At 52.3% G+C, this 70,276-nt stretch overlaps 3 protein-coding genes across 6 annotated transcripts in view; all 3 read right to left on the reverse strand.

Annotated features, from left to right (window-relative positions):
• The window catches only part of LOC142492564 (zinc finger protein 8-like), a 47,535-nt gene extending 35,004 nt beyond the window's left edge, over positions 1-12,531 (reverse strand). The window contains exons 1-3 of one of the 3 annotated variants that reach the window (XM_075595295.1): positions 12,337-12,526; positions 7,017-7,132; positions 2,584-2,710 (exon numbers count right to left, since the gene is read on the reverse strand). Coding sequence is in view for 1 of the 3 variants with exons in the window: in XM_075595294.1 (XP_075451409.1) it covers positions 2,584-2,710; positions 12,337-12,363 (154 nt within the window). In the remaining 2 variants the exon portion in view is untranslated. Of the gene's footprint in view, positions 1-2,583; positions 2,711-7,016; positions 7,133-12,336 lie in introns of all 3 variants that reach the window. The other 2 variants (XR_012800848.1, XM_075595294.1) reach the window with 2 other exon arrangements.
• Positions 12,532-29,456: 16,925 nt separating this feature from the next.
• LOC142492555 (uncharacterized) lies at positions 29,457-55,065 on the reverse strand. 2 transcript variants are annotated; one of them, XM_075595257.1, is made up of 7 exons: positions 53,414-55,065; positions 46,209-46,486; positions 43,808-43,934; positions 43,458-43,550; positions 36,020-36,130; positions 35,545-35,649; positions 29,457-34,853 (listed from the first exon to the last, which is right to left on the reverse strand). In XM_075595257.1, exons 1-7 carry the CDS (start codon positions 54,456-54,458, stop codon positions 34,366-34,368), a joined length of 2,247 nt encoding a protein of 748 aa, XP_075451372.1. In that variant the 5' UTR covers positions 54,459-55,065; the 3' UTR covers positions 29,457-34,365. The 2 variants fall into 2 exon arrangements, with proteins under 2 accessions (XP_075451372.1, XP_075451371.1); XM_075595256.1 differs by having other exon boundaries at positions 29,457-34,856; positions 53,414-55,062.
• A 10,804-nt stretch (positions 55,066-65,869) lies between these two features.
• Positions 65,870-68,951, reverse strand: LOC142492565 (uncharacterized). The gene is made up of 3 exons (XM_075595297.1): positions 68,636-68,951; positions 67,632-68,075; positions 65,870-66,190 (listed from the first exon to the last, which is right to left on the reverse strand). The coding sequence occupies exons 1-3, from the start codon at positions 68,876-68,878 to the stop codon at positions 65,876-65,878; spliced, it is 1,002 nt and encodes a 333-aa protein (XP_075451412.1). The 5' UTR covers positions 68,879-68,951; the 3' UTR covers positions 65,870-65,875.
• Positions 68,952-70,276: the final 1,325 nt, after the last annotated feature.

Genomic DNA, 70,276 nt, shown 5'->3' on the forward strand with positions numbered 1-70,276 from the left:
CCCAGAATATCTTGTTATCGTCTGTTGAAAAATTTGACACGAGCAATGGACAGTGTTTTGTAAATGCTTTACATGGAAATGTACGCAATGTCTGTAGAACATGTGAACTATTAATAAAATACAAGTTCAGAAAAAAAAAAAAAAAGTATGTGTGTGTTTCTCCCTTGCCGGACATACCAGCGAGCAGGGATTGCTAGGGGATGAGTTTCAAGGGGGTTTTATCGGAGGATCCGTTGACAGAATGTGCCTAGGAGGTTGGGGTCCGGAGAGGTCGGTTCCCCTATAAATGTACCCGGGAATCATGAAAGTGCATGGGAGAACAGACCCCCAGCGATGCTAACCAGATTGATGACCATGCATATATATGCAATACAAAGCACATAACGTCTCTTTGTCCTTGCTGGTAGACAGCTTAATAAACCCGTTGCAACAGATTCCCACGTAGCCAATGAAGTATATGGGACTGTAAAATCCAACCCATAGAAGGACACCGCTTGATGCGCTTGTTCAATAGCCTTAAAACACAGGTATATCTTACATGAACATGACGTGATGAACTTAATCCTTGATAGCCAATAATGCCACAGGCCAAGCAAATGAATGAATGGATTACTCACTCAGAACGCGTGGGATCCCGGGTGCTGTCAGCGTGCTCCTACCAGATAAGATCAACGCAGAATTGGAGTGTGGAAGGCGGTGCAGCTGCCTCGTAAGGATAAATGAAGACTGGACCGGATCATGCCTGATTCTCGGATACATGTAGGCACATTGTCCCAGCAATGCCTCCCCTTGAAAACGCAAGCGCGACTCGCCACTAGTTTACCCTGCTTCAGCACAGTCCAGAAAGGAGAATGGGGTACAGGGATAAAACATTTACTCCTGTAGCTGAGGGAATCCCTAAGTTAAGGGGAGTACCCCAGCTAGTACCGAGGTGACCCACAACCAGTATAGGGTATGTGGGTGCCCCAACCGTATATAAGGTTGAGGGGGGACTCAGAGAGTCCAGACTGAATCCAAGGGAAAGTGTGGGGGGAATAAGGCAGATAGAAATAAAACTACAACATTTTTCCTTTTCTGTCCCCCAAGACTCAGGAGTATAGCTGGACATCGGCGTTCAAAGCAGCCAGAGGATGCCCAGAGGTGTGAGTAGCATTTGGTCAGCAGGGAAAGGCCGAGTACCAGGTCCAGAGATCAATGGCAGTACTCCGGGATGCCACATGTTCTATAAGACTTGGTGGAGCCTGCCCAGCCGTGGCATTGAGATAGCCAGGGAGAGAGGTGGCAGGCTTGCGCATGTCTCTTGGCTATTTCGGATTTCCCGCAACCCGGCTTGGCTCTGATTGGTTGCTGTGGAGTTTTCCCATGCCTTGATTGGCTGCAGAGTTTTGTGAATGAAACTGAAAATACTATAAGAACCTGTGAGCCAATCAGATTTGTAGTTTCCAGTAGTAAGAGCGCGGGCGGGCTTTTCAAAGTTGCTTCTGTGCGAATAGCAGAACAACCGGCTTCAATTTCAAGCCAGAAAAGCCTGCCCGCCAGAGTCTAAGTCCCGACTTTTTTGGCCAAGTTCTCAGAAAAGATCGTAGCGGACACGGCTGGGATTTTCTGCCGATTTGAGTTTCAGGAGATTTGGAGAAACTCGCGGTCAGGAGGGACCTAGTTCTCAGAAGGGAACGTAGCGGTGGCGTGTGGAACTTTATGCCGATTTGGGTTCCAGGATATCCCGGTCTAAGTCCCGGCCCGGGTAAAACTCTCCCATAGAGTTCCCTGCACCTAGGAGTCTAGTTTTCGACCCCAGACCCCCAGTAAGTGTGTCTTTGTGTCTGTATTTTGTGTATCATTGTGTGGAAACAAATTTATGCGAATAAACTACAATTTATTTAATTACCTTGTTTGCTCAATGTATGATCCTGGTAAAAAGGTGTAAATAACCTGGTCTCCCGTGACACTCACACACAAACCGTGCCCTGACGTGGCGGTGCCAGGGCAGCATCCAGGGCGCGCACACACAAAACCCGTGCCCTGACGTGGCGGTGGCAGGGCAGCATCCAGGGCGCACAAAGAACCTGTGTCCTGACGTGGCAGTGCCAGGGCAGCTTCCAGTGCACATGCACACAACCCATGTCCTGGCGTGGCGGTGCCAGGGCAGCATCCAGTGCGCACACACACAAAACCCGTGCCCTGACGTGGCGGTGGCAGGGCAGCATCCAGGGCGCACAAAGAACCTGTGTCCTGACGTGGCAGTGCCAGGGCAGCTTCCAGTGCACATGCACACAACCCATGTCCTGGCGTGGCGGTGCCAGAGCAGCATACAGTGCACACACACAATCCGTGCCCTGGCAGCATCCAGTGCGCACACACACAAAACCCGTGTCCTGGCGTGGCGGTGCCAGAGCAGCATACAGTGCACACACACAATCCGTGCCCTGGCAGCTTTCAATGCGCACACACACAACCCGTGTCCTGGCGTGGCGGTGCCAGAGCAGCATACAGTGCACACACACAATCCGTGCCCTGGCAGCTTTCAATGCGCACACACACAACCCATGTCCTGGTGCAGAGGTGAAGCGGAATATAACGCACCTAGCGCGGTGAGTGCCCCATGGATCTCCTTCATGACGTTCTGATACAGCTTCCTCTGCCAGTCTGCCAGCAGGTCCCACTCCCGCGCAGAGAAGTAAACAGCCACATTGTTAAATGTCACGGTGCCCTGCAACAGGAAACAGGGGGTCAGCTCAATGCAGAAATATCACCCTAAACCGGCACACCAATCGCCATCCTCACCCCCACTCCTCCCAGACCTCGCCACCCTCCCAACAGGCACACCAATCCCCATCCTTACCCCCCCCCCCCCACCCTCAAATATCACCACCATCCCAACAGAAACACCAATCCCCATCCTTACCCCCCCCCCCCCCACCCTCAAATATCACCATCATCCCAACAGGAACACCAATCCACATGCTCACCCCGCCCTCAAATCTCACCACCATCACAACAGGCACACCAACCCCCATCCTCACCCCACCCTCAAACCTCACCACCCTCACAACAGGCACACCAACCCCACCCGCCCCCCCCCCCCAGAGGGACATCTATCCTCTCCCAAGCTCCCCAAAACTGAGGAAGTCCCCGTTAACAGCACAATGTAACACCGATAACTCCTAGACAAGAAAACCTGCCGGGAGAAAAATATGGCCACCAGTGCAGCGTCTGGGGAGGACATTGCAGCTCTCTGCACGGACATGTAGTTTTGGGGGGTTAAGAAGATTGTTATCAATTTAAATACTGAGGAAACCGAGGGGTTCCCCGGAGCTTCCTGCAACTAAATGGGGCCACTTCAACCCCCCGATGTGAACGTGGCTATCCAACAGGGGTTTTCTTTCCACGTGTTCCTAAGGCTGCAGTCCCAGTGCGTCCCACAGCGCACGCCGAGCATACAAGCACCGCCCCCCCATCAGACCGGCCCAGTACCTGCCTCGGCGCGCATTTTGCAGCCGCGCTGTACGACGAGTTTCCTCAAAATACAAAAAAAATTGTAGTTGGAACTTGCGACGGAGGTATGGCCATGCAACCGCCAGCGGTTCAGCCAATGAGGATGAACCAACCGCGTGAGATCATGACCACGCCCCTATAAAAACCCTGCCACGCTGTGGTGGTGAAAGGGTTAACCAGGCCAATAATAAAGGTATTATGCCCGGCTGGTTAACGCTAGACCTTGTTGGGACTGAAGGGGTTGATGATGTGGTATGCTTCGGATCATGAACCGTTCCAAGCCTTCTCCATACTTTTTTCTTCCCATCATTCTGGTACAGGTTGATCTTAGTTACATCTGTCCAAAGAATGCTGTTCCAGAACTGGGCTGGCTTTTTTATATATTGTTTGGCAAAGTTTAATCTGGCCTTTCTATTCTTGAGGCTTATGAACGGTTTGCACCTTGTGGTGAACCCTCTGTATTTGCTCTCGTGAAGTCTTCTCTTTATGGTAGACTTGGATAATGATATGCCTACCTCCTGGAGAGTGTTCTTCACTTGGCTGGATGTTGTGAAGGGGTTTTCTTTACCACAGAAAGGATCCTACGATCATCCACCACTGTTGCCTTCCGTGGACGTCCAGGTCTTTTTGTGTTGCAGAGCTCACCAGTGCATTATTTTTTTCTCAGAATGTACCAAACTGTTGATTTGGCCACTCCTAATGTTCCTTCTATCTCTCTGATGGGTTTTTTTTTTGTTTTGTTTTTTTTTGCAGCATAAGGATGCCCTGCTCCTTTGACCGCATGTTGTGTGTTCACAGCAACAGCTTCCAAATGTGAATGCCACACCTGGAATCAACTCCAGACATTTTACCTGCTTAATTGATGATGAAATAACGAAGGAATAGCTCACACCTGTCCATGAAACAGCCTTTGAGTCAATTGTCCAATTACTTTTGGTCCCTTGAAAGAGAGGGGGCTACATATTAAAGAGATGTAATTCCTAAACCCTTCCTCCAATTTGGATGTGAATACCCTCAAATTAAAGCTGAAAGACTGCACTTTAAGACCATATTCATTATTTAACCATAATTTGAATTTATTTTGGTACACAGCCAAAATAACAAAACTTGTATCAGTGTCCAATTATTTCCGGACCTAACTGTACCTTCTGTATGTGTTGCCATAAAAAGGAAAAACCGGCGCCTTACAAGTCCAATAGAGTGATTATGGAATTCCAATTGATGAAAGATAATGTCCCAATGCTGGACCTTACAGATCATGAAATATCAGGTGGTCTGATATGGCTCCCGCCGTGCGTTAGTGTGATATGTGGAAAAAACACACAAAAAGAATTATAGTGCAGTATGCCAATGACAAACAGAACATACAGGACAAAACACTAAGGACAAACAAGACTAACAAAATAAACACTAGCAAGGCTAATATGAGTAAAAGCTAATTTAATACATTAAAACAACATGAATGAAGATTATCGGATGACTGAGAGATCGCCCGGTCCGGATGTGGTAAAATCAGGACCCTACTCACAAGATTTCAAATGCAAGAAGGCAATAGAAGTCGGTACTGGAATGGAACAGTTTCTCTTGCTGGTCTTGCTACGGAGCGTTGCTTGTAAACCCTCCTGTAGTTCCCCGCGTGTCTTGGGCGGATGCTCCGTCACTGGGGGGCGGACCTAATGGAAGAGCGCTCCTTCCGTCTCAGACCTGTATCAGCCGCGTCACTCACGTCTCTCCTTCACAAAAAAGCTCTAAAAAACTTCCCTACACGTTTCCTACGGAGCCTGAGGAAGCCCAAAAAGGGGCGAAACGCGTTGCTCTCACCACTAAGCAATTTTGGACTAACACAGCCACCGTCAAGGAGTGGATCAGAGGGGAAGCAGCACTATACCCGGACGCGGAGCCAGTTAGCTGCGCACCACGAGACCCACGAACATCCTACAGACGGGCTGTACTTTTTTCTGTATTTTTCATTGTATATGTATTTTTATGTAGTGCATTTTTTAGTGTTTTAATGGTTCAATAAAATTACTTGTAGTCTATTTAGACCAAGACATTGCTCTGCTTTGCACCGACATCAAGGAGAGGCTACTTGCTACTCTTCCTACTTTTGGAAGTTAGCACCACTATCTCAAAAAGAACTCAAAGATACTTTTATCTGTATTTGCTCACACGAGGCCGTGTGAGTATTATTTTATATATATATTTTCATTTCTTTTATACCAGACCCCTATCATCCCTGTAGGTTACAAAATATGGAGATCCTATAAGAAAGAAAATACACTTTTCCCTAGGATTGCACTCACACTTGCCCGTGTGAGTGTTTGCAGTCTTTGCTGCTTTTTTAGTTACAATAGTCTGAGATTTAACAATATTATTTGCATTTTCCCTTAAACATTTGTTTTTACATCTGTTCACTCTGAGGGGGACATCCTAACTGAAAACTGCCGGTGAAAACCAGGAAAAGATCCGGACCGGAAAAGGAGGAAAAAAAACCACTCCATGGCATACAAAGAAAAGAAAACCGCAAAGAAACCTTGCTGTGATAGCATTTACACAAGGCTGTGTAAGTGTTTTCTTTATATATTTTGATTACACCCACCTTTATCTATTAGATACCATACACACCCCAAATTCCTCAATATGTGCTCCCCCTTTTTTTCTGTATCCCTTTACCACATCCGGACCGGGCGATCTCTCAGTCATCCGATAATCTTCATTCATGTTGATTTAATGTATTAAATTAGCTTTTAGTCATATTAGCCTTGCTAGTGTTTGTTTTGTTAGTCTTGTTTGTCCTTAGTGTTTTGTCCTCTATGTTCTGATTGTCATTGGCATACTGCACTATAATTCTTTTGTGTGTTTTTTCCACATATTACACTAACGCACGGCGGGAGCCATATCAGACCACCTGATATTTCATGATCTGTAAGGTCCAGCATTGGGACATTATCTTTCATCAATTGGACTTCCATAATCACTCTATTGGACTTGTAAACATAAAAAGGAAAAACCGGTGCCTTACATCTGTCATCTGATTTGTACAAATCAGTATCTCACCAGGCAGCCTAGCCCACTAATTAAGGGGTATTCCTAATGAGGTTCACTATTTGCATTTTTTAGCACTGATTTTACACCGTCTTTTTTCTTCTGTATGTGTGGGTGACACAAAAACAATATGTATGTGAATGGTACATTTGCAACTAACTGTATTTCAAAAATTAGAGTGCTAGCTCCTTCCTAGCGCAAGTGAGCCACTTAATTGAATGGGCTCTGTGACGTGGGTTGCGGTTTGACCTATAATCGTTCTGGGTTACAAGCCGGCATACAATGTATCCGTGCTGACTTTGATCGGTAACCGCAGACGTGCGCCACCAATTCACATTAAGTGGATAACAAGACGGCTGGATACATTGTTGCGCTCAGGTACTTCAGCTAGACCGCATACCACTTATCCAATTGACTTTGCGGCTTAGACGTCTGCGGCTTAGAAAGTGATACCCATCTTCAAGGGAGCCACTTACTCGCAGGCACACTTATTCAAATCAAGGCTGGGCACAGCGCTAGAAGCTCCCTCTTGTATCGCGAATACAATTTGCACAGTGTACATACACTCAGATAACTGCAGCTAACTTCTGAGCTGCAAAACAGGGACACAACAGATAGTGTACGGGAAAACATAGTATTATGGTGACCATACAATTTAACCCCTTCAGTCCCAACAAGGTTTAGGGTTAACCAGCTGGGCATAATACCTTTATTATTGGCCTGGTTAACCCTTTCACTGCCACAATGAGGCATTTTGTATTGAAGCTGCAAGTCTTTCATGCCACGTTATGAATTTGCTACACACTATAAATCCACGTTTCCAGCTCCATCTTTCGCCATTGAATCGCTTCATCAGTATTTGCCGTTAATGTGATATTTGCGCATGCATGTACTGTATGCACCTTCACATTAAATGCATCCCACCTGCGGGACCCCATCAGTGCCTTGTACTGAAGAAGGGACTCATACAGTCACTGGCAGCTGTACCCCGCGCTTCCTGCGCACACAGGGGGGGGGGGGGGCAGTGTGAGGCTTATTTAGCCCATGCCCCCCGAGCTCAGGACACTATAGTGCCGGGGATCTCTCATAAGCGATAGTCTGACACAAGGAGGCCGGGAGCCGCAGAGCCGGGAGCCGCAGAGCCGGGGATCTCTCATAAGCGATAGTCTGACACAAGGAGGCCGGGAGCCGCAGAGCCGGGAGACGCGGAGCAGGAGGGACCGGGGATCTCTCATAAGCGATAGTCTGACACAAGGAGGCCGGGAGCCGCAGAGCCGGGAGACACAGAGCCGGGAGACACAGAGCCGGGAGACACAGAGCCGGGAGACACAGAGCCGGGAGACACAGAGCAGGAGGGACCGAGCAGGGGGACCGGACACAGCCGGGAGACGCAGAGCAGGAGGGACCGGACACCGCCGGGAGAGGCAGAGCAGGGGGACCGGACACAGCCGGGAGACGCAGAGAAGGAGGGACCGGACACCGCCGGGAGAGGCAGAGCAGGGGGACCGGACACCGCCTGGATAAGCAGAGCAGGGGGGACCGGACACCGGCGGGAGAAGCAGAGCAGGGGGGACCGAACACCGCCGGGAAACGCGGAGCAGGGGGGACCAGACACCGCCGGGAGACGCGGAGCAGGGGGGACCAGACACCGCCGGGAGAAGCGGAGCAGGGGGGACCGAACACCGCCGGGAGACGCGGAGCAGGGGGGACCGGACACCGCCGGGAGAAGCAGAGCAGGGGGGACCGGACACCGCCGGGAGAAGCAGAGCAGGGGGGACCGGACACCGCCGGGAGAAGCAGAGCAGGGGGGACCAGACACCGGCGGGAGAAACGGAGCAGGGGGGACCGAACACCACCGGGAGACGCGGAGCAGGGGGGACCAGACACTGCTGGGAGAAGCGGAGCAGGGGGGACCGAACACCGCCGGGAGACGCGGAGCAGGGGGGACCGGACACCGCCAGGAGAAGCAGAGCAGGGGGGACCGGACACCGCCGGGAGAAGCAGAGCAGGGGGGGACCGGACACCGCCGGGAGACGCGGAGCAGGGGGGACCGGACACCACCGGGAGACGCAGAGCAGGGGGACCGGACACCGCCGGGAGATGCGGAGCAGGGGGGACCGGACACCGCCGGGAGAAGCAGAGCAGGGGGGACCGGACACCGCCGGGAGACACGGAGCAGGGGGGCCGGACACGGCCGGGAGACACGGAGCAGGGGGGCCGGACACCGCCGGGAGAAGCGGAGCAGGGGGGGACCGGACACCGCCGGGAGACACGGAGCAGGGGGGCCGGACACCGCCGGGAGACACGGAGCAGGGGGGACCAGACACCGCCGGGAGAAGCGGAGCAGGGGGGACCGGACACCGCCGGGAGACACGGCTAATGAAGAGAAGAGCAGAGAAGAGCAGGCTCCCGGCATTAATATGCGCAGCGCCTATATCGATATAACCGCGGCTCTCCCAGACACCATGCCCACGCCCTGGGATGGAGGAATGGAGGCCTCTCCTCGCGCGCAGGAGCTGACGCTCTAGTCCCAGCACCCTTATCCTGTGCAGAATGGGGGCTCTCCTCACGCGCTGGAGTTGACGCTCTAATCCCAGCACCCTTATCCTGTGCAGAATGGGGGGGGGGGGCTCTCCTCACGCACAGGATCTGACGCTCTAATCCCAGCACCCTTATCCTGTGCAGAATGGGGGGTCTCCTCACGCTCAGGAGCTGACGCTCTAATCCCAGCACCCTTATCCTGTGCACAATGGGGGGTCTCCTCGCGCTCAGGAGCTGACGCTCTAATCCCAGCACCCTTATCCTGTGCAGAATGGGGAGGGGGGCTCTCCTCACGTTCAGGAGCTGACGCTCTAATCCCAGCACCCTTATCCTGTGCAGAATGGGGGGGGGGGAGGGCTCTCCTCGCGCTCAGGAGCCGACACTCTAATCCCAGCACCCTTATCCTGTGCAGAATGGGGGCTCTCCTAGCGATCAGGAGCTGACACTCTAATCCCAGCACCCTTATCCTGTGCAGAATGGGGGGGGGGGCTCTCCTCGCGCTCAGGAGCTGACGCTCTAATCCCAGCACCCTTATCCTGTGCAGAATGGGGGGGGGGCTCTCCTCGCGCTCAGGAGCTGACGCTCTAATCCCAGCACCCTTATCCTGTGCAGAATGGGGGGATGTCGTCTCCTCACGCACAGGATCTGACGCTCTAATCCCAGCACCCTTATCCTGTGCAGAATGGGGGGAGGTCTCCTCACGCACAGGATCTGACGCTCTAATCCCAGCACCCATATCCTGTGCAGAATGGGGGGAGGTCGTCTCCTCACGCACAGGATCTGACGCTCTAATCCCAGCACCCTTATTCTGTGCAGAATGGGGGGGTCTCTCCTCACGCTCAGGAGCTGACGCTCTAATCCCAGCACCCTTATCCTGTGCAGAATGGGGGGGGGCTCTCCTCACGCTCAGGAGCTGACGCTCTAATCCCAGCACCCTTATCCTGTGCAGAATGGGGGGGGGCTCTCCTCACGCTCAGGATCTGACGCTCTAATCCCAGCACCCTTATCCTGTGCAGAATGGGGGGGTCTCTCCTCACGCTCAGGAGCTGACGCTCTAATCCCAGCACCCTTATCCTGTGCAGAATGGGGGCTCTCCTCGCGATCAGGAGCTGACGCTCTAATCCCAGCACCCTTATTCTGTGCAGAATGGGGGGGGCTCTCCTCACGCTCAGGAGCTGACGCTCTAATCCCAGCACCCTTATTCTGTGCAGAATGGGGGGGGGGGGCTCTCATCACGCTCAGGAGCTGACGCTCTTATCCCAGCACCCTTATTCTGTCCAGAATGGCGGGGGGGCTATCCTCACGCTCAGGAGCTGACGCTCTAATCCCAGCACCCTTATCCTGTGCAGAATGGGGGGAGGTTTCCTCACGCACAGGATCTGACGCTCTAATCCCTGCACCCTTATTCTGTGCAGAATGGGGGGAGGTCTCCTCACGCACAGGATCTGACGCTCTAATCCCAGCACCCCTATTCTGTGCAGAATGGGGGGGGCTCTCACACTCAGGAGCTGACGCTCTAATCCCAGCACCCTTATCCTGTGCAGAATGGGGGGAGGTCTCCTCACGCACAGGAGCTGACACTCTAATCCCAGCACCTTTATCCTGTGCAGAATGGGGGGAGGTCTCCTCACGCTCAGGAGCTGACGCTCTAATCCCAGCACCCTTATCCTGTGCAGAATGGGGGGAGGTCTCCTCACGCACAGGAGTGACGCTCTAATCCCAGCACCCTTATCCTGTGCAGAATGGGGGGGGGCTCTCATCACGCTCAGGAGCTGACGCTCTAATCCCAGCACCCTTATCCTGTGCAGAATGGGGGGAGGTCTCCTCGCGCTCAGGAGCTGACACTCTAATACCAGCACCTTTATCCTGTGCAGAATGGGGGGAGGTCTCCTCACGCTCAGGAGCTGACGCTCTAATCCCAGCACCCTTATCCTGTGCAGAATGGGGGGGGGTGGGCTCTCCTCACGCTCAGGAGCTGACGCTCTAATCCCAGCACCCTTATCCTGTGCAGAATGGGGTGGGGGGCTCTCCTCACGCTCAGGAGCTGACGCTCTAATCCCAGCACCCTTATCCTGTGCAGAATGGGGGGAGGTCTCCTCACGCTCAGGAGCTGACGCTCTAATCCCAGCACCCTTATCCTGTGCAGAATGGGGGGGGCTCTCCTCACGCTCAGGAGCTGACGCTCTAATCCCAGCACCCTTATCCTGTGCAGAATGGGGGGGAGGGCTCTCCTCGCGCGCAGGAGCTGACGCTCTAATCCCAGCACCCTTATCCTGTGCAGAATGGGGGGAGGTCTCCTCACGCACAGGAGTGACGCTCTAATCCCAGCACCCTTATCCTGTGAAGAATGGGGGGGGGGGGCTCTCCTCACGCTCAGGAGCTGACGCTCTAATCCCAGCACCCTTATCCTGTGCAGAATGGGGGGAGGTCTCCTCACGCACAGGAGTGACGCTCTAATCCCAGCACCCTTATCCTGTGCAGAATGGGGGGGGGTGGGGGGCTCTCCTCACGCTCAGGATCTGACGCTCTAATCCCAGCACCTTTATCCTGTGCAGAATGGGGGGAGGTCTCCTCGCGCTCAGGAGCTGACACTCTAATCCCAGCACCTTTATCCTGTGCAGAATGGGGGGAGGTCTCCTCACGCTCAGGAGCTGACGCTCTAATCCCAGCACCTTTATCCTGTGCAGAATGGGGGGGGTGGGCTCTCCTCACGCTCAGGAGCTGACGCTCTAATCCCAGCACCCTTATCCTATGCAGAATGGGGGGGGGGGCTCTCCTCACGCTCAGGAGCTGACGCTCTAATCCCAGAACCCTTATCCTGTGCAAAATGGGGGGAGGTCTCCTCACGCTCAGGAGCTGACGCTCTAATCCCAGCACCCTTATCCTGTGCAGAATGGGGGGGGGGCTCTCCTCACGCTCAGGAGCTGACGCTCTAATCCCAGCACCCTTATCCTGTGCAGAATGGGGGTGTCTCTCCTCACGCGCAGGAGCTGACGCTCTAATCCCAGGATTACCGCGCACCCCGCCGTGCCAGTCCCGGCCCGCTGGCAGTGAAGGGGTTAAGTGATGTACACTGTGCTCATGACGTCATTCTCAGACCTAGCAGCGTGACGTCAGCTGTTTCCATCAATTGCTACCGAGTTCCCCGGAGCCCCCTCACCCCATCCTCATCCCTCTGTGACGTCATACACCCTCACCGTGACGTAATAACCCCCTCCCAGCCCAGCAGTTACGTCAACCCCCGCCCGCCATTACCGGGTCTCTGATGGTTTCTTCCGCCATATCGCTGCTCCGGGCGGACTTTCCCTGCTCCCCACTCCCCGCCTCCTCCTCCGGTGATTTTTCTTGTGGCTCCCGGTGGGTTTCCGGTTTACATTGAAGCCGCTTCCGGTACGGTACGCCGAGGATAGCGAAGTGCGCAGGCGCAGGAATCCAGGGGCTTGCAGGCACGCAGTGCGCATGCGCGAATATCAGACGCCGCGCATCACTCTGCCCACGCGCAGGAATTCCAGGGGGGAAGCTCACAGTGCGCATGCGCAGGAATCCAGGGCAGCTCACAGTACGCATGCGCAGCAATTCAGGGCGGCTCAGAGTGCGCATGCGCAGCAATCCAGGGGCAGCTCATAGTGCGCACGCCTTGGAATCCAGAGGCTGTAAAACGCGCACATGCGCAGTGCGGCTTTGGACTTTATTAAACGCAGCTCCATAGGGGGCTCCCGCGGTCTCGCGCGTGAGGAAATCAATGAGGTGTTAGTGCGCTGCAGGACACTGCCTGAGCAGCCCAAGGCATGGGTGCTGTAAGTGTGCTGGGTGCTGTAAGTGTGCTGGGTGCTGTAAGTGTTCTGGGTGCTGTAAGTGTGTTGGGCTTTATAAGTGTGCTGGGTGCTATAAGTGTGCTGGGTGCTGTAAGTGTGCTGGGTGCTGTAAGTGTGCTGGGTGCTGTAAGTGTGTTGGGCTTTATAAGTGTGCTGGGTGCTATTAGTGTGCTGGGTGCTATTAGTGTTCTGGGTGTGTTGCAGGGTACATGCAACCACAGACGACAGAGAAGCCCAATGCTACATCCAACATGACAGAAATACACAGTAAAATACTTATATATTCACTTGAAATGGTGTCATTTTGTTTAACCCTTTGGCCAAAGTGTTGTAAGCTTGCGAGCCACGTCAAGGCAGACACCTGTTCGCAAGTCCTAACACTACCAGATAAAATACTAATATACCTCTATTAGGATTAAAATTCTCATTTACCTCTTATTAGGAGGGAGAAAGACCACAGTGGGTCTATATCCAACAGAATGAGGAACTTGCAAACTAGGGAAGTGGGGAGGGGCGGGCTTAAAACCTGGGAAGGAGGAGCCACTAACCTCCACCAGCTGGAACAGCTGAGAATGGGTTAACAAAACACAGAACCCCAGCAAAGAGAGGTAAATGAGAATTTTAATCCTAATAGAGGTATATTAGTATTTTATCTGGTAGTGTTAGTACTTGCGAACAGGTGTCTGCCTTGACGTGGCTCGCAAGCTTACAACGCTTTGGCCAAAGGGTTAAACTAAATGACCCTATTTCAAGAGAATATATAAGTATTTTACTGTGTATTTCTGTCATGTTGGATGTAGCATTGGGCTTCTCTGTCGTCTGTTCTATACATATGCCACGCTCAATAGCACTCCATTTTGACACATATACATATATATATTTTGTGGGGGCTCAGGGGTTTCCAAAAAGAGCTTGCTGGGGTTCTGTGTTTTGTTAATACATGCAACCACACGCTGGGTTTCTGGATAAGGCTTATTTATTGAGCCTTAAAAGTACAGCATACAAAAACAAAACAGCTTCTTTTCAGCATACAAAAACAAAACAGCTTCTTTTCAGCATAGAAAAACAAAACAGCTTCTTTTCAGCATAGAAAAACAAAACAGCTTCTTTTCAGCATACAAAAACAAGACAGCTTCTTTTCAGTATACAAAAACAAAACAGCTTCTTTTCAGCATTGTGACGATCGTGAGGGTTTGGCCCGGGATTAATGGGGTTACCCCCCCAATTGGCCCCCTCTAACCTCGCCAGGGAGACAAGGGGTTAACTGGGCCGAGGTCCAGAAAGGTGATTTAACCCTTGTTATAACATGAAAATGCTTATTCTCCTGTGTAAATGTATTGTTGCTGGATCAGTATCTGCATAACCCACCCACTGGGACTTAAGGGGTTAATCTTATATGCAGTGCTGAATAAACAGTTACCTGAAAACTGGTAATTTGGGAACGGAGGGCGCCAGCACCCTGATTTTTGGGGTGCCGCCTCAGCGTAAAACCCCAAGGACACCCCTATTAAAAATATAACGTTGTTATAAGAGGAACATATATTTTTGATATTTGTGCCTGTCTGGTGCAGTTTTGAAATGCATACCAGAACCAAATGTTGCCTCTGCCTGCCCTTTGTAATGCATACCATAACCAAATGCTGTGCATATGAGCGGGGGTCACTTGCCTATGCAAGCTTCCTCTCTGGAGGTGCATATCAAAAGGGACCCCGAGGATTCAGGTCTGGGCTTAGGTGTGACACATAGCACCAGTGAGCAAAAGGTAATTACCTAATTGTTTATGCGGGAGGCAGGCACCAGGAATAGTTAAGTGTAACACTTCACACTTACAATGGAAGCCAAAAGCCTGCTTCAAAAGGTTTTATTGATGGGGCCAGGGTGGGGCTTCCCCAAGCAGGATATCTGAATGGGTGTCCTTATTAAATATAAGAATATTATGAGATGTTCTTGGCTGAAAATGATAAGAATTACATATTTGTATTCGTGGGATTTAGTCCATATTTTGAGTCTAAACACTGTGTATTTCACCGCTAAGAAATGCCAGATATTAATATCTCTATTAATTTTCAAATTACACTGTAATGTTTGGTCTCTCTGCGAGCGTCAGGTGTGACGGAATGTATTAATATATTTCACCTGCCTGTATGTATTACTGAACTCAAGTTAGGGAGTGATTTGCAGTAAATATGAAATTTTGGTTGAGTTCTGAAAGACTGCAACCCCCCCCTCCCCCCACTGTTATGATAATGAGCAGGGACGAGGATGTTTTTGTAAACGTGGTAACTCACACTTACACACCAAGGTTTCCTGCAGGAGTGAACATGACAAATGTCCTCCCTGCTTCAAAGGGTTTATTGATGGGGGGGCTACCCCAAGCAGGAAGGCAAAGGAACTAACCAGTTTAAGTGTGACATTTCACACTGTACTCTTGAAGTCCAAAAAAATCAGCTTCAAAAGCTTCAAAGGGACTTTTGCTAGCCGTCGCGGCACCTAGGGTTAAAGAGATGAGTTTGACATAGTATATAAGTCAAAGCCACCCTTTACCCATTGTTCTTCATGCAAACGTTCTTCATGCAAATGTCTTCATGCATGTGTCCTGCATGTATTGCTGTGATGTCAACTGAAATGTGGGAGAAGTGGCCCAGTCTGTATCCTGATGGCCTTCTGTCCTAATCTTTAAGTAAGTCTCTACATTTTGCTGTTATTTGTACATTTTTTGTGTGTTCACCTATCCTAAGGAATAAATACAATTTGTTATATCTAAGTCTCGTCCCAGTTCAAACCCAAGTATATATATATTTATATATAGTTTTGGTGTAAATTACAGCCTGTCACAAGCTACCGTGACAAGCATACAAAAAAAAAACAGCTTCTTTTCAGCATACAAAAACAAAACAGCTTCTTTTCAGCATACAAAACAAAACAGCTTGAAATGAAATAAAATAAAATAGTGGCACTTTAGGTTTGTCATTATATAGATAGTTAAATTCTTTTTCATTAAGGATATCCAATGATAAGGAGACTTTTTAATTCCTTCAGAAATATGTTTGTGGGATTTTTATCTAATAATTCATGTGTTGGCATCATTTAGTATTCTATATGCCTCTTCCATATAGTAGCTATTATCTAGAATGACAACTCCCCCCCCCCGCCCCCTTGTCTGCCTGTTGGATGACTATAAAGTCATTGCATATGAGGCTTTCTAAGGCTTCCCTCTCCTTTTTAGCTAAATTGTTTTTAAATGTAGAATGTGTACTTTCTTTCGTCAATTTATCGAAATCTTCTAATATCATCTGATGGAAAACTTCAAGATGATGTCCTTTGTGGTGACTAGGGTAAAATGTGGATTTGGGTTTATGTTGAGTGTGCACTATATCTCTCCTATTCAGAGGTAACAAATCATTAGAATTCTGTATATTTCTATTGTCAATCTCCATATTGATTCCCGGGTACATTTATTGGGGAACCGGTAACTCTGGACCCCAAACTCCTACGCACCTTCGGACAACGGATCCTCCGCAAAACCCCCTTGAAACTCATACCCCAGCAACCCCTGCTCGCTGGCACGCCCGGAAAGGGGAAAACACAACAAATGGTTTTATTACAGACAGTATAATGCTGTAATACAATGTTACTGGGCCCAAGAGCTAACTCTCTTAGACCCTTATACACAGAGCAGGGGTAACCAAACGGGCTTGGCCTTTATTATATAGCCTGGTTACCCCCTCCCGTCACAGTTGTGTTCAGTGGGACTCCTCCTTTGGCCTGCAGTGCTCTGTGGTGTAAATGCAGCTCTCTCAGGTCCTTGTGATGGTCTCTCAGGTCCCAGCAGCTGCACGCGGCCGGCACAAGCGACACCTCCAGCGATATCTCCTCTCAGCCCCCTTGTTCCCAGGCCGCGCGCTGCCCGCACTCTTCCCGCTGCTGCCTGGTTACGTGTATGTAGCCAGGTCCCCCTTTGCAGAGTTGAACCCCCTCCGTCCTCAGCGCACAGCCGCCGCGCGCGAGGGAATGAGGGGGTAGGTGCGCGAGAAGCGCGTTACCTTAGAGTTGCGGCCGGGGACGCGAGCAGGCCGTTGCTAAGGCCGCGGTCACGTCGCGAAGGTCCCGGCAGCTCGGGAAGCAGGGCGCCGCCATTGTTAATGCCGTTGCGCCGGAGCCAGCTAGCGCGGGAGGCCCCCAAACAGCTCGCGTATGCGCAGTGCAGGACTGTCAGCCCCCAGGGTGCATAGGGGCAGAGCCACATGACCCCAGGGAGCCAATAGCGCTGGAGGATGACTTGGCAGAAGCAAGGAGATACATTTCACGCGCTGAGCCCACGCTAGTCAGTCAGACCCAGGAGCAGCCAAGGGAAGGAGGTAGGGTGCAGGAGTCAGTGACTCCCTGCACTAGGCCAGCAGCCCCCAAGGCCCAAGATAGCCCTGAGTCACCCAGTAGAGTGAGTGTTGCCAGGGACAGCCCTCAGGTTAGGGACCCTGTCACTTACGTTAGTTGGAGCTGGGAGCAGGAAGGGTGCAAGGAGCGAGTGAAGTTCCTGCGCTGCGTAAGGTCCCCTATATCCCAGGTAGGCCCCAACTCACTCTCAGGCTAGTGGGTAATTGACCAGGGATGGCCCTAGATTAGGGACGCTGCCCGAAGTGTCGTGAGGTGCCTTATTGTCCGGTCACAGCGGTCAGTGCTGTGAGGGCGGACAAGAGGGCCTAGTATTAAGTTGCAGTGCGTTGCTGCTAGTTATCGGTTAGAGTCAGGACTGGGAAGAGTTAGGGGAGCGGAGCAGGCTACTACCCCCTTAGGTCCCAGAGAGGTCCTCACTCCCCAGTTTGTGGTGCTACAGGGACAGGCCCTAGGTTAGGGATCCTGTCACAGTAGCGCCAGTGTTAGATAGGGACTCAGCAGACGCTGCGCTTCCAGTGAAGAGGTTCGGGCTCAAGTCGGGGCCACAGAGACTATCTCCAGCTTGGGATCAGACGGAATCGCTGAGCGACAGATCCTTTGCGAAGTGTTGCGGATCCGAGCACTGGAGTGCTCGGGCAGGTACTTTAAAGCCACAAGTGCACCAACTGGCCATTAGCTTAATAGTGACTGCGCAGTCACCCATATTCTCTCTCTCTGTATGAGTGTGGGACATTGGGTGGGGATCTTATGGACACGGGGTGGGATCATCCTGTGTTGGGGAAGCGTCCTGCGAGGCGCATTAGTTAGTGTCTCCTCTAGAGAGGGACACCCGTCATTCTGTGCATGTTAATGGTGTGTTATGTTGGCAGTATTTGCGTGGTATGCTGTTTCCTAAGTAAACGTTATTGGTTATCATACTTATGGTGTGTGAGTATTTGTATGTGTCCTGCGAGGAACAATTCCTGCTCTGCTGGGAACCATCGCAGGTGGAGGCACTGCACCGAGTACAGGGTTACTCTTACTATAATTGCCCCAGGTTCCCTGTGGCGGAAGCTCAGCCCTCCTGTGAGCCTAACAGGTAACGCACCACACCTGGTAACACCGTATGTTCTCCGCACCCACACTATATCTGTGATTGGGGGGGGGGATACCCGTTACATGTAGTTTAGGGAAGTATCTTCACCTTTTGCAATAGTTAAAAGAAGAACAGACATAGTATAGACTGTCACGCAATATTTATCTGCAGAATATATTAAAATCCACTCACATGGTTTCAATGTAAACAGTGCAGTTTGATCAAAATATCTACGCCGCTGATGGAGGTCTTGGAGCTGTCTCTCCACTCGGTACAATGGAGTGATCGCGTCTCGCGTCTCTCGCACTTCCGGGTTCCAGAGGACTCTCGCGGGAACTCTCACGGTGACTTAGGATGGATAGGTGGTGTTCTTTGTAACACTCTACGCGTTTCTCCTCATCCGAGGTTTCTTCAGGAGTGTTTTATTTGCTATTTACAGACAGGACTCACGGTGAGGACCCCATAGAACTCTGTCAGAACTCTGTCAGAACCCCGTGGATACTTCCCTAAACTGCACGTCACTGCTGTCGCTGTAAAAGGAGAAAACTCTACAAATCTGAAGATACCTTTATGCACACGTTGGCACAGATTAATCCGAGTATAAAATGCGTTGGAGGAAAGAAGCTTAGATTTCACACAAGAAGTAGTAGACATATTGCACCATTTTGTATATATGTTTTTATTTTTCATGACATTGCGCTCCCAGATTATCCTGGACATCGCTAACTACGGGGATTAAGAAAGTAATCCTGAATTAAGGTTGAGCAGCATTTTACTCAGAAGTTTATTTGCACTTATGATTTGCACTTTGGTTTGAACAATCGCCAATTATTATAGGATTTATTTTAATCACCTATAAGATTCACTATATTGTATAGTTTGTCTGGTATCCTCAATCACAGGATCACAATTGAGATTCAGGCGCTATCTGATAACACACTTTTCACCAGGGTTGTGTATTAACCCTTGTCCTGTAGAGGAGATATTGTCCATTTGAGGGACCTCTGCGGAGGGGAAGGGTAGGAGCGCTTGTGAGCGGCGTATTAACCGTCGCAGGCGCTGCAGGGTGCCGTACTTGACAATCTCTAGGACTGTTTACTGTCTCAGTGTGCATGTGTTTGCTGAATCCAGAATCTTTGTATTACACAGAGCGAGGGGTCACAGTGACGATACACCCCGCGTTGGAGAGCCTGGGCTACCCACCGCTGTGTTTCTTTTAGCTTTTTGAGCCAATTGGTGCTGGGATGGCAGCAGATTCTGCAAAGGCCCAAACTGAGCTCTAGGTGCAAGCAGCCATCTTCTTGGATGACCGTAACCCGGCAGTGACATGGTTAAGGGGTCAGTCCCTCCTAGGGGCAAAGTGTACTAATGGCAGTGACATGGTTAAGGGGTCAGTCCCTCCTAGGGGCAAAGTGTACTAATGGCAGTGACACGGTTAAGGGGTCAGTCCCTCCTAGGAGCAAAGTGTACTAATGGCAGTGACATGGTTAAGGGGTCAGTCCCTCCTAGGGGCAAAGTGTACTAATGGCAGTGACAGGGTTAAGGGGTCAGTCCCTCCTAGGGGCAAAGTGTACTAATGGCAGTGACAGGGTTAAGGGGCCAGTCCCTCCTAGGGGCAGAGTGTACTAATGGCAGTGACACGGTTAAGGGGTCAGTCCCTCCTAGGGGCAGAGCGTACTAATGGCAGTGACAGGGTTAAGGGGTCAGTCCCTCCTAGGAGCAAAGTGTACTAATGGCAGTGACATGGTTAAGGGGTCAGTCCCTCCTAGGGGCAAAGTGTACTAATGGCAGTGACAGGGTTAAGGGGTCAGTCCCTCCTATGGGCAAAGTGTACTAATGGCAGTGACATGGTTAAGGGGTCAGTCCCTCCTAGGGGCAAAGTGTACTAATGGCAGTGACATGGTTAAGGGGTCAGTCCCTCCTAGGGGCAGAGCGTACTAATGGCAGTGACACGGTTAAGAGGTCAGTCCCTCCTAGGGGCAGAGCGTACTAATGGCAGTGACACGGTTAAGAGGTCAGTCCCTCCTAGGGGCAGAGTGTACTAATGGCAGTGACACGGTTAAGGGGTCAGTCCCTCCTAGGGGCAGAGCGTACTAATGGCAGTGGCCGGGTTAAGGGGTCAGTCCCTCCTAGGGGCAAAGTGTACTAATGGCAGTGACATAGTTAAGGGGTCAGTCCCTCCTAGGGGCAGAGCGTACTAATGGCAGTGACAGGGTTAAGGGGTCAGTCCCTCCTAGGGGCAGAGCATACTAATGGCAGTGACAGGGTTAAGGGGTCAGTCCCTCCTAGGGGCAACGTGTACTAATGGCAGTGACATAGTTAAGGGGTCAGTCCAACCTAGGGGCAGAGCGTACTAATGGCAGTGACAGGGTTAAGGGGTCAGTCCCTCCTAGGGGCAGAGCGTACTAATGGCAGTGACACGGTTAAGAGGTCAGTCCCTCCTAGGGGCAGAGTGTACTAATGGCAGTGACACGGTTAAGGGGTCAGTCCCTCCTAGGGGCAGAGCGTACTAATGGCAGTGACCGGGTTAAGGGGTCAGTCCCTCCTAGGAGCAAAGTGTACTAATGGCAGTGACAGGGTTAAGGGGTCAGTCCCTCCTAGGAGCCAAGTGCACTAATGGCAGTGACATGGTTAAGGGGTCAGTCCCTCCTAGGAGCAAAGTGTACTAATGGCAGTGACAGGGTTAAGGGGTCAGTCTCTCCTAGGGGCAAAGTGTACTAATGGCAGTGACAGGGTTAAGGGGTCAGTCCCTCCTAGGGGCAGAGCGTAATAATGGCAGTGACAGGGTTAAGGGGTCAGTCCCTCCTAGGGGCAGAGCGTACTAATGGCAGTGACAGGGTTAAGGGGTCAGTCCCTCCTAGGGGCAGAGCGTAATAATGGCAGTGACAGGGTTAAGGGGTCAGTCCCTCCTAGGGGCAGAGCGTACTAATGGCAGTGACAGGGTTAAGGGGTCAGTCCCTCCTAGGGGCAAAGTGTACTAATGGCAGTGACATGGTTAAGGGGCCAGTCCCTCCTAGGAGCAAAGTGTACTAATGGCAGTGACAGGGTTAAGGGGTCAGTCTCTCCTAGGGGCAAAGTGTACTAATGGCAGTGACATGGTTAAGGGGCCAGTCCCTCCTAGGAGCAAAGTGTACTAATGGCAGTGACAGGGTTAAGGGGTCAGTCCCTCCTAGGGATAAAGCGTACTAATGGCAGTGACATGTTTAGTGGGTCAGTCTCTCCTAGGGACAAAGTGTACTAATGGCAGTGACATGGTTAAGGGGTCAGTCTCTCCTAGGGACAAAGTGTACTAATGGCAGTGACATGTTTAGTGGGTCAGTCTCTCCTAGGGGCAAAGTGTACTAATGTCAGTGACATGGTTAAGGGGTCAGTCCCTCCTAGGGGCAAAGCGTACTAATGGCAGTGACATGGTTAAGGGGTCAGTCCCTCCTAGGGGCAAAGCGTACTAATGGCAGTGACATGGTTAAGGGGTCAGTCCCTCCTAGGGGCAAAGTGTAGTAATGGCAGTGACACGGTTAAGGGGTCAGTCTCTCCTAGTGGCAAAGTGTACTAATGGCAGTGACATGGTTAAGGGATCAGTCCCTCCTAGGGGCAAAGTGTAGTAATGGCAGTGACAGGGTTAAGGGGTCAGTCTCTCCTAGTGGCAAAGTGTACTAATGGCAGTGACATGGTTAAGGGGTCAGTCCCTCCTAGGGGCAAAGTGTACTAATGGCAGTGACAGGGTTAAGGGGTCAGTCCCTCCTAGGGGCAAAGTGTACTAATGGCAGTGACATGGTTAAGGGGTCAGTCCCTCCTAGGGATAAAGCGTACTAATGGCAGTGACATGTTTAGTGGGTCAGTCTCTCCTAGGGACAAAGCGTACTAATGTCAGTGACATGTTTAGTGGATCAGTCCCTCCTAGGGGCAAAACGTACTAATGGCAGAGACATGTTTAGTGGATCAGTCCCTCCTAGGGGCAAAGTGTACTAATGGCAGTGACATGGTTAAGGGGTCAGTCCCTCCTAGGGGCAAAGTGTACTAATGGCAGTGACACGGTTAAGGGGTCAGTCCCTCCTAGGAGCAAAGTGTACTAATGGCAGTGACATGGTTAAGGGGTCAGTCCCTCCTAGGGGCAAAGTGTACTAATGGCAGTGACAGGGTTAAGGGGTCAGTCCCTCCTAGGGGCAAAGTGTACTAATGGCAGTGACAGGGTTAAGGGGCCAGTCCCTCCTAGGGGCAGAGTGTACTAATGGCAGTGACACGGTTAAGGGGTCAGTCCCTCCTAGGGGCAGAGCGTACTAATGGCAGTGACAGGGTTAAGGGGTCAGTCCCTCCTAGGAGCAAAGTGTACTAATGGCAGTGACAGGGTTAAGGGGTCAGTCCCTCCTAGGGGCAAAGTGTACTAATGGCAGTGACAGGGTTAAGGGGTCAGTCCCTCCTAGGGGCAAAGTGTACTAATGGCAGTGACAGGGTTAAGGGGCCAGTCCCTCCTAGGGGCAGAGTGTACTAATGGCAGTGACAGGGTTAAGGGGTCAGTCCCTCCTAGGGGCAAAGTGTACTAATGGCAGTGACAGGGTTAAGGGGCCAGTCCCTCCTAGGGGCAGAGTGTACTAATGGCAGTGACACGGTTAAGGGGTCAGTCCCTCCTAGGGGCAGAGCGTACTAATGGCAGTGACAGGGTTAAGGGGTCAGTCCCTCCTAGGAGCAAAGTGTACTAATGGCAGTGACATGGTTAAGGGGTCAGTCCCTCCTAGGGGCAAAGTGTACTAATGGCAGTGACAGGGTTAAGGGGTCAGTCCCTCCTATGGGCAAAGTGTACTAATGGCAGTGACATGGTTAAGGGGTCAGTCCCTCCTAGGGGCAAAGTGTACTAATGGCAGTGACATGGTTAAGGGGTCAGTCCCTCCTAGGGGCAGAGCGTACTAATGGCAGTGACACGGTTAAGAGGTCAGTCCCTCCTAGGGGCAGAGCGTACTAATGGCAGTGACACGGTTAAGAGGTCAGTCCCTCCTAGGGGCAGAGTGTACTAATGGCAGTGACACGGTTAAGGGGTCAGTCCCTCCTAGGGGCAGAGCGTACTAATGGCAGTGGCCGGGTTAAGGGGTCAGTCCCTCCTAGGGGCAAAGTGTACTAATGGCAGTGACATAGTTAAGGGGTCAGTCCCTCCTAGGGGCAGAGCGTACTAATGGCAGTGACAGGGTTAAGGGGTCAGTCCCTCCTAGGGGCAGAGCATACTAATGGCAGTGACAGGGTTAAGGGGTCAGTCCCTCCTAGGGGCAACGTGTACTAATGGCAGTGACATAGTTAAGGGGTCAGTCCAACCTAGGGGCAGAGCGTACTAATGGCAGTGACAGGGTTAAGGGGTCAGTCCCTCCTAGGGGCAGAGCGTACTAATGGCAGTGACACGGTTAAGAGGTCAGTCCCTCCTAGGGGCAGAGTGTACTAATGGCAGTGACACGGTTAAGGGGTCAGTCCCTCCTAGGGGCAGAGCGTACTAATGGCAGTGACCGGGTTAAGGGGTCAGTCCCTCCTAGGAGCAAAGTGTACTAATGGCAGTGACAGGGTTAAGGGGTCAGTCCCTCCTAGGAGCCAAGTGCACTAATGGCAGTGACATGGTTAAGGGGTCAGTCCCTCCTAGGAGCAAAGTGTACTAATGGCAGTGACAGGGTTAAGGGGTCAGTCTCTCCTAGGGGCAAAGTGTACTAATGGCAGTGACAGGGTTAAGGGGTCAGTCCCTCCTAGGGGCAGAGCGTAATAATGGCAGTGACAGGGTTAAGGGGTCAGTCCCTCCTAGGGGCAGAGCGTACTAATGGCAGTGACAGGGTTAAGGGGTCAGTCCCTCCTAGGGGCAGAGCGTAATAATGGCAGTGACAGGGTTAAGGGGTCAGTCCCTCCTAGGGGCAGAGCGTACTAATGGCAGTGACAGGGTTAAGGGGTCAGTCCCTCCTAGGGGCAAAGTGTACTAATGGCAGTGACATGGTTAAGGGGCCAGTCCCTCCTAGGAGCAAAGTGTACTAATGGCAGTGACAGGGTTAAGGGGTCAGTCTCTCCTAGGGGCAAAGTGTACTAATGGCAGTGACATGGTTAAGGGGCCAGTCCCTCCTAGGAGCAAAGTGTACTAATGGCAGTGACAGGGTTAAGGGGTCAGTCCCTCCTAGGGATAAAGCGTACTAATGGCAGTGACATGTTTAGTGGGTCAGTCTCTCCTAGGGACAAAGTGTACTAATGGCAGTGACATGGTTAAGGGGTCAGTCTCTCCTAGGGACAAAGTGTACTAATGGCAGTGACATGTTTAGTGGGTCAGTCTCTCCTAGGGGCAAAGTGTACTAATGTCAGTGACATGGTTAAGGGGTCAGTCCCTCCTAGGGGCAAAGCGTACTAATGGCAGTGACATGGTTAAGGGGTCAGTCCCTCCTAGGGGCAAAGCGTACTAATGGCAGTGACATGGTTAAGGGGTCAGTCCCTCCTAGGGGCAAAGTGTAGTAATGGCAGTGACACGGTTAAGGGGTCAGTCTCTCCTAGTGGCAAAGTGTACTAATGGCAGTGACATGGTTAAGGGATCAGTCCCTCCTAGGGGCAAAGTGTAGTAATGGCAGTGACAGGGTTAAGGGGTCAGTCTCTCCTAGTGGCAAAGTGTACTAATGGCAGTGACATGGTTAAGGGGTCAGTCCCTCCTAGGGGCAAAGTGTACTAATGGCAGTGACAGGGTTAAGGGGTCAGTCCCTCCTAGGGGCAAAGTGTACTAATGGCAGTGACATGGTTAAGGGGTCAGTCCCTCCTAGGGATAAAGCGTACTAATGGCAGTGACATGTTTAGTGGGTCAGTCTCTCCTAGGGACAAAGCGTACTAATGTCAGTGACATGTTTAGTGGATCAGTCCCTCCTAGGGGCAAAACGTACTAATGGCAGAGACATGTTTAGTGGATCAGTCCCTCCTAGGGGCAAAGTGTACTAATGGCAGTGACATGGTTAAGGGGTCAGTCCCTCCTAGGGGCAAAGTGTACTAATGGCAGTGACACGGTTAAGGGGTCAGTCCCTCCTAGGAGCAAAGTGTACTAATGGCAGTGACATGGTTAAGGGGTCAGTCCCTCCTAGGGGCAAAGTGTACTAATGGCAGTGACAGGGTTAAGGGGTCAGTCCCTCCTAGGGGCAAAGTGTACTAATGGCAGTGACAGGGTTAAGGGGCCAGTCCCTCCTAGGGGCAGAGTGTACTAATGGCAGTGACACGGTTAAGGGGTCAGTCCCTCCTAGGGGCAGAGCGTACTAATGGCAGTGACAGGGTTAAGGGGTCAGTCCCTCCTAGGAGCAAAGTGTACTAATGGCAGTGACATGGTTAAGGGGTCAGTCCCTCCTAGGGGCAAAGTGTACTAATGGCAGTGACAGGGTTAAGGGGTCAGTCCCTCCTATGGGCAAAGTGTACTAATGGCAGTGACATGGTTAAGGGGTCAGTCCCTCCTAGGGGCAAAGTGTACTAATGGCAGTGACATGGTTAAGGGGTCAGTCCCTCCTAGGGGCAGAGCGTACTAATGGCAGTGACACGGTTAAGAGGTCAGTCCCTCCTAGGGGCAGAGCGTACTAATGGCAGTGACACGGTTAAGAGGTCAGTCCCTCCTAGGGGCAGAGTGTACTAATGGCAGTGACACGGTTAAGGGGTCAGTCCCTCCTAGGGGCAGAGCGTACTAATGGCAGTGGCCGGGTTAAGGGGTCAGTCCCTCCTAGGGGCAAAGTGTACTAATGGCAGTGACATAGTTAAGGGGTCAGTCCCTCCTAGGGGCAGAGCGTACTAATGGCAGTGACAGGGTTAAGGGGTCAGTCCCTCCTAGGGGCAGAGCATACTAATGGCAGTGACAGGGTTAAGGGGTCAGTCCCTCCTAGGGGCAACGTGTACTAATGGCAGTGACATAGTTAAGGGGTCAGTCCAACCTAGGGGCAGAGCGTACTAATGGCAGTGACAGGGTTAAGGGGTCAGTCCCTCCTAGGGGCAGAGCGTACTAATGGCAGTGACACGGTTAAGAGGTCAGTCCCTCCTAGGGGCAGAGTGTACTAATGGCAGTGACACGGTTAAGGGGTCAGTCCCTCCTAGGGGCAGAGCGTACTAATGGCAGTGACCGGGTTAAGGGGTCAGTCCCTCCTAGGAGCAAAGTGTACTAATGGCAGTGACAGGGTTAAGGGGTCAGTCCCTCCTAGGAGCCAAGTGCACTAATGGCAGTGACATGGTTAAGGGGTCAGTCCCTCCTAGGAGCAAAGTGTACTAATGGCAGTGACAGGGTTAAGGGGTCAGTCTCTCCTAGGGGCAAAGTGTACTAATGGCAGTGACAGGGTTAAGGGGTCAGTCCCTCCTAGGGGCAGAGCGTAATAATGGCAGTGACAGGGTTAAGGGGTCAGTCCCTCCTAGGGGCAGAGCGTACTAATGGCAGTGACAGGGTTAAGGGGTCAGTCCCTCCTAGGGGCAGAGCGTAATAATGGCAGTGACAGGGTTAAGGGGTCAGTCCCTCCTAGGGGCAGAGCGTACTAATGGCAGTGACAGGGTTAAGGGGTCAGTCCCTCCTAGGGGCAAAGTGTACTAATGGCAGTGACATGGTTAAGGGGCCAGTCCCTCCTAGGAGCAAAGTGTACTAATGGCAGTGACAGGGTTAAGGGGTCAGTCTCTCCTAGGGGCAAAGTGTACTAATGGCAGTGACATGGTTAAGGGGCCAGTCCCTCCTAGGAGCAAAGTGTACTAATGGCAGTGACAGGGTTAAGGGGTCAGTCCCTCCTAGGGATAAAGCGTACTAATGGCAGTGACATGTTTAGTGGGTCAGTCTCTCCTAGGGACAAAGTGTACTAATGGCAGTGACATGGTTAAGGGGTCAGTCTCTCCTAGGGACAAAGTGTACTAATGGCAGTGACATGTTTAGTGGGTCAGTCTCTCCTAGGGACAAAGTGTACTAATGGCAGTGACATGGTTAAGGGGTCAGTCTCTCCTAGGGACAAAGTGTACTAATGGCAGTGACATGGTTAAGGGGTCAGTCCCTCCTAGGGGCAAAGCGTACTAATGGCAGTGACATGGTTAAGGGGTCAGTCCCTCCTAGGGGCAAAGCGTACTAATGGCAGTGACATGGTTAAGGGGTCAGTCCCTCCTAGGGGCAAAGTGTAGTAATGGCAGTGACACGGTTAAGGGGTCAGTCTCTCCTAGTGGCAAAGTGTACTAATGGCAGTGACATGGTTAAGGGATCAGTCCCTCCTAGGGGCAAAGTGTAGTAATGGCAGTGACAGGGTTAAGGGGTCAGTCTCTCCTAGTGGCAAAGTGTACTAATGGCAGTGACATGGTTAAGGGGTCAGTCCCTCCTAGGGGCAAAGTGTACTAATGGCAGTGACAGGGTTAAGGGGTCAGTCCCTCCTAGGGGCAAAGTGTACTAATGGCAGTGACAGGGTTAAGGGATCACATCTGTCTGATTGGTATTTCTTTTTTTAAATCTGACACTTCTCAGTGTGTAATTTACGTTTGTTAACGAGCTGAGACTGGGGGGGGGGGGAGGGGGTATTACTTCTGGCTGGAAGCTACTGTGTTCAAACAAAGCTTGTACAGCTAAAGTGCACCTCCCTCTGATCTATGTTGGTTCTCTGATAAGGGCAGGTTTCGCGAAGAGTAAAAGGTGACAGTGTGTGTGATCATTTACATGTCATTACCCAGAATCCCTGGCTGCAGTGGAAGCACTGCATGCTAGGAGATAATGGGGAAGGGCAGGTTTGCAGACCAGTATGAGCCATGAATTTGCTCGCAAGTGATATTTTTATTTGCCAAAAGTAAAGCAAACACGTCCACGCCCCAGAGCATTAGGCCACACCAAATCTTTTGGCTCCGTTAGATTTGCTACAAATGTTACTTTGCTGACGTTACAGCGGCTCCGTTATTGGTGTTTGGTAAAGGATTTCTCGTGTATATTGATGCAATTCCTGCGCACAGCTCTACATCCGCACACTCCCACTCCCAATAACATGCAACTACCCGAGACACACCCCGTATCTTCTCCCCTGCACCGCGCGTTCACTTCCCCTTCCTTATACACGAAGGTCCTCGGGGCAGCACCCGCCTTACATACTGCAACACTGTACCTTTCTTACTGCATTGTTTTCATCCTCCAACCCTGATGTACTGCGCTACGGAATATGTGGGCGCATTATAAATGCTATCACGGAAGAGCGTAGGATCCCAGCCTGCGTTATGAGAACGCTCTGCGTGTAACAGCGGAGCCGGCGGCAGGTATCCGTCGCTCACCCATCTGATCTGAAGGACGGGATTACTTGTTATTCCACCACTTTTAAGGTTTTTATTCAGTACTTTCTACCTACACAAGTTGTTCTTTAGTCTCTTCCCAGCAGGGGCCACGTACCGAGGGAATTAAGGAGCAGGGAACGTGTGTTTTGATGCAGTGCACTAGTTTTCTTTGTCGGTTGTGACCTGGCGCAGACTTGGAATCCAGAAAACGGCCCGACCATAAACACTGCAGATCTTGTGATATGTAGATTGTAGTGAGAGTCCCACACACAGGTGCCCAGTTACCCATCTCACTATAATCAGTCACGCCTCCTCCGGCACTTCCACCATCTTAAATTGATGCATAAAGGACAAAGACCTTACACATTGCCTTAGTTAACAGCGGTGCGCAAACTGGGGGGGGGGGGGGGACGCGAGAATTTGTAGGGGGGGGCGTGGGCGGTTACAGGGGCCCCGCGCTCTTCCCCACGGCATTTAAATGCCGGGGGAGGCGTGAGGTCTCTGTAACTCACTTACCTGCTCTCTGCTGGTCTTCGGCGACACGTTGCAATGGCAACGCACGGCAAATGACACAGCGGGGTCACGTGACATGACCCTCGCCGTCATTTGACGCAGTCATATGGAGGGGGGGGGGCATGGGGTCGCAGCTCAAAGCACATGCTGAGATTTTCCGAGTCTTCCCACGATTACTCCAGGATTACCTGTGTTTATGGCTGGAGTGACTTTCCAGTTGCTTTTTCCCATGCCTGTAGAGTTTACTGGTCCCTATTTACGGATTAGCCCGGAAAGACCTCGTGCGGCCCATTGGGGGACTGGCTGGCGTGCAATGGAGAATCAGCGATGAAGGAAACACCTTGTGACATTTAGTAAAAACAGGTTTTATTGCTGAAGTTATCACTACATTATTCAGGCTGTAATAAAGATATATATATTAAAAAAACAACAACATATTCCTACCTAAATATAGTATTGACTTAGAGCACGAAATCAGAAATTAGTGAAACATGGAAATGACCGTAGAAAACCGCTTGTGATCACCAGGTATTCCCAGTTTGGTTAGGACTCTGAACTTCTGGCGAGTGCAGCTCTTACCACTTAACAAGACCCGACCATGCGTTACACGTACACAATGCCCAGAGTGCCCTCGTGTGGGCAGATTACTCATACCGAGTGCAGCATAGACACAACATACATCACACGCCTCAGAATGCCAGGTCCAGCATCTCAAACACTGACCAACCCCTTCAGCTTACACCGGGGCAGGCAAAGCATTGTTTAGCAATGCCTTGCGCGTCATCCTCGGGCTGAAGAGGTTATATTGCAGACATATAAAATATGTACCATTTACATTAAAAAAAATCAAGCCCTCGCATCCCCAGTCCCACTTATACGACCATTTTGTTTTTTGTACACTTCTGCCTATTTCACTTTACTGTGGGTTTTGGAAGAATATTGACTTTAAAAACATTTTTTGCAGGTCCTTTTAAACTAGGACTTTTCTGAAGTCACCGCAGCTTCGGAACGGCAGTGGCCATCTTTCCTGTGTTTTATTTGTGCCCGTAACGTGCCTCAGAGCCCTGGCTTAGTGTCATCTCGTTGTGCTTCTCACCATTAGGCTTTCTAACCTACATTTGCTCAGCAATGACTCCAGTGGCGTATAATGAAGAGGTCCAGGAAAGTGCTGTCCACAATTGGTGACTGTTCCCTGCATCGTGGCTTCGGCTATCAATGTAAGGAAGGTCCCAGCGGCCACAACGTTGCTTTCTGTACTTTGGATGATATGATGTGTCTATTTCATTGGAGTCAGGTGGAGGTGGGTGTGTAAAATCATTTGCCACGTGATGGCAGACATCACCTGTAGCACCGAAACTGATACAAAGATAGCATGCAGCACCTTGTGCACCTGGCAGAGGAAGGGTTCGCACTGCTGCAGGTGTTACATGGCTATGTCCTTTCCCCCATGTTGTAATTCCAGCAGGAATGGGGCTAAAGTGCAACGCTTTTACTCTTCTGCATTTTTATCTCATCACAAAACGAGCAATCCCAGGAAAATGGGCTGTGCGAAAAACTAAAGTGTGTGTGTGTGTGTATATATATATATATATATTCCAGAACGCATCAAAAGAACCATTCCCGTGATCGTCATGTTACATGTTCAGTAGGAATCCTAATGTAACCATTAAACCAGGGGTGGCAAACTCCAGGACCAAAGACCCCCCAACAGGTCAGGTGTTCAGGATATTCCAGCTTCAGCACAGGTGGCTCAATCAAACACCGCACCTCTAGTTGAGTCGCCTGTGCTAAAGCAAGGACTGATTGAGCCACGTTTTGAAGCAGGGATATCCTGAAAACCTGGCCTGTTGGGAAGTCTTGAAACGGGAGTTGAGACCCCTTGCATTAAACAGTCAGTTCAGACCTCGTTCCTATTACTTCCATCAAACAGCTGCCAATTGCTAAGTGGTGAAAGGTAAAGCTCTCCAGAGTGCGTCGGCAGCGAGCCGCCGGCCAGAAGCGGAACGCGGGAAGGCTTCTTAAAGTAACACGTAGAGAAATAGGTTCCTAAAAATGGAAGCTAGGAGTCAGCAGTGCAAATATATACAAATATATTACTAATTACTGGAATCCACCTGCGGTTTCCTTTTTTCTGACAAATATCGACTTAAAAACACCATTTCCACGACTCCTAGACATAATAAAAGCGGCTTTGTAACGGGGGACTCTGCTGCTCGGGGTTAATCTCAGGAACGTTCCGTTCCAAATCGGTTTGAAGCAGAAGATGAACGATCGCAATGTTTGTTTTTTTCAGTTAAAACCAAATCCCGTTTGTAACTTGGCCCCGATGACAATCTGTGAATTACTGCTGTACCTTTCCCGGCTTTTACCAACACGTTCGATACGGAGCCGCACAGGATGAAGTCCCACCGCCTGCGCGGTGTTTCACAGGTTACAGCCGGGAGCCCGACGTCTCGTTACTAGAAGCAGCAGCCGGGGAGGATTACTTTTGAAGACTTTTTTCCAATGTTAGTGTTTGTAAATAGAGCTAAAGCCTGCATTTTACGGCCTGCTCTCGCTCCGATCTCCTTATCTTTTTAGCAGTCATCCATTAGGGAGTAAACACATCCGATTACCCTATTAGAGAGAGCGGACTCGTCATCCGTCCAGACTTGGGATAAGACCGCTCGTATACCCCGCGTGCTGTGCGAGGTCTGTCTGCGCGGCGTTGCATAGAAAGTGATGTGCTTTTCACGCTTTCATTTCAAATCTGTGGACCGCATTTATTTTTAAAATCCTGATACGGCAGCAAAAAGGTGTTCCACGGTCACGTTCTCGTCTTCTCCAAACCATACTGCCACGCGGGACTGGACCTTTAAAGAGCCGGTACTACTGCATACGGTGCCTAGTTTGTGCAAAGCTGAGAGCCACGCGGCAGGAGGCCACGTCAGGGACGGTACATGCTCTAAACATATTAGCCACTGCCAAAGGGGCAGGCGGGTCCAATATACCCAGGACATGCTGTGAAGGGCTCCCGGCAGGGAGGGGGCGTAACGTGTCACACCCAAGGTCAGAAGGCACGCAGTAATTCCCATTAGGCAGTAAAATGCTGCAACTGGGGAATTAGGCACTCAGGAGTTGGGTAACCAGCAGGTCCTATCCACTGGAGCCTCCGCAGCGCAGTACAAACTCTCCCATGCCAGGACCAGCACTGGAAGGGGTTAGAATACAGCCAGTGTTTGCTGTGCTTAGCCAGAGCCCCCCCCCCCAACCCTCCCCCGTTGCTTGTCCAGGGGGTCAGAGCGATCAGCTCCAGAGGCGTTAAGAGAAAAACAAATGGTCATTTGCAGAGCATAAGGCCTGGCACTTAACAGGTTAAAAAATGTCTGCTTGTATAGCACATATAGTAGTTAACACACAGAATATGGGGGCGGGGGTGAAGGGTGCGGACGCAATTCCTTACAGTAATGCTCTCAAATATACACCATTCCAAACCAGAGGGAAATGTGTCCAGCACTGGACAGGTTAAATAAAAACAGGGCTAGCCGACGTCAGCTGGTAAGGGGTTAATATCTGGATGAGGGATTGCAAGCTAATTATCTCACAACAGCTTAATACGAAGGTCTACTTTTACAATGTGAAGAAGGGGCGTATCGTGTCATTGTCGGGCATGGTAGGAGGGCGTGTAAAACACGGCATTGCAGGCCAGTCAGGCTGACAAGGGGTTAATAAGACCAGGGCCCGGTCCTTATATGCCGGTCGGGGCTCGCTGTAACAGCCCTGCCCGGGAGAGGAGGATTCTAGGAATACTGAAGCTTTGTCTAAGGCAGGGGTGCTCAACTTTTTAGGGTATCCCTGCTTCAGCACAGGTGACTCAATCAGTGCTTCAGTCTTCGACTGAGCCACTGACGGAGCCAGTTGCGATGAAGCAGGGATATCCTGTAAACTTGACCTGTTGGGGGCTCTTGCAGACTGGCGTTGAGCACCGCTGGTCTAAGGCACGAGTCCTGCCCCGTGGCTGTGCCCCGTCTCCGAGTTCCTCTCTGTGCTCGGGTAGCCAGGACACCCCATCCTCCCGGGCCGGGCCCCGTCTCCGAGTTCCTCTCTGTGCTCGGGTAGCCAGGACACCCCGTCCTCCCGGGCCGGGCCCCGTCTCCGAGTTCCTCTCTGTGCTCGGGTAGCCAGGACACCCCGTCCTCCCGGGCCGGGCCCCGTCTCCGAGTTCCTCTCTGTGCTCGGGTAGCCAGGACACCCCATCCTCCCGGGCTGTGCCCCGTCTCCGAGTTCCTCTCTGTGCTCGGGTAGCCAGGACACCCCGTCCTCCCGGGCCGGGCCCCGTCTCCGAGTTCCTCTCTGTGCTCGGGTAGCCAGGACACCCCGTCCTCCCGGGCTGTGCCCCGTCTCCGAGTTCCTCTCTGTGCTCGGGTAGCGAGGACACCCCGTCCTCCCGAGCTGTGACCGAGGACACGAAACACTCGCCCGTGAACCAACGCAGATTAACCCCTTTCCTGCCGGAAGGGCCCCTAATGCAATCCCCCAGACACTGGGCCACACTCTTGCTGCCACTATCGGCTGGGAACGGGTTAAAGTGCCTTTGTAGCAAGGATGACCTGTTAACCTCTTCGCTGCCACGGCTTTTGCGTTACAGACTCGTCGGGCGCTGCTATGCGAGGGAAAGGATGTGCAGTCTCTCCTCACCCGGAAAAGGAGGGCGCATTACAAAGCAGGGCAGAGTATGACGGCAGGCGCTTAACCGCCCCAAACCTCATTTCTTAAGAAAGTGTGTTGGTTATTACCGCAGGGCAGAGGTCATTCAACAAGCGCGGTGTGCGCAGGAGTGCGGCAAGTGAGATATGCTGGGCCATTATACAATACCGCATGTGCATGTCCTACAGAAATATTCATCGTCCTCCAAAGCATTGAAAGCTGCTTTAACCGCTTCAGTCCCGATGAGGCCAACAACTGAATAGATTTGACCCTTTCTGACCCCTTTACACATTGCATAGTCAACGGGGTTACATACAAAAGTCGTCTCTCTCTCCCCCCCCCTTCTCCATGCACGTCATTGTGTAGCATCACACCCCTCTTCCCCCCCCCCCCCTCTCAGTGAGGGGAGAAGTGGGGTAACACGGGCTATAAACCCCTTCAGTGCCAGGCAGACTCCGGAACTCAGAAGCCTGACGCCCGGGTGGGGAAGTAGGATAACAGCAATAAATAACGTCCAGTGCGGATGCAGCGGTGGAAAACCCAGCCGGAGGCAGGAGGCGGTGGTCATCCCACAGGACCCTGCATGAGGTGGGCGTAACCGGTGTCCCCCACGTGATCGCTGAACCGTAGCGTTTGAGCGAAGCCCACCTCGATCTCAGTGCATGCTGCCCGGCTGTACAGAGGGTGGAGGCTCAAATTGCCCCCGCACTGAGGGCAGGTGAGGGGCGATCCCTGCATGAGTGTCCGGAGCGGGCTGGAGCGGGCGCTGTAGCTCTTCTCACACAGGTCACACTGGTAAAGCCTCTCGTGCGGCGTCCAGTCCGGGTGTTCTTCTGCGGACGGGTTCCTGCAGGGCAGTCGGTGTTGGCTTTCCGCCTGGCCTTCGTCGTCCGTGTCTGGCCTCTGTTCGTTGCTTCGTCTTTGCGGGGGGCGCCTCTTCCTCTTGCCGGGTCGGGAACTCTCGGGGTACGTGGGGTTGTACAGCGTGGGTATCTCGGAAGCAGGCTCTTTGTACAGGGGAGGGACAGAGTGCGAAGAGTCGGCCTCCTCTTCTTCTGTGAAAACACCAAAACAGTCGCTATATACAAGAAAACTGTGTAACTGCCACATCATTCCCTAACTCCCGTAATGACGTGTAAGAGGAGGAGGAAGAGGAGACAGAGAATGAAGAGGCACGAGAGATCTCAGAAACAGGATGCTGCTGAGATAGAAGGCGGAGCGCGCTGGAGATAGAAGGCGGAGCGCGCTGGAGATAGAAGGCGGAGCGCGCTGGAGATAGAAGGCGGAGCGCGCTGGAGATAGAAGGCGGAGCGCGCTGGAGATAGAAGGCGGAGCGCGCTGGAGATAGAAGGCGGAGCGCGCTGGAGATAGAAGGCGGAGCGCGCTGGAGATAGAAGGCGGAGCGCGCTGGAGATAGAAGGCGGAGCGCGCTGGAGATAGAAGGCGGAGCGCGCTGGAGATAGAAGGCGGAGAGCGCTGGAGATAGAAGGCGGAGCGCGCTGGAGATAGAAGGCGGAGCGCGCTGGAGATAGAAGGCTGAGCGCGCTGGAGATAGAAGGCGGAGCGCGCTGGAGATAGAAGGCGGAGCGCGCTGGAGATAGAAGGCGGAGCGCGCTGGAGATATTAGGCGGAGCGCGCTGGAGATAGAAGGCGGAGCGTGCTGGAGATAGAAGGCGCTCCGCTGGAGATAGAAGGCAGAGCGCTTAAGGATCACACGGTAAACATGAAGTCCGGAACACGCACCTGCATCAGAGGTTAATATTTGTTCCTTTGTCTCTTCTGAAGAACTCAAGTCGGGCTCTTCCCTAAAGATCCACAGGGAAAGGTCGGGGTCGAACACAGGAATACCTGTGAGAGGCATCAGAATGTGTGAGTCCAGGTTGGAGGTATAAGCCAAGGACAATTAGTCCCTCATAATTCAGCACCTACCACCAAGAGAAGGGACCTATGATCCCCTAAGTCTGTCTCTACTTCCTACCACCAGGTGACAGAGACCGTCTATTAAAGGTTCCCCGCAAGGAGAGATGGTGGTACAGATAGAACCTAAGGGTGTCAGGCCCATAGACAGAAGTGACCTTGGGAACATGGCGTCTTCTTCTAAGAGCTGGTCCTTCATGCATTATTATAACCTCACTGACAGTCATATGGCTACCGAATCATCAGAAAAAGGTTCCAGCCCGGCCGGTTAGCTGTCCCAGCCCCCAAACCCCCCACTTACTGGAGTTGGGGCTGTCCAGCTCTTCCTCTTTCCCCGGCTCACCGAGGTCCCTCCAGTCTGGGACGTCGTCCTGCTTGATCCTCAGCAGGATATCGGGACTGACACCGTGATCTGAAGAAGGGAGAGAAACACACTTTGCATACTGTGGAGGGGTTTTCAATCTTTCACTGTCTGCCCTTTAATCCACGGGTTTATTGTGGGGTTTCTCTTTGTTTGAGAAGTAATGCTTTTATTCAGTTATTTGAACACGGTGAGCGGAGAATTGGGAGGGGTCTGTAATCACTGTGTGTACATGAGATTGCACAGGCAAGCCCCCCCCCCCCCCTCTCTGTCCCTTATCACTATTGGCTCTCTGAGTAGGATAGGGTGGGCTCGGAGGAAAGAAAACCCTTAACTGACAAACCCTCCCAACCCATTCAAAGGTCCCAAAAACGTCCAATTTACAATAACTTCCTAAAAAACATACAGTGCCAAGTTGTTGTTATTAGCACAGTTAGAACGGTTTGGATATTGGCACAATTAGAACGGTTTGGATATTGGCACAGTTAGAACGGTTTGGATATTGGCACAATTAGAACGGTTTGGATATTGGCACAGTTAGAACGGTTTGGATATTGGCACAGTTAGAACTGTTTGGATATTGGCACAATTAGAACGGTTTGGATATTGGCACAATTAGTACGGTTTGGATTTTGGCACAATTAGTAAGGTTTGGATATTGGCACAATTAGTAAGGTTTGGATATTGGCACAATTAGTACGGTTTGGATATAACGAGCACAGTTAGAACGGTTTGGATATAACGAGCACAGTTAGTACGGTTTGGATTTTGGCACAATTAGTACGGTTTGGATATTGGCACAATTAGAACGGTTTGGATATTGGCACAATTAGAACGGTTTGGATATTGGCACAGTTAGAACGGTTTGGATATTGGCACAGTTAGAACGGTTTGGATATTGGCACAATTAGTACGGTTTGGATATTGGCACAGTTAGAACGGTTTGGATATTGGCACAATTAGTACGGTTTGGATATGAGCACAATTAGAACGGTTTGGATATGAGCACAATTAGAACGGTTTGAATATTAGCACAGTTATAACGGTTTGGATATAACGAGCACAGTTAGAAAGGTTTGGATATAACGAGCACAGTTAGAACGGTTTGGATATAACGAGCACAGTTAGAACGGTTTGGATATAACGAGCACAGTTAGAACGGTTTGGATATAACGAGCACAGTTAGAACGGTTTGGATATAACGAGCACAGTTAGAACGGTTTGGATATAACGAGCACAGTTAGAACGGTTTGGATATAACGAGCACAGTTAGAACGGTTTGGATATAACGAGCACAGTTAGAACGGTTTGGATATAACGAGCACAGTTAGAACGGTTTGGATATAACGAGCACAGTTAGAACGGTTTGGATATAACGAGCACAGTTAGAACGGTTTGGATATAACGAGCACAGTTAGAACGGTTTGGCTATAACGAGCACAGTTAGAACGGTTTGGATATAACGAGCACAGTTAGAACGGTTTGGATATAACGAGCACAGTTAGAACGGTTTGGATATAACGAGCACAGTTAGAACGGTTTGGATATAACGAGCACAGTTAGAACGGTTTGGATATAACGAGCACAGTTAGAACGGTTTGGATATAACGAGCACAGTTAGAACGGTTTGGATATAACGAGCACAGTTAGAACGGTTTGGATATAACGAGCACAGTTAGAACGGTTTGGATATAACGAGCACAGTTAGAACGGTTTGGATATAACGAGCACAGTTAGAACGGTTTGGATATAACGAGCACAGTTAGAACGGTTTGGATATAACGAGCACAGTTAGAACGGTTTGGATATAACGAGCACAGTTAGAACGGTTTGGATATAACGAGCACAGTTAGAACGGTTTGGATATAACGAGCACAGTTAGAACGGTTTGATATAACGAGCACAGTTAGAACGGTTTGGATATAACGAGCACAGTTAGAACGGTTTGGATATAACGAGCACAGTTAGAACGGTTTGGATATAACGAGCACAGTTAGAACGGTTTGGATATAACGAGCACAGTTAGAACGGTTTGGATATAACGAGCACAGTTAGAACGGTTTGGATATAACGAGCACAGTTAGAACGGTTTGGATATAACGAGCACAGTTAGAACGGTTTGGATATAACGAGCACAGTTAGAACGGTTTGGTTTTAACGAGCACAGTTAGAACGGTTTGGATATAACGAGCACAGTTAGAACGGTTTGGATATAACGAGCACAGTTAGAACGGTTTGCATATAACAAGCACACCGCTAACTTCTTTACAAAAGGTTGTTTTATATCGGGGAACGTGGGCTGCACCTTCAAAATCTCATTTCTCCAACTGTCCCCCTGTCTGTGTGGGACTGCACTACAAATATACAGCAGGGCTGCGTGTCCCTATGCATGCAGGGATGCATAGGGTCTCTCTCGGTGTGCCCCATATATAGGTTCTCTCTCTGTGTGCCCCATATAAAGGGTCTCTCTCGGTGTGCTCCATATATAGGTTCTCTCTCTGTGTGCCCCATATAAAGGGTCTCTCTCTCTGTGTGCCCCATATAAAGGGTCTCTCTCGGTGTGCCCCATATATAGGGTCTCTCTCGGTGTGCTCCATATATAGGTTGTCTCTCTGTGTGCCCCATATAAAGGGTCTCTCTCGGTGTGCCCCATATATAGGGTCTCTCTCGGTGTGCCCCATATAAAGGGTCTCTCTCGGTGTGCCCCATATATAGGGTCTCTCTCGGTGTGCCCCATATATAGGGTCTCTCGGTGTGCCCAATATAAAGGGTCTCTCTCTGTGTGCCCCATATAAAGGGTCTCTCTCTGTGTGCCCCATATATAGGGTCTCTCTCTGTGTGCCCCATATATAGGGTCTCTCTGTGTGCCCCATATATAGGGTCTCTCTCGGTGTGCCCCATATATAGGGTCTCTCTCTGTGTGCCCCATATATAGAGTCTCTGTGTGCCCCATATAAAGTCTCTCTCTCGGTGTGCTCCATATATAGGGTCTCTCTCTGTGTGCCCCATATAAAGGGTCTCTCTGTGTGCCCCACATATAGGGTCTCTCTCGGTGTGCCCCACATATAGGGTCTCTCTCGGTGTGCCCCACATATAGGGTCTCTCTCGGTGTGCCCCATATAAAGGGTCTCTCTCGGTGTGCCCCATATAAAGGGTCTCTCTCGGTGTGCCCCATATAAAGGGTCTCTCTCGGTGTGCCCCATATAAAGGGTCTCTCTCGGTGTGCCCCATATAAAGGGTCTCTCTCGGTGTGCCCCATATATAGGGTCTCTCTCGGTGTGCCCCATATATAGGGTCTCTCTCTCTGTGCCCCATATTAAGGGTCTCTCTCGGTGTGCCCCATATAAAGGGTCTCTCTCTGTGTGCCCCATATAAAGGGTCTCTCTCTGTGTGCCCCATATATATGGTCTCTCTCTGTGTGCCCCATATATAGGGTCTCTCTCTGTGTGCCCCATATATAGGGTCTCTCTCTATGTGCCCCATATATAGGGTCTCTCTCTGTGTGTCCCATATATAGGGTCTCTCGGTGTGCCCCATATATAGGGTCTCTCTCGGTGTGCTCCATATATAGGGTCTCTCTCGGGGGGGGCTCCATATATAGGGTCTCTCTCGGTGTGCCCCATATAGTGTCTCTGTGTGCCCCATATAAAGTGTCTCTCTCGGTGTGCTCCATATAAAGGGTCTCTTCTCTGTGTGCCCCATATAAAGGGTCTCTCTTGGTGTGCCCCACATATAGGGTCTCTCTCGGTGTGCCCCACATATAGGGTCTCTCTCGGTGTGCCCCATATAAAGTGTCTCTCTCGGTGTGCTCCATATAAAGGGTCTCTTCTCTGTGTGCCCCATATAAAGGGTCTCTCTTGGTGTGCCCCACATATAGGGTCTCTCTCGGTGTGCCCCATATAAAGGGTCTCTCTCGGTGTGCCCCATATAAAGGGTCTCTCTCGGTGTGCCCCATATAAAGGGTCTCTCTCGGTGTGCCCCATATAAAGGGTCTCTCTCGGTGTGCCCCATATATAGGGTCTCTCTCGGTGTGCTCCATATATAGGGTCTCTCTCGGTGTGCCCCATATATAGGGTCTCTCTCGGTGTGCCCCATATATAGAGTCTCTCTCGGTGTGCTCCATATAGGGTCTCTCTCGGTGTGCCCCATATATAGGGTCTCTGTGTGCCCCATATATAGGGTCTCTCTCGGTGGGCTCCATATATAGGGTCTCTCTCGGTGTGCCCTATATAGGGTCTCTCTCGGTGTGCCCCATATATAGGGTCTCTTGGTGTGCCCCATATGTAGGGTCTCTCTCGGTGTGCCCCATATGTAGGGTCTCTCTCGGTGTGCCCCGTATATAGGGTCTCTGTGTGCCCCATATAGGGTCTTTCTCGGTGTGCCCCATATATAGGGTCTCTCTCGGTGTGCCCCATATATAGGGTCTCTCTCGGTGAGCTCCATATATAGGGTCTCTCTCTCTGTGCCCCATATATAGTGTCTCTCTCTCTGTGCCCCATATATAGGGTCTCTCTCGGTGTGCCCCATATATAGGGTCTCTCTCGGTGTGCCCCATATATAGGGTCTCTCTCGGTGTGCCCCATATAAAGGGTCTCTCTCGGTGTGCCCCATATAAAGGGTCTCTCTCTGTGTGCCCCATATAAAGGGTCTCTCTCTTTGTGCCCCATATAAAGGGTCTCTCTCGTGTGCTCTATATAAAGGGTCTCTCTCGGTGTGCTCTATATAAAGGGTCTCTCTTTGTGTTCCCCATATAAAGGGTCTCTCTCTGTGTGCCCCATATAAAGGGTCTCTCTCGTGTGCTCTATATAAAGGGTCTCTCTCGGTGTGCTCTATATAAAGGGTCTCTCTCTGTGTTCCCCATATAAAGGGTCTCTCTCTGTGTTCCCCATATAAGGGGTCTCTCTCGGTGTGCTCTATATAAAGGGTCTCTCTCTGTGTGCCCCATATAAAGGGTCTCTCTCGGTGTGCTCCATATTAAGGGTCTCTCTCGGTGTACCCCATATATTTTTTCCCTTTTCCTCTCTCTGACCATCACCTCATCTCATTTTCGCTCTCTCGCTTCTCTGTATTTCCATCTCCACCTCGTTTTTGCAGAAACCTGCACTCTATTAACCTACCAGCTCTTGATTCCACTTTACGCTCCTCCCTCTCCTCTCTCAGTTCTGCTTCAGACCCTGACAACCTGGTCAGGAACTACAACTCTGCCTTATCTTCCTCTCTTGATCTTCATGCCCTGCTTTCTCTCTGCCATCCTTGCCCTTCTAACCCCAGACCCTGGCTAAACTCCCACACGTGCATGCTGCGTTCCTCCACTCGTTCCTCTGAACGCCTTTGGAGGAAATCTCATACGCTCGCAGACTTCATTCACTACAAATTTATGCTATCCTGTTTCAACTCTGCCCTCTCGCAGGCTAAGCAAACCTACTTTTCATCACTAATCAACACACACAAGTCTAACCCACGCCGTCTCTTTTCTGTCTTTGACTCTCTACTCAGACCACCCTCAGCTGCATCCTCTTCTTCCTCCATCTCACCTCAGGACTTTGCTAACATTTTTAAGGAAAAGGTGGAATCCATACGGCAGAACATCTCATCTGTTGCCTCCTCCCATCCCACAATGCTTCCCAACTCTCCTCCTGCCTTTCTTGACTCTTTTTCCGCTATCTCGGAGGAGGATGTGTCACTGCTGATCTCCTCTTCTCCCACTACCACTTGCCCTCTTGATCCCATTCCCTCCCATCTCCTAAAACCTCTTGCTCCTTCTATAATCCCTACGCTCACACACATTTTTAACTCCTCCCTCTGCTCTGGTACCTTTCCATCCTCCTTCAAGCATGCAACAGTCATACCATTACTCAAAAACAGCAAGCTTGACCCTACCTGTCCTTCTAACTATCAACCTGTCTCCCTCCTGCCTTTTGCCTCCAAACTCCTTGACCGTCTTGTATTCTCTCGATTGCTCCATTTTCTCAACACCTATTCTCTCCTAGACCCTCTACAATCTGGCTTCCGCACTGCTCACTCCACGGAAACAGCCCTCACTAAAATAACTGACGACCTCCATGCTGCCAAAGACAGAGGTCACTACACTCTGCTCATATTACTCGACCTCTCTGCAGCATTCGACATCGTGGACCACCCTCTTCTCCTTCACATTCTCCGTACTCTTGGTATTCGGAATAAAGCTTTATCCTGGATCTCCTCTTACCTCTCCCATCGTACTTTCAGTATCTCTTTTGCCAACACCTCCTCCTCCTCTATTGATCTCCCTGTGGGGGTACCCCAGGGCTCTGTCCTGGGACCTCTTCTCTTTTCTCTTTACACACTCTCTAGGTGACCTAATCACATCTTTTGGGTTTAAATATCACCTCTATGCTGACGACACACAAATTTACCTTTCAACCCCTGACCTTACACCTGCTATACAGACCAAAGTTTCTGAATGCCTCTCTGCAATATCATCCTGGATGGCCATCCGCCGACTGAAACTTAACATGGCAAAAACAGAACTTCTCATGCTTCCTCCCAAACCTGGCCCTACTACCTCCTTCAACATTGCTATTGGAAATACGATCATTCACCCAGTAGCCCAAGCACGATGCCTAGGGGTTACACTTGATTCCTCTCTCTCATTCAAAACGTTTCTAAAACCTGTCGCTTTTTCTTCCGCAATATCACAAAGATACGCCCTTTCCTCTGTTACTCAACTGCTAAAACTCTGACTCAGGCCCTCATTCTCTCCCGTCTTGATTACTGTAACCTCCTGCTGTCCAGCCTTCCTGCCTCTCACCTGTCTCCCCTACAATCTATCCTAAATGCTGCTGCCAGAATCACTCTACTCTTTCCTAGATCTCTCTCAGCGTCTCCCCTCCTGAAATCCCTCTCCTGGCTTCCGATCAAATCCCGTATCTCACACTCCATTCTTGTACTCACTTTTAAAGCTTTACATATAGGGTCTCTCTCGGTGTGCCCCATATATAGGGTCTCTCTCGGTGTGACCCATATATAGGGTCTCTCTCGGTGTGCCCCATATATAGGGTCTCTCTCGGTGTGCCCCATATATAGGGTCTCTCTCGGTGTGCCCCATATATAGGGTCTCTCTCGGTGTGCCCCATATATAGGGTCTCTCTCGGTGTGCCCCATATATAGGGTCTCTCTCGGTGTGCCCCATATATAGGGTCTCTCTCAGTGTGCCCCATATATAGGGTCTCTCTCGGTGTGCCCCATATATAGGGTCTCTCTCGGTGTGCCCTCCCACGCACACGATATCTGTGTCACAGCATCTCCCAGGTAGCACGTTTGTATACTTCCTTTAGGTCGAGCGAGGGCGGGCGAGGGCTCTCCTTATAACGAGTGTTAGCGAGATTCGTGGTCTCACCGCTATTCGAGTCCTTCTCCCCGTCGCGACCCTTTCTGCAAACCTCGTCATCTTTAATCTTCAGCAACACGTCCGAATTCACAATCGTGTAACCTGGTGACAGCAAACCCCACAGAGTAAGGCGGGCAACGGGGGCGGCGGGCAACGGGGGCGGCGGGCAACGGGGGCGGCGGGCAACGGGGGCGGCGGGCAACGGGGGCAGGGAGCAACGGGGGCAGGGAGCAACGGGGGCGGCGAGCAACGGGGGCGGCGAGCAACGGGGGCGGCGAGCAACGGGGGCGGCGAGCAACGGGGGCGAATGTCTGCTTTCTCCGCATTAGTGCCAGGAGGGATAAGCCAGAGCCACTTACCCATGGCCTGCATCGCCGAGTGGATCTCCTTCATCACGTTGGTGTACAGATCCTTCTGCCAATTCCCTAACAGGCCCCACTCCTCCGCAGAGAAGCAGGCAGCCACGTCGTGGAACGTCACCGACACCTGGGAGGCGGGAACAGGACAGCGACGTGGTGAGTACAATCCGACACACACACACACACACACACACACACACACACACACACACACACACACACACACACACTAAACCTGTGTGTAACCAGCCTCTGAGACACGGAACAGGGAGAAGCAATTTCATGTGCCTGGGGGGGCAGGGGGAGAATATACAGCGTATCCCGCTCTCACTGGCTGGGAGCGCGCGTGCCTGGGGGGGCAGGGGGAGAATATACAGCGTATCCCGCTCTCGCTGGCTGGGAGCGAGCGTGCCTGGGGGGGCAGGGGGAGAATATACAGCGTATCCCGCTCTCGCTGGTTGGGAGCGTGCGTGCCTGGGGGGGCAGGGGGAGAATATACAGCGTATCCCGCTCTCACTGGTTGGGAGCGCGCGTGCCTGGGGGGGGGCAGGGGGAGAATATACAGCGTATCCCGCTCTCGCTGGCTGGGAGCGCGCGTGCCTGGGGGGGCAGGGGGAGAATATACAGCGTATCCCGCTCTCGCTGGTTGGGAGCGCGCGTGCCTGGGGGGGCAGGGGGAGAATATACAGCGTATCCCGCTCTCGCTGGCTGGGAGCGCGCGTGCCTGGGGGGGCAGGGGGAGAATATACAGCGTATCCCGCTCTCGCTGGTTGAGAGCGCGCGTGCCTGGGGGGGCAGGGGGAGAATATACAGCGTATCCCGCTCTCGCTGGCTGGGAGCGCGCGTGCCTGGGGGGGCAGGGGGTGAATATACAGCGTATCCCGCTCTCACTGGCTGGGAGCGCGCGTGCCTGGGGGGGCAGGGGGAGAATATACAGCGTATCCCGCTCTCGCTGGCTGGGAGCGCGCGTGCCTGGGGGGGCAGGGGGAGAATATACAGCGTATCCCGCTCTCGCTGGCTGGGAGCGCGCGTGCCTGGGGGGGCAGGGGGAGAATATACAGCGTATCCCGCTCTCGCTGGCTGGGAGCGCGCGTGCCTGGGGGGGCAGGGGGAGAATATACAGCGTATCCCGCTCTCGCTGGCTGGGAGCGCGCGTGCCTGGGGGGGCAGGGGGAGAATATACAGCGTATCCCGCTCTCGCTGGCTGGGAGCGCGCGTGCCTGGGGGGGCAGGGGGAGAATATACAGCGTATCCCGCTCTCGCTGGTTGGGAGCGCGCGTGCCTGGGGGGGCAGGGGGAGAATATACAGCGTATCCCGCTCTCGCTGGCTGGGAGCGCGCGTGCCTGGGGGGGCAGGGGGAGAATATACAGCGTATCCCGCTCTCGCTGGCTGGGAACGCGCGTGCCTGGGGGGGCAGGGGGAGAATATACAGCGTATCCCGCTCTCGCTGGCTGGGAGCGCGCGTGCCAGGGGGGGCAGGGGGAGAATATACAGCGTATCCCGCTCTCGCTGGTTGGGAGCGCGCGTGCCTGGGGGGGCAGGGGGAGAATATACAGCGTATCCCGCTCTCGCTGGTTGGGAGCGCGCGTGCCTGGGGGGGGGGGGGGAGAATATACAGCGTATCCCACTCTCGCTGGCTGGGAGCGCGCGTGCCTGGGGGGGCAGGGGGAGAATATACAGCGTATCCCACTCTCGCTGGCTGGGAGCGCGCGTGCCTGGGGGGGCAGGGGGAGAATATACAGCGTATCCCGCTCTCGCTGGCTGGGAGCACGCGTGCCTGGGGGGGCAGGGGGAGAATATACAGCGTATCCCGCTCTCGCTGGCTGGGAACGCGCGTGCCTGGGGGGGCAGGGGGAGAATATACAGCGTATCCCGCTCTCGCTGGCTGGGAGCGCGCGTGCCAGGGGGGGCAGGGGGAGAATATACAGCGTATCCCGCTCTCGCTGGTTGGGAGCGCGCGTGCCTGGGGGGGCAGGGGGAGAATATACAGCGTATCCCGCTCTCGCTGGTTGGGAGCGCGCGTGCCTGGGGGAGGGGGGGAGAATATACAGCGTATCCCACTCTCGCTGGCTGGGAGCGCGCGTGCCTGGGGGGGCAGGGGGAGAATATACAGCGTATCCCACTCTCGCTGGCTGGGAGCGCGCGTGCCTGGGGGGGCAGGGGGAGAATATACAGCGTATCCCGCTCTCGCTGGCTGGGAGCGCGCGTGCCTGGGGGGGCAGGGGGAGAATATACAGCGTATCCCGCTCTCGCTGGCTGGGAGCGCGCGTGCCTGGGGGGGGAGAATATACAAGAGAGAAGCAATACGTGTGTGAGCGTACATAAAGGTATATGCATATTAACGTTCTCTCGGTACATATGTTCGGGAGACGCAGAACTCGCACGGTGACACATTCTCACCTGCCCCGGGGAGAAGCTCTTCTCCTCCGCAGTGTCCTCCACCTCCGGGTTAGTCTCCGGTTCCAGGTGCCACTCCTCCTTGATCTTCCTGCACTTGCGCTTGGCGATATAACTGGGCTGCGCTGGAGCGGGGCCGGGCCTGGGCTGCGCGGCCGCACTGCCGCCACGGAAAGGCTCCTCCTTGATGAAGGCCGGGGACGGGCGGTTAGCGCGGCCCCCGCCACTGTACTGGGCCTCTGTGCCCGACAAGACCCCGGGGCCACGGGAAGAGGCTCCTTCTGTCAGCGGAGAGAAAGGGAGAGGTGCGGAAGTGAGAGCGGAGAGAAAGGGAGAGGTGCAGAAGTGAGCGCGGAGAGAAAGGGAGAGGTGCGGAAGTGAGCGCGGAGAGAAAGGGAGAGGTGCGGAAGTGAGCGCGGAGAGAAAGGGAGAGGTGCGGAAGTGAGAGCGGAGAGAAAGGGAGAGGTGCGGAAGTGAGCGCGGAGAGAAAGGGAGAGGTGCGGAAGTGAGCGCGGAGAGAAAGGGAGAGGTGCGGTAGTGAGCGCGGAGAGAAAGGGAGAGGTGCGGAAGTGAGCGCGGAGAGAAAGGGAGAGGTGCGGAAGTGAGAGCGGAGAGAAAGGGAGAGGTGCGGAAGTGAGCGCGGAGAGAAAGGGAGAGGTGCGGAAGTGAGCGCGGAGAGAAAGGGAGAGGTGCGGAAGTGAGCGAGGAGAGAAAGGGAGAGGTGCGGAAGTGAGCGCGGAGAGAAAGGGAGAGGTGCGGAAGTGAGCGCGGAGAGAAAGGGAGAGGTGCGGAAGTGAGAGCGGAGAGAAAGGGAGAGGTGCGGAAGTGAGCGCGGAGAGAAAGGGAGAGGTGCGGAAGTGAGCGCGGAGAGAAAGGGAGAGGTGCGGAAGTGAGCGCGGAGAGAAAGGGAGAGGTGCAGAAGTGAGAGCGGAGAGAAAGGGAGAGGTGCAGAAGTGAGCGCGGAGAGAAAGGGAGAGGTGCGGAAGTGAGCGCGGAGAGAAAGGGAGAGGTGCGGAAGTGAGCGCGGAGAGAAAGGGAGAGGTGCGGAAGTGAGCGCGGAGAGAAAGGGAGAGGTGCGGAAGTGAGCGCGGAGAGAAAGGGAGAGGTGCAGAAGTGAGAGCGGAGAGAAAGGGAGAGGTGCGGAAGTGAGCGCGGAGAGAAAGGGAGAGGTGCGGAAGTGAGAGCGGAGAGAAAGGGAGAGGTGCGGAAGTGAGAGCGGAGAGAAAGGGAGAGGTGCGGAAGTGAGCGCGGAGAGAAAGGGAGAGGTGCGGAAGTGAGCGCGGAGAGAAAGGGAGAGGTGCGAAAGTGAGAGCGGAGAGAAAGGGAGAGGTGCGGAAGTGAGCGCGGAGAGAAAGGGAGAGGTGCGGAAGTGAGCGCGGAGAGAAAGGGAGAGGTGCAGAAGTGAGAGCGGAGAGAAAGGGAGAGGTGCGGAAGTGAGCGCGGAGAGAAAGGGAGAGGTGCGGAAGTGAGCGCGGAGAGAAAGGGAGAGGTGCGAAAGTGAGAGCGGAGAGAAAGGGAGAGGTGCGGAAGTGAGCGCGGAGAGAAAGGGAGAGGTGCGGAAGTGAGCGCGGAGAGAAAGGGAGAGGTGCAGAAGTGAGAGCGGAGAGAAAGGGAGAGGTGCGGAAGTGAGCGCGGAGAGAAAGGGAGAGGTGCAGAAGTGAGAGCGGAGAGAAAGGGAGAGGTGCGGAAGTGAGCGCGGAGAGAAAGGGAGAGGTGCGGAAGTGAGCGCGGAGAGAAAGGGAGAGGTGCGGAAGTGAGAGCGGAGAGAAAGGGAGAGGTGCGGAAGTGAGAGCGGAGAGAAAGGGAGAGGTGCGGAAGTGAGAGCGGAGAGAAAGGGAGAGGTGCGGAAGTGAGAGCGGAGAGAAAGGGAGAGGTGCGGAAGTGAGCGCGGAGAGAAAGGGAGAGGTGCGGAAGTGAGAGCGGAGAGAAAGGGAGAGGTGCGGAAGTGAGAGCGGAGAGAAAGGGAGAGGTGCGGAAGTGAGCGCGGAGAGAAAGGGAGAGGTGCGGAAGTGAGCGCGGAGAGAAAGGGAGAGGTGCGGAAGTGAGCGCGGAGAGAAAGGGAGAGGTGCGGAAGTGAGCGCGGAGAGAAAGGGAGAGGTGCGGAAGTGAGCGCGGAGAGAAAGGGAGAGGTGCGGAAGTGAGCGCGGAGAGAAAGGGAGAGGTGCGGAAGTGAGAGCGGAGAGAAAGGGAGAGGTGCGGAAGTGAGCGCGGAGAGAAAGGGAGAGGTGCGGAAGTGAGCGCGGAGAGAAAGGGAGAGGTGCGGAAGTGAGCGCGGAGAGAAAGGGAGAGGTGCGGAAGTGAGCGCGGAGAGAAAGGGAGAGGTGCGGAAGTGAGCGCGGAGAGAAAGGGAGAGGTGCGGAAGTGAGCGCGGAGAGAAAGGGAGAGGTGCGGAAGTGAGCGCGGAGAGAAAGGGAGAGGTGCGGAAGTGAGCGCGGAGAGAAAGGGAGAGGTGCGGAAGTGAGCGCGGAGAGAAAGGGAGAGGTGCGGAAGTGAGCGCGGAGAGAAAGGGTGAGGTGCGGAAGTGAGCGCGGAGAGAAAGGGAGAGGTGCGAAAGTGAGAGCGGAGAGAAAGGGAGAGGTGCGGAAGTGAGCGCGGAGAGAAAGGGAGAGGTGCGGAAGTGAGCGCGGAGAGAAAGGGAGAGGTGCAGAAGTGAGAGCGGAGAGAAAGGGAGAGGTGCGGAAGTGAGCGCGGAGAGAAAGGGAGAGGTGCGGAAGTGAGCGCGGAGAGAAAGGGAGAGGTGCGAAAGTGAGAGCGGAGAGAAAGGGAGAGGTGCGGAAGTGAGCGCGGAGAGAAAGGGAGAGGTGCGGAAGTGAGCGCGGAGAGAAAGGGAGAGGTGCGGAAGTGAGAGCGGAGAGAAAGGGAGAGGTGCGGAAGTGAGCGCGGAGAGAAAGGGAGAGGTGCAGAAGTGAGAGCGGAGAGAAAGGGAGAGGTGCGGAAGTGAGCGCGGAGAGAAAGGGAGAGGTGCGGAAGTGAGCGCGGAGAGAAAGGGAGAGGTGCGGAAGTGAGAGCGGAGAGAAAGGGAGAGGTGCGGAAGTGAGAGCGGAGAGAAAGGGAGAGGTGCGGAAGTGAGCGCGGAGAGAAAGGGAGAGGTGCGGAAGTGAGAGCGGAGAGAAAGGGAGAGGTGCGGAAGTGAGAGCGGAGAGAAAGGAGAGGTGCGGAAGTGAGCGCGGAGAGAAAGGGAGAGGTGCGGAAGTGAGCGCGGAGAGAAAGGGAGAGGTGCGGAAGTGAGAGCGGAGAGAAAGGAGAGGTGCGGAAGTGAGAGCGGAGAGAAAGGGAGAGGTGCGGAAGTGAGAGCGGAGAGAAAGGGAGAGGTGCGGAAGTGAGCGCGGAGAGAAAGGGAGAGGTGCGGAAGTGAGCGCGGAGAGAAAGGGAGAGGTGCGGAAGTGAGAGCGGAGAGAAAGGGAGAGGTGCGGAAGTGAGAGCGGAGAGAAAGGGAGAGGTGCGGAAGTGAGCGCGGAGAGAAAGGGAGAGGTGCGGAAGTGAGCGAGGAGAGAAAGGGAGAGGTGCGGAAGTGAGCGCGGAGAGAAAGGGAGAGGTGCGGAAGTGAGCGCGGAGAGAAAGGGAGAGGTGCGGAAGTGAGCGCGGAGAGAAAGGGAGAGGTGCGGAAGTGAGCGCGGAGAGAAAGGAGAGGTGCGGAAGTGAGAGCGGAGAGAAAGGGAGAGGTGCGGAAGTGAGCGCGGAGAGAAAGGGAGAGGTGCGGAAGTGAGCGCGGAGAGAAAGGGAGAGGTGCGGAAGTGAGCGCGGAGAGAAAGGGAGAGGTGCGGAAGTGAGCGCGGAGAGAAAGGGAGAGGTGCGGAAGTGAGCGCGGAGAGAAAGGGAGAGGTGCGGAAGTGAGCGCGGAGAGAGCAGGGGCCCCCACGGTACGGGGCTCTGCCAGCCCAGGGGCCCCCACGGGACGGGGCTCTGCCAGCCCAGGGGCCCCCACGGTACGGGGCTCTGCCAGCCCAGGGGCCCCCACGGTACGGGGCTCTGCCAGCCCAGGGGCCCCGGGGATGTGCAGAACAGACGAGGGCTCCCTCCGCCTCGAGCACGGTACCGCTAGGGGAGCTCTGGGCACTCTGGTGTCGCTGTCGGCAAGCAAAGGGTTAAACGGGGCAGGTTAAAAAAAAAACAGAACAGGTTTACATAACCGATCTGGGTATGTGGCTTCCTTACAGAGAAAGGGAATCGCTCTCCGTGTCAGGGACACTGAACTCCAGCAGATCAGCACCTGCTCACCCGTCGCTTTGTTTCACCAGCCGTGGTAGCAGCGCTCGGAAACATGTCCCGTCTCCCGGTGACACAGAGCGTGTGCCACGGACTGGAGGGGCCGACCTCGGGGTCCCATTAACTGGGGTCTTTCAATGCTAATCAGCTCCATGTCACCTAGTGACCAAGGGGGGGGCAACTCCTGTCCTCAGGGGCCACCAACAGGTCAGGTTTGCAGGATATCCCTACTTCAGCACAAATGGCTCAGTCAATTGAGCCACCTGTGCTGAAGCAGGGATAACCTGCAAACCTGTCCTGTTGGTGGCCCCTGAGGACTGGCGTCGGCCGCCCCTGTATTAAATGTTACTGTCCTTTCACTAGGCAGGACTAAGCCCCCTGCTAAATGTGACCCCACAGTCTTTCCTTGTGTGGCAGGGGGGCTCCCAGCCAGTGCGTGGTGGGGGGGGGGGGGGTCTCCCTGCCAGTGTGTGGCGGGGGGGGGGGTCTCCCAGCCAGTGTGTGGCGGGGGGGGTCTCCCAGCCAGTGTGGGCGGGGGGGGGGGGGTCTCCCAGCCAGTGTGTGGCGGGGGGGGGGGGTCTCCCAGCCAGTGTGTGACGGGGGGGGGGTCTCCCAGCCAGTGTGTGGCGGGGGGGGGGGGCTCCCAGCCAGTTTGTGGCAGGGGGGGGGGGGTCTCCCCGCCAGTGCGTGGCGGGGGGGGTCTCCCAGCCAGTGCGTGACAGGGGGGGGTCTCCCAGCCAGTGCGTGACAGGGGGGGGTCTCCCAGCCAGTGCGTGGCAGGGGGGGGGGGGTCTCCCAGCCAGTGTGTGGCGGGGGGGGGGGGTCTCCCAGCCAGTGTGTGGCGGGGGGGGTCTCCCAGCAAATGTGTTGGGGGGGGGGTCTCCCAGCCAGTGTGTGGCGGGGGTGGGGGGGTCTCCCAGCCAGTGCGTGGCAGGGGGGAGGGTCTCCCAGCCAGTGTGTGGCGGGGGGGGGGGTCTCCCAGCCAGTGTGTGGCGGGGGGGGAGGGGTCTCCCAGCCAGTGTGTGGCGGGGTGGGGGTCTCCAAGCCAGTGTGTGGCGCGGGGGGGGGGGGATGGTCTCCCAGCCAGTGTGTGGCGGGGGGAGGGTCTCCCAGCCAGTGTGGGGGGAGGGTCTCCCAGCCAGTGTGTGGCGGGCGGGGGGGGGGTGTCTCCCAGCCAGTGTGGGGGGGGGGGGAGGGTCTCCCAGCCAGTGTGGGGGGGGGGGGGAGGGTCTCCCAGCCAGTGTGTGGCGGGGGGCGGGGGGGGGGGGGGGGGGAGGGTCTCCCAGCCAGTGTGTGGCGGGGCGGGGGGGGGGGGGGGGGGAGGGTCTCCCAGCCAGTGTGTGGCGGGGGGGGGGGGGGAGGGTCTCCCAGCCAGTGTGTGGCGGGCGGGGGGGGGGGGAGGGTCTCCCAGCCAGTGCGTGGCCGGGGGAGAGGGTCTCCTAGCCAGTGTGTGGCGGGGGGGGAAGGGTCTCCCAGCCAGTGTGTGGCGGGCGGGGGGGGGGGGGGGGGGGAGGGTCTCCCAGCCAGTGTGTGGCGGGGCGGGGGGGGGGGGGAGGGTCTCCCAGCCAGTGTGTGGCCGGGGGGGAGGGTCTCCCAGCCAGTGTGATGCGGGGGGGGGGGGGGGGTCTCCCAGCCAGTGTGATGCGGGGGGCGGGGGGGGGCGGGGCGGGGCGGGGGGGAGGGTCTCCCAGCCAGTGTGTGGCGGGGGGGGGGGGGGGGAGGGTCTCCCAGCCAGTGTGTGGCGGGGGGGGGGGGGGGAGGGTCTCCCAGCCAGTGTGTGGCGGGGGGGGGGGGGGGGGGAGGGTCTCCCAGCCAGTGTGTGGCGGGGGGGGGGGGGAGGGTCTCCCAGCCAGTGTGTGGCGGGGGGGGGGGGGGAGGGTCTCCCAGCCAGTGTGTGGCGGGGGGGGGGGGGGGGGGAGGGTCTCCCAGCCAGTGTGTGGCGGGGGGGGGGGGGGGGGAGGGTCTCCCAGCCAGTGTGTGGCGGGGGGGGAGGGTCTCCCAGCCAGTGTGTGGCGGGGGGGGGGGGGGGGGGGAGGGTCTCCCAGCCAGTGTGTGGCGGGGGGGGGAGGGTCTCCCAGCCAGTGTGTGGCGGGGGGGGGGGAGGGTCTCCCAGCCAGTGTGTGGCCGGGGGGGAGGGTCTCCCAGCCAGTGTGATGCGGGGGGGGGGGGGGGGAGGGTCTCCTAGCCAGTGTGTGGGGGGGGGGGGGGGGGGGGAAGGGTCTCCCAGCCAGTGTGTGGCGGGGCGGGGGGGGGAGGGTCTCCCAGCCAGTGTGTGGCCGGGGGGGAGGGTCTCCCAGCCAGTGTGATGCGGGGGGGGGGGGGGGGGTCTCCTAGCCAGTGTGTGGCGGGCGGGGGGGTGTCTCCTAGCCAGTGTGTGGCCGGCGGGCGGGCGGGGGGTGTCTCCTAGCCAGTGTGCGGCGGGCGGGCGGGCGGGGGGTGTCTCCCAGCCAGTGCGTGGCGGGGTTAACCCTTTCGCTGCTGGTCTTTTTTCCTTAGAAAGCTGTACACGTATTGGCCGTTCTTCCAAGACCAGCTGACCTGTTGTTTATAGTAAACATTATTTTGCCAGTAAGGGTTCTATTCCCGGCACCTGCAGAGTGCACTAGTGGCAGTGATAGGGTTAAGGGGTCACATCGGAGGATAAATGTCTTTTTACCAGAATCATGATGTAACGTTAGTTTGTAAACACAGGGAGCTCAGACTTGGGAGGGGTATCATTTCCTCTGGCTTCTGCCCGATGTTCAACAAGAGTTTGCACAGGCAGAGCCCTCCCTTAACTCTAAGGACATGGGTAACAGAAAAACAATTGATGTGACAATTTCCTTCCTGAAGTCCCTAAGAAATGCAATTTTTCATTAGCAAAGGATCTTTGTTTTTAGCATGGTTACATTCTATGTTTTACATCTTTGTTTTTAGTACTCTATGTGGGATTGCACCGCTCATATGTACCATCCCCCTCTGCTACCAAGTGAAAGCTCAGCCAATCGCCCCACACCACGTACCAATTTTTACGGCCACGTGCCCGTTGCTCCCGTTGGCCGCCTCCGGGAAGGCAGATTTGCCCCTGCAATCTTTGATCAGAGGCTGTCTGCTCCGCTTAACCTTGGCACGGGGAGGCCCACCCCTGAGGGCGCCCGGCCCACCTCTGAGGCTGGAGGTCTTCATGGCGCTGTGATTGGTGATCTTCTTCTGAGGGGAGAGCCCGGCGGCCGCCTTCAGGTTCTTCATGATGCCGCGGATCCTGGTCTCCCCCATCGGGAGGTTCTTAAACCAGCGTGCGTAGCCCGGCCGGCAGTCCGACTGCGGGGTCAGGTAGAAGGGGGCGTCCTTGCATTTCATCTTCTCCGGCCTCTCCGAGGAGTACTTCTCGTACGCCCGCACCACGTCCCGCTCCGGCTGCTCCGGGCTCTCGTAGATCTGCATCCTCATGGTCTGGCAGGGGTGCAGCTTCCCGCTCGTTCGGCTCGGGGCCAGCTTCTTGGTGTGCTCCAGGTACTTCCGCCCCTGAGGGTCGGCCTTCAGGTTGATGTCGCCCCACTTCAAGCTGTGCTGCTCCATCGTGCGTAGGCTGAAGTGGAGCCCGATGTTGAAGAACAGCATGTGCAGCAGGGCGGTGGGGCTGTGCAGCCCGATGGTCCCGGTGGAATACAGCAGCTCGATCTCCCTCTCGGTTAACGGCTCCGCCTGGTTGGGGTGATTCCCCTTGCCGATGGTCTTCAGGTAGCTCTGCTTGGCCTTCATGGCCTTCACCGTCTTCTGGAACTTGGTCTCCTTGGAGCGGTAGATGGCGTGGGTGTAGTTGGACTTCTCGAAGTGGCGGTCCAGGCTCCCCAGGATGCCCCGCAGGGTCCCCGGCTCGTACTCCGACCCGTCCTGCTTGCGGTGGGTGACGATGAAGTTGGCGAGGTGCTCGTCCAGCTCCCCCACGGGGATCCTCAGCAGCCCCCGCGCCTCCTGGACCTTGGCCAGGTACGACTCGATGATCCGCAGGTCGAACTTGGTCTTCTTCAGGGTGTTCTTGTTGTCCAGCCGGTTGAGGTCCTCCATGGTTGGTTTTTTTTCCCCGGTGGGGGGTTTAATGGCGTCACGCCCACCGCACGGCGCGGTACAACCCCAATCCGCAGTAACCGGAGGGGGCTTGCGGAAACCCCTCCTCCCGATCTCCGCGGTGATGATGCAATATGAAAGGCCTGTGACTCGCTCACACCGCAGTGATGTCACAGGGCTGTGAGGTCATCTCCAAACAGAAGGCCGGGGCTGTCCTCTGGCACGGCTGTTGTGACGTCACAGCCCCAGCAGACGTGACTTGCAGAAGGCCCCTAGTTAGATGACGTGATAGCCTTTGCCTGACGACACCTCCACTCCGTGCTGGGGTAACGGAAACAACTGTGACGTAACGCTCGCGGCCTTCCGGCAGAGTAACGTGACGTCACCGTCTCCCGGGGTGTGACGCTGCGCTCGGTGCTAGGATAACGCGATCTCCTGGGTGGGCCGGTCTCCTCCCCCACGCGGGCAGGGCCTGCCTCGGTTCCCGGTGTCCGGCCGCTCCCTCCCGGGTTACACTGAACGGGAAGTCAAAGTGCGCAACTCCCGCGAGACGGGGCTGCGCATGCGCAGTGGGGGGCGCGAGAGAGAGGGCGCAGCGGCTAGGGGCCGCGCGTGCGCGCCTCGGACCAGGAGGCCGGCGTCACAGGACGGCGCATGCGCGGGATTCGCAGCAGAGGAGGGATTACATCCCACGCATGCGCAGCGCCTCCATAGAGCAGCCCTACTACACACCGCGCATGCGCAGCGCCGCCACAGGTCAGCCCTGCACACCACGCATGCGCAGCGCAGCCATAGAGCAGCCCTACTACACACCACGCATGCGCAGCGCCGCCGGTCAGCCCTGCATATCACGCATGCGCAGCGCAGCCACACGAGCCTGGCTCACTAAATGGTGCTGCCCAAATCATCTCCTGCTCTTCTAGGCTCTTCTCTGCTTCCGGCCTCCTGACCTCTCCGCTGCTTCCTATTCATCTCTGTGTAACTACACAATTCTCCTCCTTTACATTAAGGTTACAAAGCATGCACTCCTCTGCACCCCCATATATCTCACCTCTGATCTCTCCTTATACCCCTAGTCACCTCTTAGGCCGCGCTTATAGTGCTGGCGACGCGACGGTGCTTCAAACCAAATGCATTGAATCTGTGGCATGCGCTTATAGTGCCGGCGACGCGACGTCTCTTCAAAACAAATGCATTGAATCTGTGGCATGCGCTTATAGTAGAGGCGACGAAGCGACGTGAATCTCTATAGTCAGTAGAATTTGATTTTTACAGAGATGGTCTCATCATGTGACAGGCTGTAACCAATCAGATAGCTTCTGATGCAGTGTGTGTGTTTGTGGGAATGTGTGTGTGTGTTTGTGGGAATGTGTGTGTGTGTATGTGAGGGATTTTGTGTGAGATCAGGACCGCCAACAGAAATCATGGGGCCCAGGACAAATGAAAGGAGCAGACCCCTCCCCCCCCCCCAACCCATAGCGCACCTACCACGCAATATTTTTTTAGCGCGTAACTTTTACTTAACCCCCCAATACATATAAAAATACACCCCACCCCCCCAATACATATAAAAATACACCCCCACCCCCAATACATATAAAAATACACCCCACCCCCAATACATATAAAAATACACCCCCAATACATATAAAAATACACCCCACCCCCCCCAATACATATAAAAATACACCCCACCCCCCAATACATATAAAAATACACCCCCAATACATATAAAAATACACCCCACCCCCCCAATACATATAAAAATACACCCCCACCCCCCAATACATATAAAAATACACCCCCCCCAATACATATAAAAATACACCCCCACCCCCCAATACATATAAAAATACACCCCACCCCCCAATACATATAAAAATACACCCCCAATACGTCTATAAATATACCCTACCCTCCAATAAATCTACAAATATACCCCACCCCAATACATCCATAAATATACCCTACCCCCTAATACATCTACAAATATACACCACTGCCCCAGTACTTCTACAAATATACCCCACTCCCCCCCAATACATCTACAAATATACCCCACTGCCCCAGTACTTCTACAAATATACCCCACTCCCCCCCAATACATCTACAAATATACCCCACTGCCCCAGTACTTCTACAAATATACCCCACTCCCCCCCCCCCAATACATCTACAAATATACCCCACTCCCCCCCCAATACATCTAAAAAATACCCCAACCCTCCCCCCCTCCCCCAATACATATATAAAATACACCCCCAATACATATACAAATCAGGCTTGCCTTGGGGATCATCACAGGTCGGGCTGGTGGCTGCAGGGGGGAGGGCGGTGGCTGCAGGGGGGAGGGCGGTGTGGTGGCAGGGGGGAGGGCGGTGGCTGCAGGGGGGAGGGCGGTGTGGTGGTAGGGGGGAGGGCGGTGTGGTGGTAGGGGGGAGGGCGGTGGCTGGCGGTGGGGAGGGGTTGGTGGGGACCCGGCAGCTGCAGGACTTTGGGGGGCTGGCGGAACTGCGGGGGCCGATGGGTGGACGTAGCCCGGCGTCGGGGCTGGCGGTGGCAAGGGCCCGGCTGCAGGTCACAGCAGTTGCTGCCGGCCCTGCCCCGCTGCAGGCACCTCTCAGGCCCACAACGGCTGCTCGTGTGCGCGCCGTGCCTCTCTAACGCCGGCGAGGCGGAAGCTTATCCCAGCTGACTTCCTGCGCTGCCGAGAGACCCGGCACCGGGTGCAGCGTTTTATTATTGGGGGTGTATTTTTATATGTATTGGGGGGTGGGGTGTATTTTTATATGTATTGGGGGGTGGGGTGTATTTTTATATGTATTGGGGGGTGGGGTGTATTTTTATATGTATTGGGGGGGTGGGGTGTATTTTTATATGTATTGGGGGGGTGGGTGTATTTTTATATGTATTGGGTGGTGGGGGTGTATTTTTATATTTATTGGGGGGGTGGGGGTGTATTTTTATATGTATTGGGGGTTGTTTTTTTTTATATGTATTGGGGGGTGGGGGTGTATTTTTATATGTATTGGGGGTTGGGTATTTTTATATGTATTGGGGGGTGGAGGTGTATTTTTAAATGTATTGGGGGTTGGGTATTTTTATATGTATTGGGGGGTGGAGGTGTATTTTTATATGTATTGGGGGTTGGGGTGTATTTTTATATGTATTGGGGGTTGGGGTGTATTTTTATATGTATTGGGGGTTGGGTATTTTTATATGTATTGGGGGTTGGGTATTTTTATATGTATTGGGGGTTGGGTATTTTTATATGTATTGGGGGTTGGGTATTTTTATATGTATTGGAGGTTGGGTATTTTTATATGTATTGGGGGGGTGTATTTTTATATGTATTGGGGGTGGGTATTTTTATATGTATTGGGGAGGTGGGGTGCTCCTTTCATTTGTCCTGGGCTCCATGATTTCTTTTGGCGGCCCTGTTTGTGTGTCTGTGTGTGTGTGTGTGTCTGTGTGTGTGTGTGTGTCTGTCTATCAAGTGAAACACACTATATGAACAACGTTAAAATAGTAAATTCTCCAGTAATTTAAAGTAAAAGTAAAGTAAATTCAGCATACAAACAGAAATTACACCTCCTCCCCGTTTCAGCCTCCCCCCTGCTCTTGTCCCCACCGCTGGTCCTATATATCTGTGCCAAAGCCCGCGGGGCGGTGTAATGATAAAGGGCTAATGGCATAGCGTGGATAGAGCCAGTGTGTCCCGACTCGCTTACTAGTCTTCAGTGTAATGTCTGAAGTGGTAGACGTGTGAGCTAGCCAGGGGTAACACAGAGAGGTCATTGAAGCTAAGTCTGGAGGGTAATTATCTTACACCGACTGGACAGATGGTATATATCTGGGTGATGTCCCTAGTCCACTTAAGCGGTGTGTATAGTAGAAAAACAAGACATGGTGAAAACAATAACAACGCAACAAAGATTATAGTCAAAAAAAGAAAAAACTCAACCACCATGTACATATAGTAGTGAGATGTGTAGCTAAATAGTGTGTGAGCTCTGCAAAGGGCAAGCACAAAGTGTGCTAACGGAGACGCCCTGAGGCACGGTTCAAAGACCGTATCCAGTTATAGCCTCTATATACTCGTTGATGTTTAGTGCAGAGATCAAAATCACAAAAAGCCTCTAACAAAGATTATAATCAAAAAAGGAAGAAAAAACTCAACCACCATGTACATATAGTAGTGAGATGTGTAGCTAAATAGTGTGTGAGCTCTGCAAAGGGCAAGCACAAAGTGTGCTAACGGAGACGCCCTGAGGCACGGTTCAAAGACCGTATCCAGTTATAGCCTCTATATACTCGTTGATGTTTAGTGCAGAGATCAAAATCACAAAAAGCCTCTCTAGAGTCCAGTAGTTAGCACTAATCAGGCCCAGTAGTTATAGGTTGCTGATAAGTACAAGGGGTGAGGAACAAACTAACTCATAAATCAGATTAAGTCTCCCTCTAAGCAGGTAAATATAATATATACACAGCTAGGGCTGATAATGGTCAGTTAACAGAACCCCTGATTACATCCCCCTCTCTTATTTGCACATATTATGCTGGTAACCTGAATGGTAGCTATGATAGAGTGAAAACATAGCAGACATAACAATTCACAGTAGATTGTCAGGACAGGATAGTATCTTCAGTCCTAATAAGGGTGCTACTTAGCTCTTGTGTGCACTCAACAGCCGCTGCACCATCGTTGGTAGAGGGGAACGGCAGCATAATACCAGGGGAGGGGTATTCTGGTCTCGAGGCAGCAGATACAGCCGCGGAGGCGCCATCTTGGGTGCGGTGACGTCACCACGCTCGTAGTCACCTGACGCAATGAGATCTAAGTCTAAATTTACTCCGGGACTAGAGACATGCCATAATGTTGCTACCTTTATTAGCCTAGTTACATCAGATATTGAAAATCTCCAACCAAGGCCCTCCCTCACCAATCTCAATAATCAGGAGAGATTATCTCTGCGGGAATTAAAACAGAACACCGCAATCACGATTAAACCCTCAGATACAGGGGGGAATATCGTGGTATTAAACACCACTGATTATGTGAAAGAGAATTTGCGCTTACTATCCGACCGTGATTGTTATGCTATCTTGAAATCAGACCCCACCAACAACTATCTGAGTGACCTGAAGCTTATTTTAGATTCAGGCATTCACACCAAGTCACTATCCAAACAAGAAAGTATGGCGCTCCTTAATAAGTACCCAAGGATGGCCACTTTCTATTCCCTTCCTAAGATACATAAAAACCTAACAGAACCACCTGGACGCCCCATTGTCTCAGGTATTTCAAACCTCACTGAGCAATGTAGTGTCTATGTCGACAAGGTGCTTCGCCCATTTGTGGTTACATTGCCCTCATACCTAAGGGACACCAAGGACGCCCTCAATAAACTAAAGGGTGTCACAATCAAGGAAGACACGCTTCTTGTCAGCCTGGATGTCGAATCTCTGTACACTTCAATTATACATGAGAGGGGCATCCAGGCTGTAGAATACCATCTTAACAAAAGGACAATTGAATTCAGTGATCACAACACACTAGTCCTTGACCTTCTAGGGTTTATTTTGACACACAACGTATTTACCTTTGACGGTAAATTATACCATCAACTTCGTGGGACTGCCATGGGGACCACCTGCGCCCCCACCTATGCCAATCTTTATCTGGGCTGGTGGGAGGCGGAGGTGGTTTTCCAGGAACGCTATCGCCGGTATACCTCTCACATATTGCTGTGGATTAGGTATATCGACGATATCTTTGTCCTGTGGCAGGGCACTAGAGCGCACCTTGACACATTTATTGGCGAGCTGAACACCAATCACCTGAACCTTAGATTAACATCGGAAGTTGACGAGGCAAGCCTCACATTCCTTGACCTTTTGATTTCTAAAACCACTCATGGGACACTGGCCACATCCCTCCATAGGAAGTCCACGGCTACGAACAGCCTCCTCAGAGCAGATAGCCATCACCCAAAACATCTGCTAAGGGGGATACCTACTGGCCAATTTTTACGCCTGAGGAGAAACTGTTCCTCTAACGAGGACTTTGAAATTCAGTCATCAGCCATGAAACAAAGATTCATGGAAAGGGGATACAGCAATAGGGTCATTAAGAGAGCGTATCAACGAGCTAGGCACACTGACAAGAATACATTGCTGGATGACAAAGCCACATCACCTATTGAAAAACAAGTGATACGTTTCATTGGTACGTTCAATAACCAATGGCCTGAAATCACCAACATTATGAACACACACTGGCATGTATTACGTGACGATGTGGATCTGAGAGAGGTCCTGAACGAGAGGGCAACCATTGTAAGCAGGAGAGCCAGCAGTCTACGTGATCTGTTGGTACATAGCCACTATCAGAAACCATCTACAGGGACCTGGCTTGCCAACAGATCGAATGGCTTCTTCAAATGTCACAAATGCACTGCATGCACCTCTTGTCTCTCTACAAAGACCTTTAATAACTGGAACGACACACGTAGCTTTGACATCCGCCAGTTTATTAATTGTAGAACTGTGGGCGTGGTCTATCAGATTGTCTGTGTCTGCAAGAAAAAATATATCGGAAAAACAAAAAGACAGTTGAGGCACAGAGTTCTCGAGCATCTAGGGGATATCCGTAACCATCGGGATACCCCTGTTGCTAACCACGTCCACAATCAACATCAAGGACTTTCCTCAGCTATTCAATTTGTGGGTATTGAGGCCGTATCCAATCACAGTAGAGGAGGGGACTGGGACAACGAGATTCTACGACGGGAATCTCGTTGGATTTACACTCTGGGCACTTTAGTCCCTAGGGGACTAAACGAGGAATTTCTCTTTTCCCCGTTTATCTGATGTCCCTATGTACTGCCTACTGTGCCTTATCCCACACATACCTATGAGTGTGCTAAACACCATCCAGTGATGTATCCTGTCTCACCCTACATATGCTTTTTGCCCCCTGAGGCGGACGACATCCTTGCACACGCTTCCCCCCTTTTCTGTTTATATCCACAACCCCCCCCCTTTTGATGCCCACGATTCCAACTATAACCATCAGCGGGCAGAAACTTTTCTGCCACTACAGATGGGAGTGGGGTTACTTACTTCCTCTACTTCTTCTTTCTTCTACCCCACACTATATCACATACCCCAAGCCACCACTACGTGTCATAACTAGGGGTAATGGATCCCCTATAACACTGGATAGTGGCAAGTTAGTAGCTATTATATTTATGTGACATGGTCACCTTTAGGAGAATCATCCACCTCCTTTCCTTCCCTGTTTCTAATTTACCCCGTGTCCTAGACTATTACAACGTGTTATGGTCAGGGATTTTGGACCGTTTATTACACTCTATTGGGGCAAGGTTCTAGCTACTGTTTCTATGTGACACTGCCACTTTAAGGAGAACCATTGGGACAATTTGACACAATTTTATTGGGGCTTATGTTTATCTGCATCCGCAGTACTCCCATGACATACATTGGAATTTGTATATCCTGGGGTGCATATGTATGATGATACTGCTCATTAGTTAACTACTAGGGCTAATAATACCCCCAGATATATGCAAGTCATGACTCAGTAATCAGAGCCGGCTGCGAAACAGACAGTGCAGCAGTTCAGGCAAGTAAGCGACTGAGGGGAGACACGCCCCCAGCGGTCGCTGTGGCAACCGCTAGTTACTTAAAGTGCACTCTGAGAGCGTGCACATACCTTTGAAAAAGCGCGATCCCGCGCGAAACGTGCGTCAGGTGACTACGAGCGTGGTGACGTCACCGCACCCAAGATGGCGCCTCCGCGGCTGTAGCTGCTGCCTCGAGACCAGAATACCCCTCCCCTGGTATTATGCTGCCGTTCCCCTCTACCAACGATGGTGCAGCGGCTGTTGAGTGCACACAAGAGCTAAGTAGCACCCTTATTAGGACTGAAGATACTATCCTGTCCTGACAATCTACTGTGAATTGTTATGTCTGCTATGTTTTCACTCTATCATAGCTACCATTCAGGTTACCAGCATAATATGTGCAAATAAGAGAGGGGGATGTAATCAGGGGTTCTGTTAACTGACCATTATCAGCCCTAGCTGTGTATATATTATATTTACCTGCTTAGAGGGAGACTTAATCTGATTTATGAGTTAGTTTGTTCCTCACCCCATGTACTTATCAGCAACCTATAACTACTGGGCCTGATTAGTGCTAACTACTGGACTCTAGAGAGGCTTTTTGTGATTTTGATCTCTACAATAAACATCAACGAGTATATAGAGGCTATAACTGGATACGGTCTTTGAACCGTGCCTCAGGGCGTCTCCGTTAGCACACTTTGTGCTTGCCCTTTGCAGAGCTCACACACTATTTAGCTACACATCTCACTACTATATGTACATGGTGGTTGAGTTTTTTCTTTTTTTGACTATAATCTTTGTTGCGTTGTTATTGTTTTCACCATGTCTTGTTTTTCTACTATACACACCGCTTAAGTGGACTAGGGACATCACCCAGATACAGCAGCGGCAGCTTTTATTCGAGTAAAAGCCGCCGGCTGCATGCGTCTGGGAAGCGGGTAGCCGCGGCGCGTGGCGGCGCACTGTGACGTCACAGTAACATGCGCGCCCGGCTTCCCCGTCTTCCCCGGCTTCCGCAGGCTTCCCCGACACCCCTGGAGATCAAATTAAGGTAAGCGGGGGTGCGGGGAAGCAGAGGGGCAGAGCAGGAGCCGGGTACGGGGTCAGGAAGGGAGGAAAATTGCGCGCGAAGTGGAGGGGGGGTGCGTGGGGGAAACGCGGCGGCGCGCGGTTGTTACTGGCGGCAGCTGGGGTAGATCCCGGCTTGCCGGCGGCATTCAGTGCAATAAAAGATGTCGCTACTGTATATACCATCTGTCCAGTCGGTGTAAGATAATTACCCTCCAGACTTAGCTTCAATGACCTATATCATTTTAGGTTCATTGAATTATTGACATAAGGATTTCCATATGGTTTATGGACCCTCTAATCTGGTATTATAGGAAAGGGTACTATCTGAGCGACACAGTTCCACATTTAGGTGTTGTTATACCCATATCTCCTCAAGAGTGAGGACGATTCTGCTGGTTTGCCTTTTAGGGGCTGGCCTTGGATTATATATACCATGCCCCTCTGTACAATTCTTTTTTAACCTTCTCTTGTGATTAAAAGGTTTTTAACACACTCATTACTATCAATACTGGCTCATCCGAGTGCATTCAAGGAGGAACTTTTTCTCTTTTCCGCTTTAGTTATACTTTTCCTCTTTTGCACCGGTATTTGGCTCGACACCTTATTACTTATACACTTTTTACCTGCTGATGCGGGAGCATCCCTTACCCCTTCCTCCCCCCCTCCCCATTCTTGGATTATCTAATGTAACACAGAGAGCCAAGAGCTCATAGTAACATGCCCAATCCCTGCTTCAGCGCTGACCGTGAGCTTATATCAGGGCCGGTGTCAGAGGGTGAGCGCTGGCAAACACACCTAGGGGCTGTAATAGGCTCCCAGCATTGGGATACTGCGGGTATCACGCGTGAATAAACTATCGTCACAATAAGGTCAGGGAGAAGGTAGTCCCCTAAGTACTGAGGCATTCTGCTGTACTTAATAGGCGCGGCAGAATTGCTACCATTGCGAGTATAATACCCCAGCGCAGAGCTCCGCAGCAAAGGGACTGTTCTCTGATTATTGCGGTCACAATGAACGGTCTGCGCGTGCACAGAGGATTGGCTTAGCCGACGCGCGTTTCACGGGTCACACTTCATCAGGGTAACAAACCTAGGGGGAGGTCCCAATGGATGAGTGGATCTTTTATAGTCACTGAAGTTAATGTTGTGAACGTTAACCCCAGAAGGACTGGAGCATGACTGGCTGAATAGCCTAACTTCTCATAGTGTACGGATGGTAGCCATGTTCTCGATGCCACGCTTCGCAGGCTGAATGTGTGTGCTAGAAAGGGGACTGTATAGCTCCCCTGGCAGCATACAGCAGATAATGTCTGTGGATAAAATCTAAAGGTGACTAATATCACCTGTATAGTGACAATAGGGAAATGGGATGCTAACCTATAAAAAGTACAGTATTCATTTTGTGTATATTAAATTGGTTTGGTATCCAATTAATTGACAAGAATGAAGTATATGGTCTGTAGCCACTACTTCTAAACTGGGGGAAAGTAATCCCCCCCGGAGTGAAATGATCAGTATGCAGGATTCATTTAAAACTCAAAATGTAGAGAAATGACAAGACATGTCCAGGCTAGAGACTATCGAGAGCATTAGATCTAATAAGGCACACCTCATAGAGGAAAGTACCTATAGGGATGTCCTGCACACAGGCATCAGGCCATACTGGTCAAGGTAGTTGGGATATAGATAAATGGGCTAAAGACAAAGCCCTCATTCATGCCAGCAGGCGGAAGTGTGTCTAATGTGTAAATCCACCTGGATTCTATTTTTAAGAGTTCAGTGTCCCAGTCACCACGTCTTATACCTGTGGACAATTTGTAAATGCCTATAAAGGACATAGACTTTTGGTCCCCATTGTGGTAAGTATTGACATGGTTGGCTACTGGAGTATCCAGTTTGTTACGTATTGAACCGATATGCTCCAATACGCGTTGCTTGAATGCACGGCGTGTCTTGCCTATGTATTGGATGCCACAGGTGCAGACACCCATGTAAATTACTCAGGTGGAATTGCGGTTAATACATTTACGGATAGTATACACCCTGGTGTTGTCGTGGTTACTGAATTCCTTGGTGACCATTATGTGTTGGCAACCCTTGCACCTCTGACACGGAAGGATCCCACTGATCGTGTGAGTAACCATGTAGGTGCTGGGTGACCCCCAGTGAAGTGCACCAAAGCATCTCTCAGGTTTCTTGCTCGCCTACTAACCATAGCCGGATGTGTAAGCAGGACAGCCCTGAGGTCACAGTCATGCAATAGGATGTGCCAGTGTTTCTGTAATATGTCCTTAGTACGGTCCCATTGGTTGTTGTATGTGCCGATGATTCTCACAATACGTTTTTCTGGTGCCTTGGGTTTATCTGTGATAAGCTCTGAGCGTTGTTGGTGCTTGGCTCTCTTATACGCTCCCTTGATTATTTTGTGACTATATCCCCTCGGTTAGACAGGTTCGTCCCATTGGGATCAAAGAAAAATACCCTCCAATTGCATGCACTCTGATTATTAATGGCTGATAAAGGTAAGTATTAGGAGTTACTAGGCTCTATCCGAAATGAAAGGGTCTTTATAATAAAATCAAAAACAATAACATTTTATTACATCAAGAAGTATATATATGTGACATTGTGAAAAAAATTCATATAAAACACATTTGTTTAAAATCCCCGTAGAGGAGTTGTAGTATTGATTTCCTTAGATATAGAAAATTGATAGGTAATTATTGTTATATATATATTTTTCTTTGCCTAAATGGTTAAGTCCCAATACTACAGCGATACTACTATATCCCCTCTCCAGGAATCTGTTCGCCATGTCCACCGCTTGTTCCTCACAATCACTGTCTTCTCTGCAATTTCTCCGAAGTGTGAGACATTGGGCAGTCGGGATCCCATTTACCAGAGACCTAGGATGGATGCTGCTAGCTAGCAGGAGGCTGGTAGTGGCGCTGCTCTTGCTATAGATGGTAGTGCTAAGAGCTCCGTTCATCCCCTTGGATATTGTTAGGTCCTGGAAGGGTAGAGAAAGGTAGAGATTTGACGTTAAATAGATAGATTCATAGATAGATAGATACAAAGATTCATAGTTAGATAGATTCATAGATAGATTCATAGACAGGCAGATATAGATAGACAGGCAGATATACAGACAGAGATAGACAGATACAGACAGACAGATATAGATAGACAGGCAGATAGACAGATACAGACAGGCAGATAGACAGATACAAACAGGCAGATAGACAGATACAGACAGGCAGATATAGATAGGGAGGCAGATAGACAGATACAGACAGGCAGATATAGATAGACAGGCAGATATAGATAGACAGATACAGACAGATATAGATAGACAGGGAGATATACAGACACAGATAGACAGATACAGACAGACAGATATAGATAGACAGGAAGATATAGATAGACAGGCAGATAGACTGATACAGACAGGCAGATAGACAGATACAAACAGGCAGATAGACAGATACAGACAGGCAGATATAGATAGGGAGGCAGATAGACAGATACAGACAGGCAGATATAGATAGACAGGCAGATACAGATAGACAGATACAGACAGATATAGATAGACACAGACAGACAGATATAGATAGACAGGCAGATACAGACAGACAGATATAGATAGACAGGCAGATAGACACAGACACAGATATAGATAGACAGAGACAGACAGACAGATATAGATAGACAGGCAGATAGACAGCTACAGACATACAGATATAGATAGACAGACAGATACAGACAGACAGATATAGATAGACACAGACAGGCAGATAGACAGACACAGACATACAGATATAGATAGACAGGCAGATAGACAGATACAGACAGACAGATATAGATAGACAGGCAGATATAGATAGACAGATACAGACAGGCAGAAATAGATAGACAGGCAGATATACAGATATAGATAGACAGGCAGATAGACAGATACAGGCAGATATAGATAGACAGATACAGACAGACAGATATAGATATACAGGCAGATAGACAGATACAGGCAGATATAGATAGACAGATACAGACGAGCAGATAGATAGACACAGACAGATATAGTTAGATAGGCAGATATAGATAGACACAGACAGACAGATATAGACACTCAGACAGATATAGCCATATAGATAGATACATAGATTCATAGATAGATTCAGTCATAGATAGATAGATTGATATATAGATTGATAGATACATAGATACAGTGAAATAAAAGCCCCCACTCTCAGTAATAAAGTAAATGTTCCCAAACCCCACACATTGTGTAGGTGTAGATAGATAGGTTCATAGACAGATAGATTCATAGATAGATTGATTCATAGACAGATAGATTCATAGATTGATAGATAGATAGATAGATAGATAGATACTGTGTGACCCCCAGTTATGTGCCCCAAAGCGTCCCTCAGGTTTCTTGCTCGCCTACTAACCATAGCCGGATGTGTAAGCAGGACAGCCCTGATGTCACAGTCATGCAATAGGATGTGCCAGTGTTTCTGTAATATGTCCTTAGTACGGTCCCATTGGTTGTTGTATGTGCCGATGATTCTCACAATACGTTTTTCTGGTGCCTTGGGTTTATCTGTGATAAGCTCTGAGCGTTGTTGGTGCTTGGCTCTCTTATACGCTCTCTTGATTACTTTTTGACTATATCCCCTCTCAAGGAAACTGTTCGTCATGTCGAACGCTTGTTCCTCACAATCACTGTCTTCTCTGCAATTTCTCCGAAGTGTGAGGCATTGACCAGTCGGGATCCCATTTACCAGAGACCTAGGATGGTGGCTGCTAGCTAGCAGGAGGCTGGTAGTGGCGCTGCTCTTGCTATAGATGGTAGTGCTAAGAGCTCCGTTCATCCCCTTGGATATTGTTAGGTCCTGGAAGGGTAGAGAAGGGAAGAGATTTGACGTTAGATAGATAGATTAATTAATAGATTTTTAGATAGATACATAGATTCATAGATAGATTGATGATAGATACACAGATTGATACAGACAGGCAGACAGACACAGACAGATACAGACAGGCAGACAGATACAGACAGGCAGACAGATACAGACAGGCAGACAGATACAGACAGGCAGACAGATATAGACAGACAGGCAGACAGATATAGACAGACAGGCAGACAGATATAGACAGACAGGCAGACAGATACAGACAGGCAGACAGATATAGACAGACAGGCAGACAGATATAGACAGACAGGCAGACAGATACAGACAGGCAGACAGATATAGACAGGCAGAGAGATACAGTGATATACAAGCCCCCAACTGTCAGTAATAAAGTACATTTTCCCAAACCCCATACATTGTGTAGGTGTCCCTGGCACTAATTGAACTCACAGTCTTCTATACTAAAGACAAGGATCTTAACCACTACTCTTCCCCTGAATAGTCTTCCTTGCCCGGTTGGCTGAGCGTCTGGTGCTTACCTTGATGTATCCGCCCATTAACGCTCTGGTGACTGCGCTCGCCCCTTTGAAGAGCAGCAGGAGGAGCAGCAGGAAGTGCGGGAACGTGTAGAGGAGATTGGGGAGAGTGGTCGGTTCATCGGAGAATAGGTGTGCTGAGAGGTCCATGCTCTGCATAGTGGGAGTAATGCGAGTGCGAGACCTCACTCTGGCAGTGGACGGTTCATCGGAGAATAGGTGTGCTGGGAGGTCCATGCTCTGCATAGTGGGAGTAATGCGAGTGCGAGACCTCACTCTGGCAGTGGGTGGTTCATCAGAGAAAAGGTATTCTGAGAGGTCCAAGATCTGCATAGTGGGAGTAATGCGAGTGCGAGACCTCGCTCTGGCAGTGGACGGTTCATCGGAGAATAGGTGTGCTGGGAGGTCCATGCTCTGCATAGTGGGAGTAATGCGAGTGCGAGACCTCACTCTGGCAGTTGGTGGTTCATCGGAGAATAGGTGTGCTGAGAGGTCCAAGATCTGCATAGTGGGAGTAATGCGAGTGCGAGACCTCAGTCTGGGAGTGGACGGTTCATCGGAGAATAGGTGTGCTGGGAGGTCCATGCTCTGCATAGTGGGAGTAATGCGAGTGCGAGACCTCACTCTGGCAGTGGGTGGTTCATCAGAGAATAGGTATTCTGAGAGGTCCAAGATCTGCATAGTGGGAGTAATGCGAGTGCGAGACCTCACTCTGGCAGTGGACGGTTCATCGGAGAATAGGTGTGCTGGGAGGTCCATGCTCTGCATAGTTGGAGTAATGCGAGTGCGAGACCTCACTCTGGCAGTGGGTGGTTCATCAGAGAATAGGTATTCTGAGAGGTCCAAGATCTGCATAGTGGGAGTAATGCGAGTGCGAGACCTCACTCTGGGAGTGGATGGTTCATCGGAGAATAGGTGTGCTGGGAGGTCCATGCTCTGCATAGTGGGAGTAATGCGAGTGCGAGACCTCACTCTGGCAATGGGTGGTTCATCAGAGAATAGGTGTTCTGAGAGGTCCAAGATCTGCATAGTGGGAGTAATGCGAGTGCGAGACCTCAGTCTGGGAGTGGACGGTTCATCGGAGAATAGGTGTGCTGGGAGGTCCATGCTCTGCATAGTGTGAGTAATGCGAGTGCGAGACCTCACTCTGGCAGTGGGTGGTTCATCAGAGAATAGGTATTCTGAGAGGTCCAAGATCTGCATAGTGGGAGTAATGCGAGTGCGAGACCTCACTCTGGCAGTGGACGGTTCATCGGAGAATAGGTGTGCTGGGAGGTCCATGCTCGGCATAGTGGGAGTAATGCGAGTGCGAGACCTCACTCTGGCAGTGGGTGGTTCATCAGAGAATAGGTATTCTGAGAGGTCCAAGATCTGCATAGTGGGAGTAATGCGAGTGCGAGACCTCACTCTGGCAGTGGACGGTTCATCGGAGAATAGGTGTGCTGGGAAGTCCATGCTCTGCATAGTGGGAGTAATGCGAGTGCGAGACCTCACTCTGGCAGTGGGTGGTTCATCAGAGAATAGGTATTCTGAGAGGTCCAAGATCTGCATAGTGGGAGTAATGCGAGTGCGAGTGCGAGACCTCAGTCTGGGAGTGGACGGTTCATCGGAGAATAGGTGTGCTGGGAGGTCCATGCTCTGCAT

Source organism: Ascaphus truei, chromosome 4, assembly GCF_040206685.1.
Source record: "Ascaphus truei isolate aAscTru1 chromosome 4, aAscTru1.hap1, whole genome shotgun sequence".
Taxonomy (NCBI): Eukaryota; Metazoa; Chordata; class Amphibia; order Anura; family Ascaphidae; genus Ascaphus; species Ascaphus truei.

Excerpts from the sequence above, each read along its gene's own strand:
- LOC142492555 (XM_075595256.1), bottom strand. The coding sequence starts at position 54,458 with ATGGAGGACCTCAACCGGCTGGACAACAAGAACACCCTGAAGAAGACC. Across the intron at positions 46,487-53,413 it reads GCACGTGGCCGTAAAAATTG|AAGGAGCCTCTTCCCGTGGC; the intron begins GTACGTGGTGTG and ends CTCCGCTGACAG. Across the intron at positions 34,857-35,544 it reads AATATTAACCTCTGATGCAG|AAGAAGAGGAGGCCGACTCT; the intron begins GTGCGTGTTCCG and ends GTGTTTTCACAG.
- LOC142492565 (XM_075595297.1), bottom strand. The coding sequence starts at position 68,878 with ATGCAGAGCATGGACCTCCCAGCACACCTATTCTCCGATGAACCGTCC. Across the intron at positions 68,076-68,635 it reads TAATGGGCGGATACATCAAG|GACCTAACAATATCCAAGGG; the intron begins GTAAGCACCAGA and ends CTACCCTTCCAG. Across the intron at positions 66,191-67,631 it reads TGCTTACACATCCGGCTATG|GACCTAACAATATCCAAGGG; the intron begins GTTAGTAGGCGA and ends CTACCCTTCCAG.